This window comes from Muscardinus avellanarius (assembly GCF_963383645.1).
Source record: "Muscardinus avellanarius genome assembly, chromosome: 6".
Lineage (NCBI taxonomy): Eukaryota > Metazoa > Chordata > Mammalia > Rodentia > Gliridae > Muscardinus > Muscardinus avellanarius.
In genome coordinates, this window is record NC_137791.1 from 70,630,420 (window position 1) to 70,695,129 (window position 64,710).

Genomic DNA, 64,710 nt, shown 5'->3' on the forward strand with positions numbered 1-64,710 from the left:
ACACCTCCTCAGCTTGAGCACTTCTCCATCTCTCGCAGCTGAAATGTGATGGGTCTATTTAATTAGGATGATGGCACGTAATCACATTTTTTACTTGTTTTAAATGAATGCTGTCCGGTAGCCTCATTTCTCCTTGCTCTCCCATTATCAAACTTTCTGGCTTATAAATGTTCTTACATTCATTTCATTTAAAATATAAACTAAATAAAAGATTTTACTTACAGGAGTCTTTTGTTCCGTGGTATGGTGCTGGGTGGAACCGAGGGCCTCACGCATGCTAAACAGATGCTCAACCACTGTCCCTAACAAAAGCATAAAGCTTCTTTGCTTTCACTAAAATGGCTTTGTCACTAATAAACGCCACGGGTCAGTCTCATCAGTCTGTTCTCATAGTTTAGTTTCTTAGCAGGAGATTTTAAGCCACAGGAACTTGGCACTTCTGTGTGTGCGCTGGAGATTGAACCCAGAGGCATTCTACCTCTGAGCTACACTGCTAGTCCTATTTTTATTATTTTGAAACAGGGTCTCACTAAGTTGCAGGGGTACTTACTCAGTTGCTGAGACTAGCTTCAAACCTGCAATCCTCCTGTCTCAGCCTCCCAAGTACTGGGAGTACAACCTCCCAAGGTGTGTGCCACTACAACTGTGCCCCACTGCAATTTGGTACTGTTATCCCACAACTTAAGAGGTGGAGAAAAGACTAGAGATAACTATCCTGAAATAGTCATGGCACACTGAGTCAACACTCTTTCTCCTTTTCACATTATCTATAAGTAGTGAGGAGGTAGAAAGGAATTAGGCAGATAGGGAAGAGGCCTCGGTAGAAAAACTTAATTTCCTGAGAGGCAACGAATACTAATTAACTTCCAAGGTTCCTAAAAGAGACCAACTCTCCCAAGGTTCCGAGATAAGAATGACCAAAGCTTACTAATCAACAAACCCAGGAGACATCCCTGGAGCAAGCCTGACACCTCTACTGAAAGGAGATCCCTCAAAGGACACGCAAATACCCTATACAAATTTTATGAACTGCCTCCCAGACTCCAAGCAATAGAGGACATGCAGACATATATAAACCCCTAGAGCAGTAACCAGGACGGTTACCCACTCTGGGAACTCCTCCCTATTAGGGAGCTTTTCTCTCTCTCTTTCTTTCTCTCTCTCTCTCTCTCTCTCTCTCTCTCTCTCTCTCTCTCTCTCTCTCTCTCTCTTTTGCAGGTCATATGTTAGCTTTGAGAGAACGTGGGGTGCAATTGAAGGCACTTGGCCCTGGCTACACTCGGGTAGTGACCTGAAGGCCTCTGCTGGACATCAAGGCCGACCAGGGCCTCTAGGGGTGACCTGCACTTCTTTTCTGGCAGATCGTGTGGACTTTGGGAGAAAGCAGCTTGCAACTGAAGGCATTTGGCTTGGGCTACCCTCAAGTATTGTCCTGAAGGCAGCTGCTGGACATCAGAGTCCTGACAGCCCTTAGGGGTGTTCAGCCACTTTTCCTTATTTCCTGCTGTTTCCAATAAACCTTTTACTCCCTTCCTGACGTCTGCGGGTGTCATTCTTCGCTCGCCACAGACAAGAATCCGGTAAGGAAACGCCGAGTTTCTTCTCAAGAAACTCCATTTCATCTTAAGGAAATGCTGTGTTTCTTCTCAAGAAACCCCGTTTCAGTAGGATTCATGCTAACAAAGTAAAATTTATGCAAAGAACACCCTATGCCTTGCTTCCCAACCTCAAGACTTCAGGGATGTGTGTTGTTGATTTTCTTGTTTTAAATATGAGATATCAAGCTGGGAGTGGTGGCACAAACTTGTAATCCCAGCATTTGGGAGGCTGAGACAGGAGGATCATGGTTTGCGGACAGCCTCAGATATTAGTGAGACCCTTGGCAACTCAGTGAGATCCTGTTTCAAAATAAAGAATAAAAAATGGGGGTGGGGTGTAGCTCGGTGGTAGAATGCCCCTGGGTTCCATACCTAGTACCAATAAACAAACAAACAAACATAAGGTGTCACAGTGAGGAGATAGAAAGGAAATAGGCAGATAGGGAAAAGGCCTTGGTAGAAAAACGTTAATTTCCTGAGTTTCCTGAGGGGCGACAAATCCCTGAAATTCCAAAGGCTCAGAGACAAGGACCAGAGCTTCACAAAAGCCATCTGTTTACTAATCAACAAACCCTGAAAGGAGATTCTTCAAGGACTTGCAAATACCCTATGCAAATTCTGAGAGCTGCTTCCCAGAATTCCCAAAGTCACCCTAACCAAAAGAGGTCGCAAACGGTCAGGACTTTGCCTTAGTCAGACGGCAAATTGGGGCTTTTTCCTCTCAGGACCCTCTCCCCTTTTGGGGAGATGTTCTCTCTCTCTCAGGTCATGTTAGCCTTGAGAGAAGGCAGAGTGCATCTGATGGCACGTGGCCCGGGCTGCTCTCGGGTAGTGACCTGAAGGCCTCAAGGCTGACCAGGGCCCCTAGGGGTGACCTGCACCTCTTTTCTGGCAGATCGCGTGGACTCTGGGAGAAAGTAGTTTGCAACTGACGGCACTTGGCTCGGGCAACACTCGGGTAGTGACCTAAAGGCAACTACTGGACACCAGAAGACCCGACAGCCCGAGTGGTGTTCTGTCTCTTTTCCTATTCTCTTCTGGCAGATCACTTGGACTCTGGAAGAAAGCAGCCTGCAACTAAAGGCAATTCAGCTTGGACTACTCTCAAGTACTGTCCTGAAGGCAGCTGCTGGACCCCAGAGTTCCAGCCCCTTTGTGGGTGTTCAGCCACCTTTCTCCATTCCCTGCTGCTTCCAATAAACGTTTTACTCCCCTTCCTGAGGTCTACGGGTGTCATTCTTTGCTCACCATAGACAAGAACCCTGTACGGAGATGCCGCACTCGGGCTGCCTCAGCTAAAACTACAATAGCAAGCTGGGATGAAGCTAGGCTGGGCTGGGGGTGGAGCTAAGACGTAGATGCCCCGATGATAAATCCTCAGTACCACAAAAATAAAGAAACAAAAATTAAAATCCAGCTATTTTACATTTGATTTGCTACCTCCAGAGAAGAGAAATTAATCTGCTCAGAGTAAAAGCTGTACTTCCATGTCTCCCTCACTACTGATCTTCACAATACATCTTCCACTCCCCGCTAAACAAGTTCATTTGGATATCCACAGACCTTCTCTACCCAGTAAGTCCAACGATTGTCACTTACTCACCTGTTCAAGATGGAAAACCAACGTGTCAGTGAGCTCTCCATTGTCTCATCACATCCTTCTCCCACCCCCCCAATCAGACACCAACCTCTGTCCTTAAATGCCATGTGAACCCCCAGGGGGTGGGTGATCTCTTTGGATTCTCTTGTCTCCTCAGCCTGATACCTAGGTAGCTACTCAAATGATTTACTGAATGAATGAATGCCGTCTCCTCTTGGTCTCCACTGTCATGAGTGTCATCCAACCCTCATTATCTTTGGCAAATGATGCTCATAGCCTCTGAGCCAGTGCCCCTGTCTCTGGCAACTCCAGTCCACCCTCTATACTGCTTGACAAGGCAAGTCATAGTTTTTCTAAAAAACAAACCCCAACATTCTCCTTGGTCTTCCCAACGCAGCCTCAATTTACTTCCTTCCTCCACTCTCCTGCTCCTTTTTTTCTAACAAAATTCCCAATTTTCCCTGCCTCTACTGCACACATCTTTCAAATTTCAAATTCCAATTATTCATTGCTAGTTTATAGGAAAGCAATTGACATTTTGCTGTTGGCCTTGTACCCTAGGACCTGCCATAATTGCTTAGGAAAACTTTTTTGTTTTCTGATTCTGTGCAGATAATCATGTGTGTATGGCGGATGGGGGGAGGGAGTTTTATTCTTTCCCCATCTATATAGTTTTATTTCCCTTTCTGGTCTTATTACATTAGCTAAAAATTTCAGTATGGTGTTAAATGGGAGTAAAAATAGCAGACACCTTACCTTATTCCCGATCATGGGGGAAAGTATATAGTCTCTCACCATTACGAAAGATATTAGCCGGGCATGGTGGCGCACGCTTGTAATCCCAGCATTCAGGAGGCCGAGACAGGAGGATCGCAGTTCATAGACAGCCTCAACTACTTAGTGAGGCCCTTTGCAACTCAGTGGGACCCTGTTTCAAAATAAAGAATAAAAGATAGGGCTGAGGGTGTAGCTTGAAGGTAGAATGCCCCTGGGTTTCATCCCCAGTACCGTACAGAAAAAAAAAATAAAAAATAAAAAGACCTGGGTGTGGTGGCGCACTCTTGTAATCTCCGCAGACAGGAGGACCGCGCAGGTTCAAAGCCAGTCACGCTGGATTAAGAGACCCTGTTTCCAAATAAAAGTATAAAATAGGTCTGGGAGCGTAGCCCAGAGGTAGAAGGGCTTCCAGGAACCCCAGTACCACCAAAAGAGAGAGAGAGAGAGGAGAGAGAGAGAGAGAGAGAGAGAGAGAGAGAGAGAGAGAGAGAGAGAGAGAGAGAGAGAGAGAGAGAGAGAGGATTTTGGCATTACTGGCCTTCTTTTCTTTAAAGATGATACAAATGCTTTTCTGTATCTTTTTATACAGTCACAGGTTTTCTTCTTTAGCCTGTTGTGATGGATTAATCTACCTTAACTTTTTTTTGTATTTTGGCATTGGAGATTGAAGTGTGGGACATTCTATCTCTGAGCTATACCCCCAACCAACCCTATCTTATTTTTATTTTGAAACAGGATCTTGCTAAGTTGCTGAGGCTGGCCTTAAAACTGTGATCCTCTTGTCTTAGCCTCCAAGTAATAGGATTACAGATATGAGCCACCATACCTGGCTTAATCGATTTTGAATGTTGAACAGGCTTGCATATCTGGAATAAATCCCACTTGGTTATAGTATATAATTTTTATACACATTACTGGATTTGATTTACTAGTGTCTTATCAAGAGTATTTTTGTTTTTGTTTTGTTTGTGGTACTAGGGATGGAACCCAGGGGCCTTATACCTTCAGGCCACACCCCTAGATTATTTTGATTTTTTATTTGGAAACAGTCTTGCTAAATTGCTAAGGCTGGCTTAGAATCTGCAATCCTTCTGTCTCAGCCTCCCAAGTACTGGGATTACAAGCGTGAACCACAGCTGTATCAAGGTGGTTTTTTTTATCAATTTACGAGAAATCTGGAACTGTAGCTTTCTTATCTCATAATGTTAGTCTGGTTTCAGTAAGTTGTCATCATAGAATGAGTTGGGAAGCCTTCCATGTCTATTTTGTGGAAATAGTTGTAGAGAATTGGTAAGATTTCTTTCTTTAACGTTTGGTAGGATTCGTCAGTCAACCCATCTGGGCCTAGCACCTTCTATTATAGAAGGTCATTATTGACTCAATTTCTTTAATAGATTTAGGCCTGCTATTTGGCTATTTCTCCTTATGTGAGTTATGGCAGGCTGATCTTTCAAGGAATTGGCCATTTCATATAATTGTCACATTTGTGGGCATAGAGCAGTGCATAATACTCCTTTCTTATCCTCTCACCATTCATGACCTCTCTAGTGATGGCTCTGCTTCCATTTCTGATAGAGTGTCTTCTCTTTTTTCTTTATCTTAGCCTGGCAAGCAGCTTTACAATTTTACTGCTTTTTTTTTTTTTTCCAAAAACCAGCTTTGGCTTTCATTTTTTTTTTTTTCCTATTAATTCCCAACTTTCAGTCTCATTGATTTCTTGTCTAATCTGCTCTAATTTTTATTAATTTTCTTTTGCTCTTCTTTTTCTAATTTCCTAAAGTGGGAGCTTACATTATTGCTTTTAGGTCTTGTTTCTTTTCTACTATATGCATTAAGTGCTGTAAATTTCTCTTTAAGTACTGCTTTTGCCACATCCCACAAATTTTGACAAGTTGTATTTTTATTTAAATATGTTAAGATTTATCTTGAGATTTCTTTCATGAGTCATGCATTATTTATAAGTGTGTTGATTTCCAACACAAATGGCGGATTTTTCAGCTACCTTTGTTGTTAATTTTGTTATTAGTTTTAACTCTATTGTGTGTGTGTGTGTGTGTGTGTGTGTGTGTGTGTGTGTGTGTGTGAGAGAGAGTGTGAGTGACAGACAGGCAGACTGGAGACTGAACCCAGGGGCATTCTACCTCTGAACCACATCCCCAGCCCTATTTTACTTTTATTTTGAAAGAGAGTCTCATTAGGTTGATGAGAGTTTTACTACTTGCTGAAGCTGTCCTCAAACCCACAATCCTCCTGTCTCAGCCTCTCAAGTGCTGGAATTGCAAACGTGTGCCACTACACCTGGCTGTGTTCTATTATTTTATTTTATTTTTATTTTTTTCAGTACTGGGGATTGAACCCAGGGGCATTCTATCTCACCCCAGCCCTATTTTGTATTCTTGATATTGAAACTGGGTCTCACTAAATTGTAGAGGGCCTCACTAAGTAGCTGAGGCTGGCCACGAACCTTTGATCCTGTCTCAGCCTCCCAAGTACTGGGATTACAAGCATGCACCACCACACCGGACTCTATTCTTTTAAATATGTTAAAGTGTGTTTTGTGGTCCAGAATGTGGTCTGTCTTAGTAAATGCTCCATGTGAGCTTCTCAAGAATTCTGCTATTGGAATGAAGCAATCTATAGATGTCAATTGTATCTAGTGGATTAAGGGGCTGAGCTCAACTCTGTCTGTGGAATTTTCTGCCTACTGGATCTGTCTATTGCTAATAGTGGATATTGAAATCTCCAACTATTATCATGAATTTATCTATACCTCTTTGCAGTTTTCCCCTAAGTATTTTGTTGTTCCATTATAGATATTCTGATTTTATTTATTTATTTATTTATTTATTTTATTTATTTTTTTATTTTTGGTGGTACTGGGGTTCCTTGAAGCCCTTCTACCTCCGGGCTACACTCCCAGACCTATTTTTACATTTTCATTTTGGAAACAGGGTCTCTTAAGCCAGCACGGCTGGCTTTGAACCTGCGCGATCCTCCTGTCTCCGCCTCCCAAGCGCGGGGATTACAAGCGTGTGCCACCACGCCCAGGTTTTTATTCTTTATTTTGAAACAGGGTCTCACTGAGTTGCAGAGCACCTCACTAAGTAGCTGAGGCTGTCCGTGAACCGCGATCCTCAGGTCTCAGCCTCCCAAATGCTGGGATTACAAGCGTACGCCACCACGTATGGCTAAGAATTCCTTCTTAAATATAATGTGTCCTGTAGTTCTCATAATCCTGTTATTATACTTGATCTCCGTCGATATAAGGTACTTGGGAAACATCCTATAATATTATATCTGTTTTCTTTGGCCTGAGTTCTTCGCTGCCGCCTTCAAATGTGTTTCTCTACTTTTCCTCCACTTATATTAGACAAAAGGCCTAAAGAAGACTGGAATTGTCTGCACATTCTCTAGGTCAGACAAGGCTCTGGCAAAATGGTTTCCTTTAAAGGGCAAACCTTCTTACGGAAAATGATTAGGGTGTTATTTCAAAATAGGCTACCTTCACCTAAGTGTATTTCAAAACAGTTACTTCCCTTTCCCTGCCTTGCTTGAGACACAAAGGAATCCCAATGTTCACCATGAGAAGCTGGCAGGGTCCCTGGGGAAGCTTTTAACTCAAGCCACACTAGGTCTCCAACGGCTGTCACAGTCATTGCTTTAGTGTTCCAACCAGCTATGGCTCCAGTAACTTCTCCTCCCAGTAAATTGATCTCAACTACAATCCCCTATACTTGCTTATTTCTCCAGTTTTAGGGGAGTCTGCCTTAAGATTTTAATTTTTTGATGTATCTAAGAAAAGCCATTCATTTCAGACTATTTAGTTCTTTTATATTAGTCATGAGGATGGGTATATCATGGTCTTTATATATTGGGGCTAAAACTGGAAGTCGGCCACATTTCAATCCTTTCCTCAGCTGAGAAACCCTGCCAGGAGCTGGCCTCCCTTGACATCCTCTGCTGAGTGAAGAGCTCCTCTCTGTGATCCACTACTTGGTGCAAATCCACATAAGAAACTGAACTGCAGCTCTATGACTTTCAAATGCCTGGAGAATGGGCACTGTAAATTTGTTTTGAAGCATATAATGTAAATCAATGTCTGCTGAATTGAAAAAGGGGAGGAAATACTTTTCACTAATTAAAAACAAAGCACTACTTTTATTTAGCTCATTTCTCCATTTATTAGAATAACCACATTTGGAGAGGCACAAAGCACTTAAGTTTTACATGACTACAAAGTTATCACAAATTCCAAACTTTTTAGCCATAGTAGATATTTTTACCTTTGTTTAAAGAAAAAGCTTTCAAACATCTGAGTTAGCATAATACAACGACCCTGAATAAATGGGACTATGTAGTTTTAAATGCTTGCACTTCCTGCACTAATGTCTTCTTTAAATGGAATCCAGCATAAAGGGATCGAAATGTGTAAGGTCATGATGCAAATGCTTTGAGGAAAAGTGAAATCAATCTGCACGACGTGGAAAACGATTCCTGCAAGTGCGCAGAGGCTCTGCGAGGACTCACTGTGCCATCTGGGCTTCCATGGCCTGTGCTGTCCATTCTGGTGCTGTCTGACTAATTTTCTCCAAAAGATTATTCACTTGGAAACAAAGCGATTGGATCTGTTTGTCCCATGTTGGCAGGGCTTCTCGAGCTAAAGAGAAAAGGAAATAATGTACAAAATTGAAATTATAACTTTATATCAAAATTGAAATTATAACTTTATATCATAGCAAATTTAAGTTAAAAGATAAGTACAATAATGTTAATTTTGGGGTGTGTGGATGGGTGGTACTGGGGATTGAACCCAGGGGCATTCTACCTCCAGGCAATACCACCAGCTCTATTTTTTTTTTGGTAGTACTAGGGATAGAACCCACCCAGGGGCCCTATACCTCCAGGCTACACTCCCAGACCTATTTTATATTTTATTTGGAAACAGGGTCTCTTAAACCAGCTGAGGCTGGCTTCGAACCTGCGTGATCCTCCTGTCTCAGCCTCCCAAGCACGGGGATTACAAGTGTGCACCACCACGCCCTGCTTTATTTTTTATTCTTTATTTTGAAACAAGGTCTCACTAAGTTGCAGAGGGACTCAAACTATCATCCTATCTCAGCCTCCCAAGTACTGGAATTACAAGTGTGTGACACCATGCCTGGCAATAATGTTAATTTGTACTTACTTATGTATTTATTTGTGGTACTAGGGGATTGAATGGGTACTAGGGGATTGAATGGAGCTCAATTGTAATTGAGCTCCACCCACAGCCTGAGATAGGAAACCCAGTCAGGGCCTTGGAAATGTTAGGAGTTTAGACCTAAGATGGGCTTAAGAGTTTCCCAATCCCTCCCCCTAATTGCTCTTAAGCAAGCAAGCAGACACTTCCTAAACATAAGGAAGCTGTTCCTTAACAACCCAGAGTCATGATCCAGGAGCTTTCCCTAAATGTAAACAAGAGAAAGCCAATTAAAAGACTGGAGAAAGCTGGGGGGATGGTATATAACTTAAGCAAGTTGCTCAGTATAATAAATCTCAAGCTTACCCTTCCCCTCTCCAAAGTGAGAGACCGGAGGGTGTAAGAATCATGTGAGCCCTTTGTTGGAGGTTCAGTTTCCTAAGTTTGTCAACTGAGCCATTTACCAGTAAATAAAGAAACCTGTCTCTGATTTTAGCCTCTGGAAATCCTTTCTCGGGAATCAGGGGGAAATTGAGGAGGGGGAAACTGAGTCTCCTGCCACAAGCCCTTTATTAAATTTTGAAACAAGGTCTGGCTAAGTTATTGTGAACAGATCTCAAATCTGTGATTCTCCTGTCTCAGCCTCCCAAGTACTGGGATTACTGGTGTGTGACACTGTACTTGGCTGGAATAAGCTTTTTATTTTTTTGGTACTAGGGACTGAACTCAAGAGCATTCCACCTCCTGACTATATTCCCAGCGCTTTTTTATTTTTTATGTTGAAAACAGGGTCTTGCCAAGTTGCTGAGACTAGTCTCGAACCTGTGATCCTCCTGACTCAGCCTTCCCAGTACTGAGATTACAGGCTGTACCACCACACCCAGATAAGAATAAACCTTTAAAAATTATTATTACTGATTTGGGTACAGTGGCACACTCTTAAAATCCCAGTATTTGGGAAGCTGAGACACTGGAAGTGGTGGTACATACTTGTAACTCCAATACTTAGGAGGCAGTGACAGGAAAGTTGCAGGTTCAAAGACAACCCCAGCAAAGTAGTAGACTCTCAGCAATTTAGTGAGATCCTGCCTCAAAATAAAAAATTAAAAGGCTGGGGGTGTAACTGGAGGTAGAATGCCCCTGGGTTCAATCCCTAGTATCACATACACACAAAAAGAAATCAAACTAGAAGGCTGAGACAGGAGGCTCTCAGGTTCGAGGCCAGCCTCAAGAATTCAGCAAGACCCTCAGCAACTTAGTGAGACCCTGTTTCAAAATAAAAAATAGAAAGGGATAGAGATATAACTCAGAGGTAGAATGCCCCTGGGCTCAACCCCTAGTACCACAAAGGGGTGGGACAGACTGGGAGTATAGTTCAGTAATAGAGGACCCTTGGGTTCAACTTCCAATACACACACACACACACACACACACACACACACACACACACACACACAGAAAATTTATTCCAAAAATCTTAGCTAAAAATAACAATGCTAGCTGGGTGTGATGGTGCATGTTTGTAATCCCAACATTTGGGAGGCTGAGACAGAAAGATGGTGGTTCGCAGACAGCCTCAGCTATTTAGTGAGGCCCTTTGCAACTCAGTGAGACCCTGTTTCAAAATAAAGAATAAAAAATAGGGTTGGGGGTGGAACTCGGAGGTAGAATGCCCTTGGGTTCAATCCCCACTACCACAAAAAATAAATAACTATGCTAACTATGTAATAGTGAACAAACCAAATCACTGATACAAAGTATAAAACACAATATAAAAACATGAACTGGCATATATATGTTATTATTATAATTCTTGAAAACAAACTAAAATCAGTTACCTGAACAACCTCAACCAAAACTATCACAATAATTAGGATAACCTCAGTGAAGCAATTTTCCTCAACAATGTTCACCAAGTCATAGGACACTGCCATCTACTGGGGCAGGCAAGTCTATTCATATATCCAACAATACCTAAATACCTCTATTGACTCTGAAGAATAAATGTAGTACTGAAACAAACAATAAAAACCCAATAAAACCACCCAAAACTTGAATCCACCAGGTTTTTCTCTAACTAGAAATTAAAAATTGGGGGAAAATCTCATTTAAAACAGCACCAAAGTTTACCTAAAAAAGTATATATGTAGTAAAAATAATCATAATAAAGGACACAAAATAAATTAGGTAGATACAAATCACATTACCAAGTAGAAATATGTAATGTGATAAAATTCAATAAAATTCCAAGAACAAGCCGGGCATGGTGGCGCACACTTGTAATCCCCGTGTTTGGGAGGCGGAGACAGGAGGATCATGCAGGTTCGAGACCCTGTTTCCAAATTTAAAAAAGTATAAAATAGGTCTGGGAGTGTAGCCTGGAGAAGGGTTTCCAGGAACCCCAGTACCATGAAAAAAAAATTTTCCAAGAACAACCTCATGTTTTATATTTTATAAGTAGAATAAAATTATTAAAGTTAATGTGAAAGAATTAGTATTTAAGAATAGATCATTTTAAAAATGAAAAACAAGCCAGGCATGGTGGCGCACGCTTGTAATCCCCGCGCTTGGGAGGCTGAGACAGGAGGATCACACAGGTTCGAAGCCAGCCTCAGCTACTTAGTGAGGCTCTCAGCAACTCAGTAAAACCCTGTTTCCAAATAAAATATAAAATAGGTCTGGGAGTATAGCCTGGAGGTAGAAAGCCCCTGGGTTTACCCCCAGCACCACAAATAAAAAAATAAATAAATATGAAAATGAAAAACAAGAGGAATTATAGTATATTCATACAATAGAATATTATTCCACCACATTAAAGTACTGATTACATGTTACAAAATGGATGACCCTCAAAATTACTTTGCTAATATTAAGTGAGATCAGCCAATCACAGATAGTGTATGTGTTCTCTCATATGTGGCAGATAAGGAACAATCGAGATACAAGAGAAACTTTACATAATTTCAAGAGAAGAAACCCCAGTGGAGCAAGGGAGGGGTCTAGAGAGTTTAATGAAGGAAACACTTCCATTGATGTTATGGACATATGTGAATTATCAATGTCAAGCTCAATACCATGTATGGGGAAGGGAAGGGAGTGGAGAAGGAACAAGGAGGAGTTCACCAAGTGCTGTATCCATGTATGACCCTATCACTCTGAACTATATTATGATGTGAGACTACAATGCACCAATAAAAGTATAGAATAGGGCTGGGGATGTAGCTTAAAGGTAAATGCCTCTGCATTCAATCCCCAGTACAAAAAGGAGGAGGAGGAGGAGGAGGAGGAGGAGGAGGAGGAGGAGGAGGAGGAGGAGGAGGAGGAGGAAGAGGAGGAAATAAAAATATGAGAAGTTTTAGGAAAACACTAGCTTTATTCTAAGGTGGAATAGACTTTTAATTTTTTTCTCAATACAGGAAACCAAAAAATATAAAAAATTGGCATATTTGGCTGCACAATTTTTTTGCCTGTGCATGTCTGTGGTACTGGGGATTGAACCCAGGGGTATCCTACCTCCAAACCACACACCGAGCCTTACTGTATTTTTTTATTTTGAAACAGGGTCTCACTAGGTTGATGAGTTTTACTACTTGCTAAGGCTGTCTCAGCCTCCACATACTGGGATTATCGACATGCACCCCATGCCCAGCTATAAAATTTAAAAATATGTTTACAGTATGCATTGTCTCCTAGAAAAACAACAGGACAGAATGAAGAAAACATCTGTAACACATGTAACAAAGTGTGCACAGTGGCACACCTCTATATTCCCAGTACTTGGGAGACAAGAGACAGGACTGCAGGTTTAAGGGTAGCCTCAGCAATTTACCAAAGCCCTCAGGAACTCAGTAAGACCTTGTTGAAGCCAGCCGCGAGAGCTGGCTTAGGAGACCCTGTTTCCAAATAAAAATGTAAAAACAGGTCTGGGAGTGTAGCCTGGAGGTAGAAGGGCTTCCAGGAACCCCAGTACCACCAAATTATTTAATTAATTAATTAAATAAATAAAATAGAGCTGTGGGTATAGCTCTGAGGTAGAATAGCCCTGGGTTCAATCCCCAGTACAATAATAAGAAAAAAATTTTTTTTTCTTTGCTGAATACTATATACTTTAATATAATATATAATCTCACAAACCGGGTATGGTGGTATACACTTATAATCCCAGTACTTGGGAGCTGAAATAGAAAGATCACAGGTTAACAGCCAGTGTCAGCTACTTAGTGAGGCCCTCTGCAACTCAGTGAGACCCTGTTTTAAAATAAAGAATTAATAAATGGGGCTGGGGAGTATAGCTTGGTGATAGAATGCCCCTGGGTTCCATCCCCAACACTGCAAAAAAAAATTTTTTTAATGTAAATATTTATATACATATCCCCCCAGCCCCCCGTATTTCGCTGTCCATGAACCGCGATCCTCCTGTCTCAGCCTCCCAAAATGCTAGGATTATAAGCATGCACCACCATGCCCGGCTCAAAACTGTATGCTTTTACAATCTGTATGAACATCTAAAAAGACACACAAAGCTAACTGACTACTATTAATTACATTAAAAAGCTTAGGTTAAAGGAGCTTAGATTAAAGGAATGAGGGTGGGTGGGGAAAGATTATTAACTCTCCTTTTATCACTGCAGTGCTTTACTTTATATGATCATATTTACTGTTATGTTTAAGATCTAAAAAAAATCAGAAAGATATTTCATATCCTATAAACGACATAAATAAACTTAAATTTTTACTTGGTGACCTCTCTGCCCATACTACTCATCAGCCACAGTGTTTACTTCTCATTTACAATGTTGCTGAGCACTAGTTATTAGATGTAAGATGTTGGAAGATTTATGCTAGGAAAAAATGCAAGGTAAAATGAGAACACATAATTTAAAGTCATACTTAATCTGGAGAGATAGGAAAATCAATGTTGATTAAAACTGTTCAAATTGAGACATGGGGCCAAAAAGAACATGTTTGGAGAGGGTTGGATGTATTAGAATGTTTGATGGAGGAAGGAATTTAGAAAGCTAAAAAAATAAAAAGAAGATCCATGAGGTTAGAGTGGCAAGAGAAAGCTAAAAGGGCCAGGTAAGGCCTTTTGGAAACTTTGTAGAACTTTATTTTATATGCAACAAGGAAGCCATTCATTAGAGTGCAAGCAAGAGAATAACATTATTCAATTTTTTGGTTTTTTTAAATTTCTTTTTGTTTGCATTTTTAAAAGTTATATTAGGAAAACTAGATTAGAAAGGAACAATTGTAGATGTGAGACAGAACAAGTTGAGAGGCTGTTGCTGGAGATCCTGAGAGATTATGAGAGTTTCAGAATAGGCTGGTAGAGGCTAGGAAATGAAGACAAGGACACGGATTCCAGAGACCACTAGGAGGTATAAGTGGCAGGCTTCTGGGCAGTGAAGGAGATGAAAAGGTCGAGAATAAGGGCTGCTGGAGAAAGCAGACAATGCAGTTCTTGAATGTTGGGTGGGCTGGTTGGTTGTGGGGAGCACACAGGAAGGGAAGATAATGAATTCAGTTCTGTTCATTCTGTTGATGTTCATTGTAAGCTATCCATGAAGCAGTTAGGTGGCGGGGGAAAAGTAGGAATCCTAGAGATGGGCAGTAGAAGGTAAATCTAAATCTAGCAATATCTACTAGATGAGATTATCTACGGAAACTCAGTAGTGCTCAATAGAAGAGACCTAGGATTAATCCTTAGGTAACTCTAATATTTAAATTTATAGGCAGCACAAAATCTACAAAGATGACTACAAAATACCTCAAAAATAGGAGGGGAAGTAGAAGAATGGGATGAAAAGATGAGAAAAGTCAAGAAGGGAGTTGAGGGGTTTCAAAAGGGAGTGATTAACACTATTCGTTTTTTTCTTTAGCGGTACTGGGGATGGAACCCGGGGATGTTCTACCTCTGAGCTACACTCCCAGCCCTATTTTTTATTCTTTATTTTGAAACAGGGTCTCACTGAGTTGCAGAGGGCCTCACTAAGTAGCTGAGGCTGTCTGCAGACTGCGATCCTCTGGTTTCAGCCTCCCAAATGCTGGGATTACAAGTGTGCATCATCACACCCAGCTCTATTCATTTTTTTTTAAGTGAAGAAGATACCTAAAAGATAAAAGGATCTTTGTTTAAATGAGAAAGACCTGAGTATACTTAAATACTGATGAAAAGTGGTACATGCCTGAAATCCCAGGACTTGGGAGGCTGAGACAGGAGGATCATGCCTTCAAGGACAGCCTCGGCAAACAGTGACACTCTCATCAACCTAGAGAGACCCTATTTCAAAATAAAAATAAAAATAGTGCTAGGATGTGACTCAATCAATCCAGTGAGATCCTATCTCCAAATAAGTAAAATTGGACTGGGGTGTAGCTCAAAGGTAGACTGCCTGTGGGTTCAATTCCCAGTACCACCAAAAGAGAGAGAGAGAGAGAGAGAGAGAGAGAGAGAGAGAGAGAGAGAGAGAGAGAGAGAGAGAGAGAGAGAGAGAGAGAAAGAGAGAGAGAGGGAAAGAAAGAAAGTTAGTTGAGAGTATAGCTCAAAGGTAGAATGCCCCTGGGTTCAATCATAAATAAATAAATATTGATGAAAATAATCCAATAGAATAAGAAAAGATAAAAAGAGCTACTAACCTCAGGTTCCTAAGTTGTTTTTGTTTGTTTTTAATGTGATGAGGGAGAAGGGTTAGAGAAAGGATCCTAAACACAAATGAAAGAAATGGACAGGAAGATAGAAACCACATCCAGTTTAATAAGAAGGGGGAAAAAAATTTATCTTATTTTATTTTTTGGCAGAGCTGGGGATTAGACCAGGGGCATTCTACCTCCAAAATAAACCCCCAGACATTTTTTTTTTTTTTTTTTTAATTTGGAAAGTCTTACTAAATTGCTGCCAGCCTAGCTAAGTTGCCAAGACTGGCTTAGAATCTGAAATCCTCCCTTCTCAGCCTCCAAAGTACTAGGATTACAGGTGTGTACCACCATGCCCATCAAGAATTCATTTTAGACCTATACCTAAAACTTAGAAGTTTGTAAATCTGATCAAGAAGGTAGACATGAAGGCACATTCCTGTAATTGCAGTACTTGGGAGGCTGAGATAAAAGGATCGTAGGTTCAAGGACAGCCTCCAAAGACAGCCTCCGTAATTTAGCAAGACCCTGTTTCAAAATAAAAAACAAACAGGGCTAGGATGTAAGTTGGAGATAGAATGCCCCTGAGTTCAATCCTCAGTACCAAATACATACACACACACACACACACACGATTACAAAATAAAAATAATTCACACTGAGTTTTTTTTTTTTTTTTTTTTTTGTGGTACTGGGGTTCCTGGAAGCCCTTCTACCTCCGGGCTACACTCCCAGACCTATTTTTACATTTTTTTATTTGGAAACAGGGTCTCCTAAGCCAGCGCGGGCGGCTGGCTTCGAACCTGCGTGATCCTCCTGTCTCTGCCTCCCAAACGCGGGGATTACAAGCGTGTGCCACCACGCCCGGCTCACACTGAGTTTTTATTTTTCTTCTTTGATATAGGAAACGAGGTTTTTTTGTTCAGAAAGAATAGGGGAAAAGTCAGAGATTTAAGAAAAATCAAATCTGGCCGGGCATGGTGGCACATTCTTGCAATCCCAGTACTTAGGAGGCTGAGACAGGAGGATTGCAGTTCACAGCCTTGTGAGGCCCTTCACAACTTTGTGAGATCTTGTTTCAAAATAAAAAGTGAAAAAAAAAAAAAGGAATGGGGGTATAGCTCAGGGATAGAATGTCCCTGGGTTTCATCCCCAGTACTGCAAAAAAAAAAAGAAAAGAAAAATCAAATCTGAAACAGTCATTGCAGAGTGGTAAACTAGAGAAATGTACCATGACTCTCAGATAGTGTTGAGGACCTGGGATCTTGAACTTATAGTGGTATCTGTCTGGTGCCTGACTCTCTTGCAGCAACATTAGCTAGCTACTTATGTGCAGGCATAGAAAAGACAAAGAATAGGTTCATTAAGGTGAAGCTTTGTTGGACAGCTGGAATAAAACACCAACAGGCAGGCAAGTAAGTGTTCTGGGGTACCTATAAAAAGTAATTGGACTAATGAATCATGAAATTCAAGACAATTAAAAAAGATAAGTAGAGAGAAGAAAAGGGTTGTACTGACTTAAAGGAAATAGGGTCAGTGGACCAGCAGCTCCCCATGTGGTCAAGGAAGAGCTGGGAAGTAGAAATAATTGAGACAGACAACTAGAGAAGCAGGAAAAAGGTTATAGTCAGTGCGATACTCCAAATTAAAGTTTTACGAGTGGTACAGTTCTGGGTACAACAAGGTCCAAGATATAATGAAGGTGGGAATAAGAAGCTGAAACAGTATCAGACCATGAGAAAGCCAAGGGCTCCACTTACCTGCCTGCCTCGATTAGATTAATGACCTGCTGAATAGGAAATGCAACTGTCATTTCCACATGCCCGATACACGCCATGAGGTCAATAAATGTTTGATGAGTACATGAGTGAACTGATACACTCAAGATTCAAATTTTCCTTAGCTTAGAAAATGCTGCACTTGGCAGATTCATTAATATAACTTGAAGTACTAAATTATTTATTTTGAAAATAAGCTTATTCTGGTATTAAAATTCTAGGGTAAAGAAAATTTTTCTATATATATGACATATACATATATATATTTATATTTTATATATATGCATATATATATATATATATATATATATATATATATATTTTTTTTTTTTTTTTTTTTTTTTTTTTTTGCAGTTCTGGGGATGGAACCCAGGGGCATTCTACCTCTGGGCTACACACCCACCCCTATTTTTTATTTTTTATTTTTAAATAAGGTCTCACTAAGTTGCAAAGAGCCTCACTAAGTAGCTGAGGCTGTCTGTGAACCATGGGAACCATGGTCCTCCTGTCTCAGCCTTTCTGTTCAATATATTTTAATTGTAGATCTATAGTAGTTCACTGCTATTTCATTATGACAGAAATACATAAAACTTCTTACTTTCAAAATGAACTATTCCATCAATCTGGTCAATAAATCCATTCATACGTCCTTCTGTTATCATCTGAGATGCTATCTTTTCTGCCTACAAAAAAAAAAAAAGTTCTCAGAAACTTTAATTGTCATATTTAACAGTTATTCACATACAAGAGAATTGAAAACTTTGGTTCATCACTAAGCATTATATATGTGTTCCTCTGTCATTAATTAGAACACATCTTATAAATCTGCCTATTTTCCTAATTCTTTCTGGGCATAACCCCATTATTGGGATTTGTTTTTCTTGGGAGACTTTAGACAAGAATCCAGCTTTTTACTAATTTTCTCCTCTGCTCAAAGTCAAACTAACAATTTTTCTTCTCACTGGGATCTACATCTTAAAAGCAAAACAAAACAAACAAAAAAGGCCAAACTAGTTTATATTTTATTTCAATTTCTGCAGTGTTTATTGTCTCAAAAGTCTTTAAGAAAAAAAGTTCTTAAGAAAAAAATTCAAGGGAGAAATAGATGTTCAAATTCAAAAAGGAACTGAAGGAATTTAAAAGACAATTAAGGGAGAGCAAAAAGTCCTCTACCTAGCTCCTGAAGACGCAGTTCATGTTTTCTACATGTTAAGGGGTCTGAATTGTGACTTAGTCACTTATTCTATCTTCTCAATCCTTAATCATTCCTAACATTCATTGTTAAAAGTATATTCATTTCTCTTAGTGTCACCAGGGAGTATACCTCAAAATCTAAAAAGAAAATATTTTTTAAATGGTAACTTAAGATTTGGTTCCCAAAGAGAAAACTGGTAGAAAAATCTTACACTAAAATTTCACTGCCAGATAAAAGCAGAACTATAATTGCATGACTTAGGTGTGCAGGTAAGGTAAAAGTAAGGATGCTTACTTATAAATTTACTTAAAATTAAGAGAATGCTGTATAAATGATTACTGAACCAAGTTTTAAATACTATTGGTAATTTGTTGGAATTTATACAAGACCAACCAAATCCTCAAAATGAAATTAAATTCCTGATATTTCAATCCTAAGAATGAAATTAAATTTATATATGGCCATCCAAATCCTAAGAATGAAATTAAATTCCAAGTAGTAAATTCCTACTATATATTTAAGATATATATCTTAAACCAAGCACAGAAGTTACAGCAAAATAGCTTGGGGTATTACCATAGTCATTCTCTCAAAGAGATGAAATATTTAACCTTTGAGTCAATCTAGGGCAGAAAAAAGAAGTAAGGCATGTATCAAAATCACTATGAAGTAGATTTAAATAAACACTAAACAAAGATAGTCTCATAAAATAAATATCATAACCTAGAACTCCTCCACAATTTTCATTCTAGGTAACTTAATCACAAAACACAAAATTTTTAAATATATTTTTGGTGGGATTAAACCTAGGGTATTCTAGCTCTGAACTACATCCCCAATCTATTTTATTTTTTTAATTTTGAAATAGGGGTTTAGGTTATTGTATTGGCCTTGAACCTGTGATTATCCTGTCTCAGTCCCCCAAGTACTGGGGTTACAAGGGTATACCACCATGTCCAGCATAAAACAAATTTTAAAAACTTAAAACTCTAAGACATTTCATTTACAATAGATTTTAACATTTACATAATTTCCATTTACTTGAAGCTTTTTATGTGTAACATTTTTATAATTGTCAACATATGTCATTTATGTATTTTCTTTTCTTAATCTTCAGTAGTTTTGGTCTTAACTTCCTTTTTATGTACTAGAATCAGGAAAATACCTTAGCTGCAGGGATCTCTAAAAGAGCTCCAAGTTCTTCAAAGGTAATATTATTATATAGTTTGCTTGCAGACAATAAATTGTGTTCAATAACAGCTCTGTCCAAGATGCTGGAACCTTAAATAAATATAAATAATAACAAGCTTGAAACAAATTTTATACTTTAAAAAAATGCATCTTTTTTTCTGAAAATGTCTACGAATGTAATAACATATTATCATTACCTTTATTCCTCTGATCAATTTTTTTTTCTCTTTTTGTTGGCACTGGAGTTTGAGCTCAGAAACATTCTACCTCTGAGCTACACCTCCAGCCCTATTTTATTTATTTATTAAACAAGATCTAAGTTGTGGAGGGCTTTACTAAGTTGTCCAGGCTAGTCAAAACCTGTGATCCTCCTGTCTCAGTCTCTCAAATACTGGTATTATAGACATGAACCATCATGCCTGGCCTTTTCTCCATTCTTTTGGGCACTCCACAAGCACTTTACTCTGAGGCAAATGTAAGAGATAGGATAACTTTCCTGACAGACCAGGCATAGAATCCTCCTTTAAGTGAGATAATTCAGTACCTGATGAGGTTCTGAACCTAACAACCTGAAGATGTTAGACTTCCGGGCTCACCTCATTCTTATATAGTATTTCTGTTTAGTGTTTACTATAATCCAGATAGTATGAAATATATTTAAAGACTTTAGAGAAGTATTTAAGAACTTTCTTATAATTCCTTACTTTTCCTTTTCCAAAATTCTACCTATGATCGTGTGTGTGTGTGTGTGTGTGTGTGTGTGTGTGTGTGTGTGTTGCTTTTATCTTGTGAGCTACATTCTAAGCTCTATTTTTTATTTTGTAACGGGGTCTCACTAAATTACCATGTAATGGCCTCGAATCTGCAATACTCCTGTCTCAGCTCCCAAATACTAGGATTACAAGTGTGCACTGCCATGACTGACTTCAACTGAGTTGCTTCTTAAAATACACTCATATAAAAGAAATTCAATAGGAAGTCAATACAGTCCCTTTTCTGCTCTGGCTTAATTCAAAGTAAGACTGAGCAAAGTGCACATCCTTCGGCCAGCCCTACATAATGACTACAGCTAAGTTCTGTTTGATACAGGATGGCAGTGAATGTAAGGCAGCTGAGTCTAACCAATACTCATGCTTATTTTGATCTTTTCCTTGTTTCTACTTGTTTACACTTGTATTTTTTAGTTTCATGCATGTTACTATTACAAGCTACTTTCAAACCTCTGTAGACAAATGTACATAAAATGACTGATGTTAAGAACAAATAACAATTCAAAACTTTCCTGAGCCAGGCCTGGTGGTGAACACTTGTAATCCCAATACTTGGGAGGCTGAGACAGGAGGTTCGCAGGTTCATAGCCAGCCTCAAAAATTTGTGAGGTCCTCCACAATTTAATGAGCCCCTGTTTGAAAATAAAGAATAAAAAAAGTGCTGGGGTATAGCTTGGAGGTAGAATATCCCTGGGTTCAATCCCCAGTACCACCAAAAACAAATTAAAAAAAACCCAAAAAGTATAGTCTATAATTTTTCTGCTTACAGGTTTCCAAAAACTGTATTACTTCACAAAATACTTTCCACTGGGGCTATGCATTTGCTTATGTGTTTATTTTTGTGGTATTGGAAACTGAACCCAGGGGCATTCCCCCTCTGAGCTACATACCCAGCCCTTTTTATTTTTTATTTTGAAACAGGGTCTCACTAAGTTACTGCCCACTGGACTTGAACCTGCAATCCTCCAAGTACTGGTGCCATAGGTAGGTGACACTGCATCAGGCTCAATAGGGTCTACTTAAAAGCACACTACAAGTAGGCATGGTGGTGCATGCTTGTATCCCAGCATTTGGGAGGCTGAGACAGAAGGACTGCACAGGTTCGAAGCCAGCCTCAGCTACTGAGTGAGGCTCTCAGCAACTTAGTGAGACCCTGTTTCCAAATAAAGTATAAAATAGGTCTGGGAGTATGGCCTGGAGGTAGAAAAGCCCCTGGGTTCCACCACCAGTACCATACACACACAAAAAAAAGCATACTACAAGATTGTAAAAGGCTGAGACAAAAGGATATCAAGTTCAAGCAAGGCCAGAAACATGCGGTAACTTAGCAAAACGCTGTTTCAAAATAAAAAATAAAATAGGGCTGGGGGTATAGTTCAGATATAAAATGCCCTTAGGTTTAATCCCCAGTGCCACACCAAAAAAAAATAGTAATAATAAAAATATTTCAAGCCCATGTTTGTGTATAACATTCATCTTCCGTAAATATATGCCTCTTTTTAAGTCAGAAAGTGATAAATAAAAATATTACAAAAAGATAACAAGGGATGAACGTGGTGGCACTATAATCCTAGTACTTGGGAGGCTGAGACAGGAGGATCAAAAGTTTTGGGGCAGGCTTAGCAGCACAGTGAGATTATCAGCAAGCCAGCACAACTGTTTCAAAACAAGAAATAAAGATGAAGCCAGGCTGGGTGTGGTGGCACACGCTTGTAATCCCTGCGCTTGGGAGGCTGAGACAGGAGGATAGCACAGGTTCGAAGCCACCCCCAGCTACCTAGTGAGGCTCTTAGCAACTTAGTGAGACCCTGTTCCCAAATAAATCTGGGACTATAACCCAGAGGTAGAAAGCCTCTGGGTTCCACCCCCAGTAACACACACACACACACACAAAGATGGAGTCAGGAGCAGTGGCACACACCTGTAATCTCTGTATTTAGAAGGCTGAGACAAGAGAATTGCAGGTTCAAGACTAGCCTCAGCAACTTAGGGAGACCCTCTTTCAAAAAAAAGAAAGGCTGGAAATATAGCTCAGAGGTTAAAAAACAAACAACAACAACAACAACAACAACAAAAAAAAACTTGGGTTCAATCCCCAGTACAAAAAACACAAACAAACAAACAAAAAAAAAGGGTTTGGGAGTGAAGGTAGAATGCCCCTGAGTTCCATTCCCAGGACCTCAAAAAAAAAAAAGGACAGCAAGGGAACCCAGGGGCATTCTACCTCCGAACTACACCCCCAGGCCTATTTTTTATTCTTTATTTCGAAACAGGGTCTCTGAGTTGCAAAAGCCTTCAGTAAGTAGCTGAAGCTATCCATGAACTGAGATCTTCTTGTCTCAGCCTCCCAAATGCTGGAATTACAAGCGTGCACCACCACACCTGGCTAGCAAGATGCTTATAACTGAACACACTGCCCATCAATCTACACCTACACTTTTATCACCACATATGTGTAAGACATGATCATTACCATCAGCTGTAGTTGCTTTTTGGTGAGGCATCAGCATGGCAGCAAATTCTTGAAGTTGATTTCCTCTGATGATCCTATCTAGGTACATTTTCTCTAGGATTCCATATGCAGCAAGTTGCTGGCACCTTTCGTCTTTAAAAAGAGTAGCCAGCATTCGAGAACGCTGCTGTCCTAAGAGAAACATATGAGCATCAAATACTTTCACAATATTTCTTCAATGGAAATAATTAAAGCTTATGATACCATTTTTGTCTACTAAATACAGCTAATCCTCATTAACCATGGTATGTTCTAAAAGCTCTCTGGGGTTTTCAATAAATGTTCAGAGCACAAAGGGGTTCAGACACCAAAAAATTTGAGAACTTAAAGTATCAGAAGAAAACATGAGGTAATTTCAGAATAGAAAAGACCTTTTTAAGCAAGTCAATAAAACCTAAGAGCTATAAAAGGAAGATTAATAAATTTAATTACATAAAATTAGGGACTTGGAAAAGCTCAGCTGGTAGAGTACATGCTTAACATGTAGGCCCTGGGTTCAATCCCTAACAAACACACACAAATTAAAAGTTTCTAGGAGACTTTTTTTTCTAATGGAAAATAAGTCATAAACAAACTCCAAAAATGGACAAGTTAGAAAACTTTTGTTAATTTCTTTTTATATGTGAAGAGCTTTCACAAGTCACCAAGAAAAGGATAAACATTTCAAAAAATAGCAAATGAACATTAAGTATATAATTCACTCTAAAAGAAAGTACAGGTTTTCAACAATGATGGTTTTTTTACTTACTTACTTACTTACTTATTTATTTGTGTGTGCATGCGTGCGTGCGTGCGTGCGTGCGTGTGTGTGTGTGTGTGTGTGTGTGTGTTACTGGGGGTGGAACCCAGGGGCTTTTCTACCTCCGGGCTATATTCCCAGTAGTAGTTCTCTAAAAAATAAAGCAATATCATGTTTATATACTGCCTTTCTCAGTTACAATAAAGATTACTGCTTCATAAAAAATAAAATGTGGAGCCAGGCTTGATGGCACACGCTTGTAATCGCAGCATTTGGGAATCTGAGACAGGAGGATCCAGGCTTGCAGCCAGCCTCAGCTACAACTTAGTGAGGCCCTTTGCAACTCAGTGAGACCCTGTTTCAAAGTAAAGAATAAAAAATTGGGGTGGAGGTGTAGCTCAGAAGTAGAATGCCCCTGGATTCTATCCCCTGTATCACAAAAAAAAAAAAAAAAAATGTGCAGCTTGAACATGTGATTAGGCTCTCGTTTGAATATAGTTCAAGAATGAAGATTTCACAAGGATTTTATCTATTCGTGTGTGTGTGTGTGTGTGTGTGTGTGTGTGTGTGTGTGTGTGTGTGATCCTGGGGATTGAACCAAGGGGTATACTAACTCCAAGCTACACCCCTGACCTTATTTGACCTTATTTTAATTTCAGAACAGGTTAATAAGAGTCTCACTACTTCCTGAGGCTGTCCTCAAACTTGTGATCTTCCTATCTCAGCCTCCCAAGTACTGGGATTACAAGTGTGTGCCACCATGTTCAGCATTTTACAAGGATTTTAAAAGCTATAGTTTGAAGCCAGGTGTGGTGTCACACACTTGTAATCCCAGCATTTGGGAGGCTGAAACAGGAGGATCATGGTTCGCAGACAGCCTCAGCTACTACTCAGTGAGGCCTTTTGCAACTCAGTGAGATCCTGTTTCAAAATAAAGTAAAAGCCGGGCGTGGTGGTGCATGCTTGTAATCCCCGCACCTAGTAGGCTGAGACAGGAGGATCGTTCGAAGCCAGCCACGCTGGCTTAAGAGACCCTGTTTCCAAATAAAAATATAAAATGGGTGTGGAAGTGTAGCCCGGAAGTAGAAGGGTTTCCAGGATAAAGAATAAAAATAGGGCTAGGAGTGTAGCTCAGAGGTAGAAGGCCCCTGGGTTCCATCCCCAGAACCGCAAAAATAAATAAATAAATAAAAATAAGAATAAATTATATGCCATAGTATAGAATGAGCATTTTGTTTTTGTTTTTGGCATTACTGGAAATAAAACCCAAGGCCTTGCACATGCTAGGAAAGTGCTCTACTACTGATCTACATCCTCAGCTCTAAAATTAGCATTCCTTCTTAATGTCCTTTCTTTTTCTTCTTCTTCTTTTTTTTTTTTTTGGTGGGTTTGGGGATAGAACCCAGGGGCATTCGACCTCTGAGCTATACCCTCTGCCCTATTTTTTTATTTTTTATTTTGAAACAGGGTCTCCTAGGTTGTGGAGGGTCTCACTAAGTAGCTGAGGCTGTCCATGATCCTCCAGTTTCATCCTCCCGAATGCAAGGATTACAAGCTTGCGCCACCACACCCGGCTATGTCTAATCTTCTTTATAAGTGATTTATATGCTATAATTTAGTAAAAAAGTATCTTATTGATGAAAAGAATGAGCCATGTCTAAAACTAAGGTTTGAAGTTAAAAAAAAATTCTAGAAACCAGTATCATCGTTGAGTTTTTGTTTCTTTCTGTGTAATTTTAATTTAATTTGATATCTATTTTTCAGCAAAATTTTAGAACTAAATTTTAATCCTTACCCTTTCTTAACTATTCCTAACATGTAGGTAATAAATGAAACACGTATATTAAGCTATATGTATGTATGTGTGTAGGGAGTACTGGAGATTGAAGCCAGGAGCATTTTATCTCTGAGCTATACTCCCAGCCCTTTTTATTTTTTATTTTGAAACAAGGTCTTGCAAGGTTGCTGAGAGTATTGTTATTGTTGACGTTAAGTCTCAAATCTGTGATCCTCCTGTCTCAGCTTCCCAAGTACTGGGATTAAAAGTGTATACCTCCCTGCATTACCTTTTTTTTTTAAAGTTAAGAAACCATTTTATTGCTATTTTCAACAGTTTACATTTACCATAAGTTAAGAAGACATCTATTAGAAGAATAGTTGTTTGCTAAATTTTCCAATAGTAATCATCTAACATTATTAAGCAAATATAACTAACTTCATTTAAGCATAAATGATGTGCTTACCTGCTGATGCTAAGATGGTGCAGTGTAAAGCATGTTTTAAGGCCTCTAGTCTTTCACTTTCGTGAACTATTGTCTTATAGGAGAGCTCATTGTACCTTTGTGCAGCTTCAATGAATTTCCTTCTATAATCAAGAACACGTGCATAGCATACCTATAACAGAAAAAATGTTCCAATTAAGGGAAAAATTAAAAGGCAAAAGCAGCCGGGCGTGGTAGTGCACGCTTGTAATCCCAGCATTTGGGAGGCTGAGACAGGAGAATTACACAGGTTCTAAGTCAGCCTCAGCTAATTAGTGAGGCCCTTTGCAACTCAGTAAGACCCTGTTTCAAAATAAAAAATATAAAATAGGGCTGGGGGTGGAGCTCAGAGGTAAAATGCCCCTGGTTCCATCCTCAGTAACACACACACACACACACACACACACACACACACACACACACGCAAAAGCAAAAACAGAGCAAATTTCCAAAACATTTAACAAGTGTTCTTATTATCCAATACAAAATCAATTTAAGCCGGGCATGGTGGTGCATGCTTATAATTCCAGCATTTGGAAGGCAAAGACCAGAGAGGATTGCAGTTCGCGGACAGCCTCAGCTACTTAGTGAGGCCCTCCGCAACTTAGTGAGACCCTGTTTCAATATAAAGAATAAAAATAGGGCAGGGGATATAGCTCAGAGATTGAATGCCCCTGGGTTCCATCCCCAGACCCACACACACAAAAAAAAATCAATTTCAAATCAGCTCATCTGTTACCTTATAATGTATCTGTAATTGTTCATTGGTTGATTCATTCTGAAGCAGTGATGCTCGGTTTATATAAGCCTCTGCCTGGACAGGATCATCATCCTCCAGATATAGCCTAGCAATCTTCAGGTAAGTCTCCAGTTTATAATCTACATTGTACTGTCTAGGATATATAAGAAAAACAGAATTACTCATTATTTTATAAATAATATTCCTAGGAATAATTTAAAATGTTACTATTTTCTTCACATAGCCTGTTAGTATATGAAAATCAAACTTTTTAACCAAATTCTTTATTCCATTATGCTACAGAAAAACTCAAAGATGAGTTTTCTTATTTTTATCAGCATTTATCACATTATACCTTACTGGGTATAGTACTACTGGAACTATACTTGGGGACTACCATTCCAGGGAACAGTTTCACAACATGCTCTCCAACCATCCTGTGAATTATTTAAATTGCATATGCTCTTAACTCACTATACTTTCCTTCCAGAAAATAAATCCTAAGAAGAAAATCAGCCCCACATCCTCATGTACAAGGATAATATCTATAATAAGAAAAAAAGAAGATCACCTACTATGGTACTTATGGTAATTAAGTTGTGGTACAAGCCAGGCGTGATGTCACACACTTGTAATCCCAGTACTTGGGAGGCTGAGACAGGAGGATCGCAGATTCATGGCCAGCTTTAGCAACTTAGGCCCTCAACAACTTAGTGAGACCCTGTTTCAAAATAAAGAATAAGCCAGGCGTGGTGGTGCACTCTTGTAATCCCAGCATTTGGGAGGCTGAGACAGGAGGATCATGCAGGTTCGAAGCCAGCCTCAGCTACTTAGTGAGGCCTGTGTGACTCAGTGAGACCCTATTTCAAAATAAAGAATAAAAAATAGGGCTGGAGGTGTCACTCAGAGGTAGAATGTCCCTGGGTTCCATCCCCAGTACCACAATAAACAAAATTTAATTTTTTTTAAATAAAGAATTAAAAAATAGGGCTGAGGGTATAGCTCAGAGGTAGAATGCCCTGGATTTAATCCCCAAATACCACAAAAAGAAAAAAAAAGTTGTGGTACATAAAAAGGTAAATATTACAGTTAAAATCATTACTGTAGTCACCATGAAAAAATGTGATAAAACCATATGTGAAACATTATTAAAATGTATTTCTAAGCTGGGCATGTGGCACATGCTTATAATCCCAGTACTTGGAAGACTGAGACAGGAAGATCACAGGTTCATGGCCAGCCTCAGCAACCTAATGAGACCATTTCAAAATAAAAAATAAAATAGGGGGGGTGTAGCTCAGAGGTAACACCTCTGGGTTCAATTCCCAACACACACACAAAAAAAAAAAGCATTTGTATACACATATATCAAAATAGTAATAACAATTATGTTGAGTGGTGAGAGTGTAAGTTTTCATTTTCTTTTTTATACCAGTGGTCAGATACATAACTAAAGACCCCACATACCTCAAAAATCACAAAATTCAAGATAATAGAAAAATAATCCTTTCTATTTACCAGCAAAAGTATGATGCCATGTACCAAGAACAGTTTGTGATTCATTTGGCTCCAACTTTGAAATTAATACTTCACACTTTTTTATTTTTATGAGGAAGGACAGACTGTAGTAGAAAAAATGTATATAAATTCAAATTTTTTGTGCAAGTCATTAATATTTTATACTGTTTCCTCATTCATAACTTCTATTTATATGAATTGCTACATATAACACCATACATACTTGTTTAAAATTTCTAAGTGTTTGCCAGATATATCAATGTTATGTATTACTTTCAAAATCAGAATGAATCATTTTTTTTGTTGTTAGCTACTGGGGATTGAACACTCAAGGATATTCTATCTCCAAATTACAACCCCAGCCCTTCTATTTATTTTTTATTTTTAAGCAGGGTCTTACTAAGTTGTAGAGGGTCTTGCTGAGTTGCGGAGATTGGCCTCAAACCTGCAATCCTCCTATCTTAGCATCCCAAGTACTGGGATTGCAGGCATGTGCCACCACACCTGGCAAAATAAATCTTTTTTTTTAAAGAAAAAAGTTCCCATTTATCCAAAGTCTAAATTTCTGTCTCTTCTCTATCTCACAACTTTTATCCTCAACCCACACTTCCAACTGATAAGTCTTATTTCAACTTCACTAAAAGAAATAAAGCAAACAAAGAATGCTTATACAAACCCCACCATATCACTAACAACTGCACCTACACCCAGCTGTTACTATAGATCACTGGGAGCAATTTTTTCCAGAGAATATGCAGCAAATATCTACTGACATTTTTTTAATGTTATAACTAGAGATGGTGGTGCTATCTGCATCTAGGAAGCAGGGGCCCAGATTCTGCTAAACGCTTTGCAATATACAGCTCCTAGAACAAAGGATTATCAAGTCCAAAGTGCCCAAAGTGCAGAGTCTGAGAAACCCTGCCACTGATGAACTATCTATGCAGATACATAAACCTAGCTTTTACTAGATTTCTTCCTCTTTTGTGTACTTCGGCAAGAATCTTTTCCCCAACACCTTAACATTAAATGTTTGCTTTCTACTGGATCATTAAAAAAATAATAATAGCCTCTTAGCCTAACCTTCACTGTAATCTCTTGCCTTGTTTCGTGTGTGTGTGTGTGTGTGTGTGTGTGTGTGTGTGTGTGTGTGTGTACCTGGGATTAAGCTCAAAGGCATCAACCCCTGAGCCATATGCTCAGCCCTTTTTATTTTGTATTTTGAAAGAGGTCTTGGTAAGTTGCTGAAGGCGTGGCTAAATTGCTGAGGCTAGCCTCAAAGCTGTGATTCTCCGTTGAGCTCAAGAACTAGGATTATAGGTATGTACCACCATGCCTGGCTTGCTTCCTTTTTTTGAAAAATCCCCCAAAGCAGCCCAGTTCTTTTCTTCCTTTATCTCCTTAACCTATTCCAATCAGGCTTTTACTCTCAAGTTTCATCAAAATAGCTCTTGTTAAGGTCACCAATGGCCTTCATATGACTAATGCCAATGGTTAACCTTCACTCATCAACAACATATCTGGTAATTTGTTCCTTTTGTGGTGGTGGGGGGGGGTCTGGGGATGGAACCCAGGGACATTCTACTTCTGAGCTACACCCCCCTGCCCTATTTTTAATTCTTTATTTTGAAACAGGTTGCAGAGGGCCTAAGTAGCTGAGGCTGTCCGTGAACCACGATCCTCCAGTCTCAGCCTCCCAAATGCTGGGATTACAAGTGTATACCGCCATGCCCAGCGAATTTGTTCCTTCTTGATACATTTTTCTCATCTGGATTCTAGGACAGCAAAATTTTTATTCTTCTCGTGTTCCTACCTCAATGGACAATGCTATATCTTCCTCCTGTACCTAATTTCTTGGATTAGGCATTGGAGTGTTCCAGACTTTGTACTCAAGTCTTTTTCTCTCTCTACATTCCTTCCAAAGGAGAGCTCATCCAACCAGATGGTTTTTAAATCCATCTATATTATTAGTGAGTCCTAAATGTATTATCTCTATCCCAGACCTAGCTTCTAAACTGCAGACTAACATATTCAGCTCCCCAGATATTTCCACTTGGTCATCACATGTCCAAAATGTAACACTTGATCTTCCCCTAAAACCTATTCTTCCCCACTCGGTATAGGGCAACATTCATCTTCCCAATTTATCAGGTCATAAATTAGGGCTTGACTCTTTTTTGCACACTTGACATTTAAGCCATCAGGAAATCCCTACATTACCTTAAAAATAACAAAATCTGAGCCAGGCGTGTTGGCATACGCTTGTTTTTTTGTTTTTGTTTGTTTATTTTGCGGGTCTGGGGATGGAACCCAGGGGCATTTGACCTCTAAGCTACACCACCTGCCCTATTTTTTATTCTTTATTTTGAAACCAGGTCTCACTGAGTTGCAGAGGGCCTCACTAAGTAGCTAAGGCTGTCCCTGAACCACGATCCTCCAGGTCTCAGCCTCCCAAATGCTGGGATTACAAGTGTACGCCACCACGCCTGGCTGGCGTACGTTTGTAATCCCAGCATTTGGGAAACTGAGACAGGAGGATTGTGGTTCGAGGACAGCCTCAGCTACTACTTAGTGAGGCCCTTTGCAACTCAGTGAGACCCTGTTTGAAAATAAAGAATAAAAAATTGGGTTGGGGGTGTAGTCCGGAGTTAGAATGCCCCTGGGTTCCATCCAAAAAAAAAATCAAACTTTTTTTTTTTGGCAGTACTAGAAATGGAACCCAGGGGCATTCTAGCTTCAAGCTACACCCCCAGCCCTATTTTTATTCTTTATTTTGAAACAGGGTCTCACTGAGTTGCAAAGGGCCTCACTAAGTAGTAGCTGAGGCTGCCCATGAACATTATCCTCCTATCTCAGCCTCCCAAACGCTGGGATTACAAGCATGTGCCACCACACCCAGCTGAAACCCAGTATTTCTTAGAATATCCATCTCATATAGATATTCTAGTTAATCATATGGATAGTTAATCCCCTTAACTAAAACTTTTACTTTCTTACTATCACTGTTTGCCTGTGATTTATTCTCAATCCAGTAGTCAAAGTGGTGCTATAAAATATAAACCAGAAGCCAGGCGTGGTGGTGTATGCTTGTAATCCCAGCATTTGGGAAGCTGAGACAGGTTCGCAGACAACCTCAGCTACGAAGTGAGGCCTTCTGTAACTTAGTGAGTCCCTGTTTCAAAAAACAAAAATAAAAAAATAGGGCTAGGGATATGCTTGGAAGTAGAATGCCTCTGGGTTCCATTCCTAGTACCAAAAAAAAAAAAAGGGTAAGTCAGATTGTTATGTAACTCTTTTTAAATCCTCCAATGGTTTCCCCTCACTTCACTTGGAGCCAAAGTCCTTGCAAAGGCCTACAAGATCCTACACATCTGGTCCCCAGTACTCTCTAATATCATTCCTTCTCTCTCCTTTGTTTACTCCACTCTACCCACACTGGCTTCCTCGCTCTTCTGAAGAAAGCATTCCAAGCTGGGTGTGGTGGGGCACACTTGTAATCCCAGTATTTGGAAGGCTAAGACAGGAAGACCACAGGTTCAAAGCCAGCCTTGGCAATTTAGCAAGGCTCTCAGCAACCTAGAGACCCTATTTCCAAATAAGATATAAAATTGGGCTGGGGGTGTAGCTTGAAGATAGAAAGCCTCTGAGTTCAATCCCCAGTACCAAAAACAGAAAGCAATCCAAGTATGCTCCCATCTTAATCTTTATACAACCAGGCTTTCTAGGTGTATTTGGTGATACTCCTAGATAGGTCAGAGCCACTTCCTTACTTCCTTCAAGTCTTTGAGAAAGTGACATCAGGCACAACATAACACCTCGGTCACCCTATTTAATCAAGCATACAACCTGTCCCCACTGGGCCCCCTTTTCTTTTTTCTATAGCTATAGCCTTCTAACATACTATAATATTTATTAAATCATGTTTCCTGCACTAGAATGTAAAAATTATATGTGAACTATCATATACATATTCATCCAATATTCACTATTTACTATACTTTTGTCCTGTTTCCAAAGGAATTCCCACCAACACTTGGGCTGCATTTCTCCAGTCTTCTTCTTTCTCATATATAGATGCAAGATGCTGTCTTATAGAAGCAACCTAGAATAGTAGATATATATGTTATTTTAACTGACATTAATAACTAATTAAAATAAATAGGTAAGTCATCATGATAATACTCTCTTTCAACATATTAAGCTGACAGGCAAAAGTTAACTAAACCACCCAAATTTTTCTATGGATTTTGCATACACAAAATATCAAAGGGCTAGCTGGGTATGGTGGCACACGCTTGTAATCCCAGTACTTGGGAGGCTGAGAGAGGAGGATCACAGGATCAAAGCCAGCCTCAGCAACTTTCTGAGTCCCTGTTTCCAAATAAAATCAGGCTGTGGATATAAGTAGGAGGTAGAATGCCTCTGGATTAAATTCCCCAATAACAACAACAACAACCAAAAAAAAATTATCAAATAGCTGAAACACACATTTCTGCAATGTTACTTATAAAAATATTTTAGCTTAAATGTTAAATTTTGTCAGGTGTGGTGGCACATACTTGTAATACCAATTCTTGGGAGGCTGAGAAGGATGATCACATGTTCAAGAACAGCCTTAACAAGTAGCAAGACTCTCACTAACCTACCAAAATGTTGTTTCAAAATAAAATTTTTAAAAATAGGGATGGGGCCAGGCATGGTGGTGCACACTTGTAATCCCCGTGCTTGGAAGGCAGAGACAGGAGGATCCCTCAAGTTTGAAACCAGCCTCGCTGGCTTAAGACACCCTGTTTCCAAATAAAAATATAAAAATAAGTCTGGGAGTGTAGCCCAGAGGAGGAAGGGTTTCCAGGAACCCCAGTACCACCAAAAAAATAAAAGTAGGGATGAGGTATAGCTTGGAGGTAGAATGCCCCTGGTCTCAATCCCCAATACCACAAAAATAAATAAACAAATAAATATTAAAATTTGCTTTTAGGTTACTGCATATAGGTTTCCTATGTTTTCAGCATAATTAATATTTTATTGATTTTTTAAAAATTGAGTAACATTTGGTTCATAAAATCAAATTTTAATATATGATGAATATCAGCTCAAGTTGCAACATCTTAATATTTATTTGATTTTGCATTGTAAAATACAGTTTGTAAAATACAGTTTTGTCATAAATGAAATTGAATTAAATTAAATTCCTTAAGAATTTGTAACCAATTTTAAAAGTAATTTCTCCTATCTAAAATTCAAAACACACTGCTTTAGATTTGTACCTGTTCCTCAAATGAAATGACTCTAGGCTGGATCTTTTCCAAGGTGAAATGATAGATTTCTTTGGCTGTGCCATCAGGCAGGTTAGGAAGATGCGTGCAGAAATCAGTCAGCAACTGTCTTGAGATCACAAGACTGACATTCTCATTTACCACTTGTTTTAAGAAAATAAGAAACAAAAAAATGAGTAACGTGTTAGTTTTCATTAAGCAATCAATCTTTACTTAAAATTAATACTAAAACAGGCCAGGTGTGGTGGCATACATCTGTAATCCCAGTACTTGGGAGGCTGAGACAAAAGGATCACAGGTTTAAGGACAGCCTTAGAAAGTAATGAGACTTGCTGGGCGTGGTGGTGCACACTTGTAATCGCTGTACTTGGGAGGCTGAGACAGGAGGATCCCATGGGTTCAAAGCCAGCCTCAGCTACTTATTGAGGTTTTCAGCAACTTAGTGAGACCCTGTTTCCAAATAAAATATAAAAAAGGTCTGGGAGTATAGCCCGGAGGTAGAAAGCCTCTGGGTTCCACCCCCAGTACCACCAAAAAAAAAAAAGAAAGAAAGTAATGAGACTTTCAGCAACCTAGTGAGACCCTGTTTCAAAATAAAAAATAAGAAGGGTTGGGGGTATAGCTCAGAGGTATAATGCCCCTGGGTTCAATTCTCAGTATCACTAATACTAGTACTAATGCTAATACTAATAATGGTACTAATATAAATCTGTTAGGGAAGCCTTCAATGCATGATTCAGGGATCAACATTTTTCCTTACGCTGAATTACTTAATTACAAAATTACTATTCCCAAACAGTAAAAATATTACTTTTCTATAAAACAGAAATGTGTGGAAAAAAGTTTTGCTTAATAGTTGAGAACTCTTCCTTTCTCTATTTTTCTACAAAGTGAAAGCACAGAAACATCTTTTTATTTACGTGTTTATATTCCTATGAACCCTAAAAAGGAGAAAACAATAAAACAATTTTCACAAAGTTTAAGTAAAACAAGCAGCAGATTTATAATATTTGTACTATCCAAATAAAAACAAGAACTTTAGTCAGTATTAGATGTATTGACATTATTTATAAACACTTATAAGTTATTATTGTATGTGAAAAACAATGAAAGCTCTAAAGCACATTGCTTCTACCAATCCTAACTATATGACCTTAGATATCCAACTTCTCCTAAGCCAGGTGTGGTGACACACGCTTGTAATCCCAGCATTCAGGAGACTGAGACACGAGGATCCAGGTTCACAGACAGCCTCCACTACTTAGTGAGGCCCTTTGCAACCCAGTGAGACCCTGTTTCAAAACAAAGAATAAAAAATAGGGCCGGGGGTGTAGCTCAGAGATAGAATGCCCATGGGTTCCATCCCCAGTACTGCCAAAAAAAAAAAGGAGAAGAAAAAAGAAAAAAGAAATCCAAATTCTCTGTGCCTCTGCTTACTCATTTGTAGGATAAGGATATTATCACCTATCTCCTATGGTTGCTTTGAAGCTTAAAGGCACTAATAGATACAAAGCACTTTAAACAATACTGGTGCACACAAGTGTTAGATACTATTAAAACTATTATATTTTTGTAGGGGTTTTTTCTGGGGGAGGGGAGATCAAGCCTAGGGCTGGCAAGGACTCAATTCCTGAGTTACATTCTCAGCCCTACTGTATTGTTTAGAATGCACCATGCTTGTCAACCACTGCTTAAATTATTCAAGTCTTAAAGCAGCAGCTACTATGAAGATAAATGATGAATCAAGAAGTATTTAGTTGATATAAATGGTTTTAACAGTATACTGCTTTTCTTGGGGGAATCACTGGATTCAAGTTTATAAAACGCATTATTCTTTTGCTACTATAGTGTAATGTTCTCAATAAAGCCATTCTGAGCATTTTTCTTTCTTTTTCTTTTTTTTTTGGCGGTACTGGAGGTGGAACACAGGGGCTTTTCTACCTCCGGGCTATACTCCCAGACCTATTTTCTATTTTATTTGGAAACAGGGTCTCACTAAGTTGCTGAGAGCCTCACTCAGTAGCTGAGGCTGGCTTCAAACCTGTGCAATCCTCCTGTCTCAGCCTCCCAAGCTCTGGGATTACAAGCGTGTTGCCACCATGCCCGGCTCTTAGCATTTTTTCTGAAACCACTACCAGTTTTACTCACAATGTAGGCTCTGATTTTTCGACACAGTAACTTAAATTTCTTATATTAGTTTGTAACTTTTAATTGGAATTCAGTATTAGATAAGCAATTACAATTGCTTAAGGCACTTGTAATAGAAAGAAATTACTATGCAAGCTGGGCATGGTAGAACACCCCTCTAATCCCAGTACTTGGGAGGCTAAGATAGGAGGACTGCAGGTTCAGGTCCAGCCTCAGCAAGTAGGGAGATTCTAAGCACCTCAGTGAGACCCTGTTTCAAAGCAAAATCAAAAACAAAACAAAACAAGACCAACAAAAAAAAAAACTGGGAGTGTAGTTTGGAGGTAGAATGGCTCTAGGTTCAATCCCTAGTACCACAAGAAATTACCATGCAAACTAATATTACTCAAGGAAATAGAAGCAAAGACTATAAATCAGAAAACCGAGTTTCTAATCTTGGCTCTACCACTGACCACCTAAATATCCTCAGGAAAAAAAAAAGAAATCACAGCTGGGCATGGTGGCGCACGCTTGTAATCCCAACACTTGGGAGGCTGAGACAGGAGGATCGCACAGGTTCGAAGCCAGCCTCAGTTACTTAGTGAGGCTCTCAGCAACTTAGTGAGACCCTGTTTCCAAATAAAGTATAAAACTAGGTCTGGAGGGACAGCCCGGAGGTAGAAAAGCCCCTGGGTTCCACCCCTAGTACCACCAAAAAAAAAAAAAAAAAAAAAAAAAAAATCACAATCCTGAGCCTTATTTTACAATATAATCAGGAATACCTATACCTATATCATCTAGTCATAGAGTTATTAAAAGAAACCTATGTGATAAACAGTGTATTTGAAAATGAAATGAACTGTAAATCAAGTATCATTAATATTGTTAATTCAGTATTAATTCTGGTCTAAATATTGAATAATTTTCAAACATAACTGGTATGTTTGCAGTCAAGGAGTAAAGCATCTTAAGAACTGAAATTTCTAGTTCCCAATTCAAAAAAATTTTTTAACATTAATAATACCTGCCGGGTGTGGTGGTGCATGCTTGTAATCCCAGTGCTTGGGAGGCTGAGACAGGAGGATCGCACAGGTTCAAAGCCAGCCTCAGCTACTTTGTGAGGCTCTCAGCAACTTAGTGAGACCCTGTTTCCAAATAAAGTATAAAATAGGTCTGGGAGTATAGCCCAGAGGTAGAAAAGCCCCTAGATTCCACCCCCAGTACCCCAAAAAGTAATAATAATAATAATACCTAATATACAAATTATTATATGCCAGATGCTATTCTAAGCACTATATTATGTTTATTAATTTACTTAATCTCCCAACAATTCTATAGGAATTTACTTCCTCATTTTATAGATGAGGAAAAGGAGGCAAAAAAAATAGAGTAAATAACTTATCCAAGATCATAAAATAATACAGCAAGATGTTAATCCAAACTATTCTCTTTACACTATACTACATGGTCTCTCATCACTGACTATATCAAAAGCTATACAAAAACCTTAGTTGGGATTGTAATTCAGAAGACAATTCACTAAAAAAATAATCAAGGTATAAACAGCTTAAATTCTAGAATAAATCAATTTCAATGCATATTTAACATAAGTAATTTGATATAGAACAAGGCTCAAGAAAGCTTTAGAGTTCTAGTTCAATGATAGAAGGCAAAAGGGAATTTCCACTCCACTTACTTGCTTCCACAAAAGCTTTCAAAGCTTCTAGTTGTTCTGCCCCAGATAACTGGATAGCTTTTTCCAGGATCTGACGATACCTAAAATGATACCAAATAAAAATCATATCCAGAAGGCACTGTATTTTCTTCTTCTTCTTCTTTTTATTTTATTTTATTTTGTGGGTATGGTACTGGGGATGGAACCCAGGGGCATTCTACCTCTGAGCGTACACCCCTAGACCTAAGTTTTCATTCTTCATTTTTGAAACAGGGTCTCACTGAGTTTTAAGGGGCCTCACTAAGTAGCTGAGGCTGTCCTTGAACCAGGATCCTACGGGTCTCTGCCTTCGCCTCTGCCTCCCGAACGCTGGGATTACAAGCTTACGCCACCATGCCCAGCTAAGGCACTGTATTTTCTAATGCAAACACTGAGGTTTATATATTCACTTCAAATGCTAATGTTAATGGGTATTTATCATTTCTATTTACCCTAATTAATTTCCTAATGTTCTGGTTGTGGTTTTCTTTATAGTACAGAACAGATTTCTTTTGTTTTAAGTCAGCAGCCCATCACAAAGAATACTAAGTCAAGCTTGAGGGTGCACATCTGCAATCCTAGTACTTGGGAGGCTGAGATAGGAAGATCACAGGTTCAAGATCAGTCTCAGAAACCTAACAAGATCCTGTTTCCAAATTAAAAAAAAAAAGGGCTAGAGGTGTAGCTCATAGGTAAAATGCCCCTGGATTTAATCCCCAGTACCATAAAAACAAAACAGTGAATCTATAGCTCTTTTACTAGATCTAAGGTGCCACTTTTTCTTGAAAATTTTAGTTTTGAATTTAAACTAAAAGACCAATTTCACGGTTCTTCAAAAATAAGCTAGCCAGGTGTGTTACTACATTCTTCCAACTCCAGCTACTCAGGAAGCTGAAGCAGAAGGGTCACAAGTTCAAAGTTGGCCTGGACAACTTAGTGAGACCTTGTCTCAAAAAGAAAAATAAATGAAAAGTGCCAGAGATGTAGCTCAGTGATGGAGTGCCCCAAGTTCAATCCCCAGTACCACCAGAATAAAAAAAACAAAAGCATTAAATGCATTTTCAAACTTCATAGTACTACAATTATTCAATAAGTCAACTAGAATGCAGCCAAGAAACAAATAGGGTCTTAACTCATTCAGATTTATGGCATATTTTGTAGGACACACTCTTAAGCTACCATTCAGCACTTCCTAATTCTCAAATTATCCAATCATCCAAACTTTTTCACAATCATGATTACATAATTTCACAAAACCACAGAGAAAGCAGGTATACTGACAGAAAAGATAAATGATTCTAAGAGAGTGGAGAAATATCAAGCTTTTAGAAACAAAATTATTCTTATTGCTTGTGTGGGAGGGATTATTGGGGGTTGAACTCAGGGGCATTCTATCTCATAGCTACACCTCCAGCCCTATTTTATTTTTATTTTGAAACAGGGTCTAAGTTTCTGAGAACATTGTTAAGTTGCTGGGGCTGGTTGCAAACCTCCAATTCTCCCATCTCAGTTCCCCAAGACCTGGGATAACAATCATGAGCTAAAATTAATTAATTAATTTATTTATTTATTTATTTATTTATTTATTTATTTTGGTGGTACTGGGGTTCCTGGAAGCCCTTCTACCTCCGGGCTACACTCCCAGAACTATATATATATATATATATATATATATATATATATATATATATATATATATATGTGTGTGTGTGTGTGTGTGTGTGTGTGTGTGTGTGTGTGTGTATTTATGTGTATATATATGTACACACACACACACACACACACACACATATATATATATATTTTTTTTTTTTTTAATTTGGAAACAGGGTCTCTTAAGCCAGCGCAGCTGGCTTCGAACCTGCGCGATCCTCCTGCTGTCTCCGCCTCCTAAGCATGGGGATTACAAGCGTGCGCCACCATGCCCGGCTAAAATTTATATTATGATGTGAGACTACAACGTACTAATAAATGTATATATAAACAAACAAAGAAACCCAATGAAAAGCCAGGCATGGTGATGCACACCTGTAATCAGGTTGAGACAGAAGGATTACAGGTTCAGGCACACCCTTGGCAATTCAGTGAGAGCCTCAGCAATTTAGTGAGATCCTGTTTCAAATAAAAATAAAAAGGACCAAGAATGTAGCTCACAGATAGAATTCTTCCAAGCGTAATACCTTGCATAACCTTCCCACCCACCCTAAAAAAGAAGCCTAGTGAGACTCAAACAGGATAACTCGGTAGACTATTTACAAAAGGTGGCCACAATTTTTTAACTCCCTGTATCCGTACCCTTTTGAAATGAATTTGTAGCTCTTCACATTAAGAGGTAAAAGTTCAGCTGGCTGTGGTGGCACACTTGTAATCCCAGCATTCAGGAGGCGGAAATCGAAGGTTCGTGGTTTGCTGACAGCCTCAGCTACTTAGCAAGGCCTTCACAACTCAGTGAGACCATTTCTAAAAATAAAAAGACAGCCAGGCATGGTAGCGCATGCTTGTAATCCCAGCGCTTGGGAGGCTGAGACAGGAGGATCGCACAGGTTCAAAGCCAGCCTTAGTTTAGTGAGGCTCTCAGCAACTTAATGAGACCCTGTTTCCAAATAAAGTATAAAAAATAGGTCTGGGAGTATAACCTGGAGGTAGAAAACCCCCTGGGTTCCACCCCCAGTACCACCAAAAAAATAAATAAATAAAAAGATTAAAAATAGGACTAGAGGTGTAGCTCAGAGGTACAATGACTCTGGGTTCCATCCCCAGTACTGAAGAAGAAAAAAAAAAAAGAGGTAAGCGTTCATTCCTCCCACCCCTGGCTCAGATCAGTAGAGTACAGTAGAAGTGAAATGCCAGTTTTCAGCCTAGACATCAAGAAGCCCTGAATGTGTCTTTGTCTTTGGAACCCTGCTGTTGTCTTAGAAACAAGCTCAGACTAACCAAAGGCTGATAAGATAAGCAGCCGGGTCATCAGTGTAGCCAACCCCTAAAGCAGTGCCTACCTGGCCTACAAATGCCTACAGATGCACGTGGAAACACAGGTGGAAACAAGATCATTTGGGACAGAGAACCATCCACCTGGGCCCAATCCAAACTGCCAACCCACAGAATTGTGAGCTATATAAATGATTATTGTTTTAAGCCACTAAGTTTTGGGGTGTTTTCCCATCAAAAGCTAAATGATATACATATAAACAAATCAACATATACATCATAATAAGCTGCCAAGATTTAAAACAGGTAGATGCTAACATAATTTTTAGGACAAAGAAATAAGTTCTAGTAATCTCTTGATTTTTAAGCATTTTAATTATCCTAATTTAGTTACAGTGGGAAAGAGCGGGGGAAGACAGGCATTCTAGGCACACACACAAAAAAAATCACTATCTGAAATGCAGTCCAGTTTGGTGAAAATAGCATAAGGCCAAAAAGGTAGATATATTTAGCGGTAGCAGCTCTGAAACAAAGCAGACATGGACTGGATTCTGGCTTCGCCATTAGTGTAACCTCAGAGTATAATACATCTTTGCACTTCAGTTTTTCATATGTAATATAAATAACATCACCTACTTGCTAATTATTTTAAATATAAGTACTATTGTGCTTGGCACACAGTAAATTCTAGATGTTATCCACATTTAAAATTTAACAGAGGCCGGGAGTGGTGGCACACACTTCTAATACCAGTATTTGGGAAGCTGAGACAGAAATCACAGGTTCGCAGCCAGCCTCAGCAACTTAGTGAGGCCCTCTGCAACTTTGTGAGACTCTGTTTCAAAACGAAAAAGGAATAAAATAGGGGGTGTAGCTCAGAGATAGAAGGCCCCTAGATTCCATTCCCAATATCACACACACACACACAATTAACAGAGACCAGGCATGGTGGCACACACCTGTAATCCCAGTACTAGGGAGGCTAAGATAATAGGATCAAGTTCGAGGGCAGCCTCAGGAAGTAGTAAGACTCATCAACCTAGTGAGACCCTGTTTCCAAATAAGAAATAAAAAATCAGGCTGAGGGTATAGCACAAAGGCAGATTGCCTCTGGATTCAATCTCCAGTACTACAAAAAAAATAAAATTTAACAGAGAACCAATGTCTCTGAGTTAGAAGGGACCTTTGAGGTCATCCAGTTTATCCTCCAACTTATAGGTGTGTATATTCCCCATTTTTTGACAATTCAATTTCACTGGATTATTAGAAAGTTCTAATCCAAAATCTACCTCTGTGGAGCAGAGTACAATCTATTTCCTTCGCTGAAAATAGCTTTCTAGTGGGCAAAGACACCTAAGAGGTCTTCCATTAGTAACAGCTTCTTCTAAAATTTAGACTCCAAAGCCAGGCGTGGTGGCGCATGCTTGTAATCCCAGAATTTGGGAGGCTGAGACAGGAGGATCACAGTTCATGGACAGCCTCAGCTACTTAGTGAGGCCCTCTGCAACTCAGTGAGACCCTGTTTCAAAATAAAGAATAAAAAATAGGGCAGGAGGTATAGCTCGAAGGTCGAATGCCCCTTGGTTCCATCCCCAGACCCGCAAAAAAAAAAAAAAAAAAAAAAAAATTTAGACTCCAAAGACCTGGTAGCCTAATCTAGGTACCTTCTATACTCCCAGAAGAGGGGAAAAGGGTCACATGTCCAGGACTAACTCAACAAAGACCTATAATCCATGACCCCATACCTACCCTCAAAGAAGTAACATTCTAAAACAAACAAAAAATCACATTCTAATTAGGGAAACAGACAAATGAACAAAACGATTTAGTGCTCTGTAGGGATGACTACAGAGTGACACTGGCATAGGAAAAGCAACTAATTCCGGGTCCTGTGTGTAGATGAGTGTGTGTAGTTCAGAAAAGATTTCCTAGGCAGGTCTTGGTGGTGCACACCTGTAACTCCAATATCTGGGAGGCTGAGACAGGATCATAGGTTAAGGCCAGCCTCAGCAACTTAGTGAGATCCGATTTCAAAATAAAAAGAGCTAGGGGTGAGCCAGGCATAGTGAGGCATGCTTGCAATCATAGCATTTGGGAGACTGGGTGAGACAGGAGGATGGTGGCTTGCAGAAAGCCTCAGCTACTTAGTAAGGCCCTTTAAAACTCAGTGAGACCCTGTTTCAAAATAGAGAATAAAAAATAGGGCTAAGGGTGTAGCTTAGAGGTAGAGGTAGAATGCCCCTGGGTTCCATCACAGTATGGGGGGGGCGGGATTTGTAGGATTCCTTGAAGAATTAACATCTGACTGAGCTTTTAAAAAACCAAACAGGGGGGCGTAGTGGCGCAAGCTTGTAATCCCTGCTCTTGGGAGGCTGAGACAGGAGGATCACGCAGAGTGAGACTCTGTTTCCAAATAAAATATAAAAAAGGTCTGGGTATATAGGCCGGAGGTAGAAAGCCTCTGGGTTCCACCCCCAATACCACCAAAAAAAAAATAATAATAATAATAATAATAATAATAATAATAATAAAACCAAATAGGGAGCTGAACTTGTTGGTACATGCTTGTAATTCTAGTACTTGGGAGGCTGAAACAGGAGGATCACAGGTTCAAAGCCAGCCTTGGCAACTTAGGCTCTCAGCAACATAGTGAGACCCTGTTTCCAAATAAATAAAATTGGGCTGGGGTATACTTGAAGGAAGAATACCTCTGGGTTCAATCCCCAGCACCAAAAAACAAAAACAAAAACGGAAACAAAAAACAAGTATTAGCCAAGTGAGTTAAACAAGCTGTCACAACTATCTACTCAGATGATCCCTCTCTCAAGGCTCCCTCTCCTCTAAAGCACTATATGACATAACACAACTTGCAAAATAACATAATATTTGTAAAAAAAAAAATGCATTTTTTATGGCCAAATTGGGGGGGGCGGTCCTGGGGACTGAATCCAAGGGCATTGTACCTCAAGCTGAACCCCCAGCCCTATTTGTGTTTAGCGGGGGAGGGTATTAGGGACTGAACCCAGGGGCATTCTACTTCCAGGCTAAAGCCCTAGCCCGATTTTATTTATTTTAAACAGGGTCTCACTAGATTGCAGAGGGCCTCACTAAGTTCCTGAGGCTGGCCATGAACCTGCAATCCTCTTGTCTCAGCCTCTCAAGTACTAGGATGCACCACCATGTCCTGCTTCTATTTTATAGTTTATTTATTATTTTGAAACCAAATCTCACTAAGTTGCTGAGGTCCTTGCTAAGTTGCTGAGGCTGGCTTTGAACCTGTGATCTTCCTGTTTCCGCCTCCCAAGTACTTGGATTACAAGTGTGCACTACCATACCCAGCCTGGACAATTTGTTATAACAATTTAAGACATGTTAATTCAGAAACAGAAAAACTTTTTTTTTTTTTTTTTTTTTGCGGGTCTGGGGATGGAACCCAAGGGCGTTCAACCTCTGAGCTATACCCCCTGCCCCTTTTTATTCTTTATTTTGAAACAGGGTCTCACTAAGTTGCAAAGGGCCTAAGTAGCTGAGGCTGTCCGCAAACCACGATCCTCCTTGTCTCAGCCTCCCAAATGCTGGGATTACACTTGGCTACGGGAAAACATTTCTACTTAAAATTTTAACAATAAAAGTGGTATGTATAATCTCATGAATTACAAATGGGGGTTTCTTTTAAAATACACAAATATAAGTTCTGCCCTTTCCTAGCTGTTTATTGATTCCGACAGCATTTATTGGACAACTACTGTTATAGATACCCTGCTAAATGCTGGGAACACACAATATTAGTATTTTTTTTTTATTAATCCCCAATTCAGAGATGAAGAAGTAAATTCTAAGCTGAAGTTTCAGAATTCTGCAAAGGTTTGAAAAGCTGGATAACTAATGTTTGAGAAGCTGGATAACTAATGTAAAATTTAATAAGCTACTATACTTATGTTGAAATACATAAGCTACTTTTACTTCCAAACAAATCTATAAAAATTAGATGCAAAAAGGATGGCGCCATAAGACATTCAACTAAAAATTTTTTTTTTTTTCGGGTCTGAGGATGGAACCCAGAGGCATTCAACCTCCAGGCTACACCTCCTGCCCTATTTTTTATTCTTTATTTTGAAACAAGGTCTCACTAAGTTGCAGAGGGCCTCACTAAGTAGCTGAGGCTGTCTGAGAACCGCAATCCTCCAGTCTCAGCCTCTTGAATGCTGGGATTACAAGCGTGCACCACCACACCCGGCTAATTAATTTCTAAAGCATGAAATAAGTCAACATGTATTTAATGACTGCTTAATAACAACAATCTAATGGCTTTGTGGGGGGGGGATAGAATTTAGGGGCATTCTACCTCTGAGCTACATCCCCAGCCCCATTCTATTTGTATTTGGAAACAGGGTCTAGCTAGGTTGATGAGAGTCTCACTAATTGCTGAGGCTGTCCTTTAACCTTCAATTCTCCTGTCTCAGCCTCCCAAGTACTAGGATTACAAGCGTGCACCACCACACCCTGCTCTTTTGGCATTTTCTATGAGCCAGGTACCGTACTAAGTCACTTAAGTGGTCACACACACACACATTTTATCCTTAAACCAGACTATTATTATCATTATTTTCCTGAGTGGAAAAAAATGTTGCATAAAGTAGTTAAACCCAAGATATAAAGCTAAATTTCCCATTAATAAAATCAGATTACATTAGCCAGGCGTGGTGGCACACACTTTTAATCCCAGCATTTAGGAGGCTGAGACAGGAAGATCCTTGAACCTGGATTGGGGTTCACAGCCAGCCTCAGCTACTTAGACCCTTTGAATAACTCAGTGAGACCCTGTTTCAAAATAAAGAGTAAAAAACTAGGGCTGAGGGTGTAGCTTAGAAGTAAAATGCCTCTGGGTTCCATCCCCAGTACCACCAAAAAAAAAAAAAAAAAAATAGATTACATTTACTACCAGAAAAAAGGCATCACAGCCAACATAGAGCATATTCCTGATTTCAATGTCCAGGTTAGAGCAAGTGCATCCCATTGATACAGGTCAAAATGATCTCAGCTGTCAGTACATAAGCACTAGGAACACTTGATAAGCATACTTAATTGTGTGTGTGTGTGTTCACTTAAAGAGACTTAGTACAGTACCTGGCTCATAGAAAATGCCAAAAGAGCTGGGCGTGGTGGCACACGCTTGTAATCCCCTGCGCTTGGGAGGCAGAGACAGGAGGATCCAGCTGGTTCGAAGCCAGCCCTGCTGGCTTAAGAGACCCTATTTCCAAAAATTAAAAAGTATAAAATAGGTCTGGGAGTGTAGCCCGGAGGTAGAAGGGCTTCCAGGAACCCCAGTACGAAAGAAAGAAAGAAAGAAAGAAAGAAAGAAAGAAAGAAAGAAAGAAAGCCAAAAGAGCCAGGTGTGGTGGTGCACTCTTGTAATCCCAAGCATTTGGGATTATGTGTGTGTTATGGGAGATTGCACCCAGGGACATTCTACCTCCAAGCTACACACCCAGCCCTATTTTTTAGTTTTATTTTGAAACAGGGTCTTATTAGTTTGATTATAGTCTCACTACTTGCTGAGGCTGTCCTCAAACCTGCGATCCTCCTGTCTCAGCCTCCCAACTACTGGGATTATAAACCAGCGCTTCCACACCTGGGGAGGAGAGCCGCATACTTAATCAAAAAGCTGTGGAATCAGCCGGGCATGGTGGCGCACGCACGCTTGTAATCCCCGCGTTTGGGAGGCTGAGACAGGAGGATCACACAGGCTCGAAGCCAGCCTCAGCTACTTAGTGAGGCTCTCAGCAACTTAGTGAGACCCTGTTTCCAAATAAAATATAAATAGGTCTGGGAGTATAGCCCGGAAGTAGAAAGCCTCTGGGTTCCACCCCAGTACCACCAAAAAAAAAAAAAAAAAAAAAAAAAAAAGCTGTGTGGAATCTACGAAGAGAAAATATTTATCCACCCACCTGCCTAAGATTAACAGTGCTGAAAAACTGCTTGCAAGGCAGACACATGTCACAAATTTTAACTTGGAGTGTACCTAAGCATTCTACATAGAATTCCTAAACAATCTTGATTCCTGTAAACATCATGACCCCCGATAGACATCCTAACCCTCGACACGAGGCCTTTCTGCCTGTGTTCTTTTCAGGGTTGGTGAAGGCGTGGGACCATCCAAAACACAAGGACCCACACATGATGATCCGAGGGGCTGTGGATGGCATGACAACGGCCATACCTTCTCGACCCCCGTCAACCCTGGCAACTCTGTATCAAGGTCCCAGAATATCAAACCCCTTCAGCCAAAAGTCCGGCGGGGGTCCAAAGAGAGGTCGGACTGTGTGAGGGGCTGGCCAGCGATGAGACGAGGCGCAGGGAAGGATGTGAGGGCCGAGGGAAGAAGTCGTCTCTCTGACCACGCTTCCCAAATCCAAAGGAACCAATGAAAATGTTATCAAGGGCTGAACAAGCTGACAGTCGCCCCAGATCTAAGGAGCTGGGGGCCGGGCACACGGTCCCCGGGCTTTCTTCCGCTCCCAACATTACCTCGGCTGCGGACTCGAGGCCCGCCCCCCTGATCCTCAGGCCCGCTCCAGCCTCACACCCGAGATCGTGGTCACCTCGCCGAGGGCAGGTCTGTGACTTCCCTCCCAACATCTCTACTCCCGCGCTCCTCGGAAATACTCACTTGCCCGCCAGATCTTTATGGGAGCCGCTCGAATTCATGAGCTGGGCCAAATCCTGTCGCACGGCTGCCGCCATCTTTCCTCCAGCTCAGCCACGGCGGCAGGGCCTCCCGCAGCCGAAAAGAAAACGAGTGCGGTCCTCCAGAGTGCGGCCAGAGCGAACCCGAGGTACCACAGAGCAGCGTCTTCGTGGGCCAGAGCGCCCGGTGTGGAGCCGGAGCTAGCGCCGCCCTCGGGGTTGAGTGACGCCGAAGCTCTTCCCTCCGCTCGGAGCCCGCCCCGCCCCCTCCCGCAGACGCAGACGCTCACGCTGCGACTTGGGATTGGCTAGTGAACTTCAAGGCCGTGAGTCGCCTGTGCGCCTCCACTAGGCGCCGGGTACCCTAAGCTACTGGGTCTTCACTGACGTTCCGTTTCTAATGTCCAAGCTTCTCTGTTAAGGCTTCGCTCAAAGTACCTGTAGTGAAGAAGTACTTGTTTTTATTTCCAATTCACCACAGTAAGATGCTTTAAAAAATTTTTTTAAACATATCCTTATTCCCCCTTCCACTCTGTACCTTTTTAAAGTGTTGATCGTACATCCCACTTTGTCCAGGACAGTGCTACATTCCATCTGTTGGCCTAAAGGAATTATTAATAATACCCTTTTACTCTAGAAACGGTTCCACTTGAATAACAAATTATACGATCACCGTCCCTTTATATATGATTACATTCACTACTCAAGTCCTTTATAGAATTTCTGCAAATACAGGCAAATGCATGTAAATTTTTATCTTTCCTTTCACAGAAAATAACACACCGTATTAGTGTTCTGCGGGTTGTGTTTTCACTTTTCCCAGAGATGTTACAATATAAATCCAGATCAGCCTCAGCAATGTAGCAAGGCTCTCGGCAGCCTCCCTAAACCCTGTTTCAAAACAAAAAATAAAAAAATTAAAAGGGCCAGGGATGTGCCCTTTTTCAGAGGTAGAAATCCTCTGGGTTCAATCCTCAGCACCATAAAAAAAAAAAAAAAAAAAAACGAGTAAAATGTTGATTGCTCACATCAACTCATCAATTCAGATCGCATTCCACTATCAAAAAGGTGGGAGTGGAGTCGGGCGTGTTGGCGAACCTTGTAATCCCAGCATTTGGGAAACTGAGATCACGGTTCACGAACAGCCTCAGCTACTTAGTGAGGCCCTCTGCAACTCAATGAGACCCTGTTTCAAAAAAAGAATAAAAAATAGAGCCGGGGGTGTAGCTCAGAGGTAGAATGCCCCTGGGTTCCATCCCCAGCACTTAAAAAAAAAAAAAAATGCGGGAGTGGTGGCATACACTTGTGATTCCAGTATTTGGGAGGCTCAGGAGGATCGCAGGTACAAGGCCAGCGTAGAACAATACTGGGTTCAATCCCAAGTACTACAAGAAACGAGGAGGAGGAGGAGGAGGAGGAGGAGGAGGAGGAGGAGGAGGAGGCCGCCCAGCAACAATTAGACTGGAAATTTAGTTGTCAGTTGGTCAGCTTTGTACCCACAATAAGTGTCTAGTGAAATATTCAGTAGTCTTTACTACAGTCTGTCCTTCTTAATCCCTAAATATCTGGGTGTCCTCATAGTAGAACATGCTACCCCCCTCAGTAAAAGTTCGATTTTCCATTCAGCTACATCAAAAGACAAACTCACAACAATTTAAAAGTCTTAATTTAAAAGCGTGGTGGCGCACGCTTGTAATCCTATTACTTGGGAAACTAAGACAGGAGGATCACAGGTTCAAAGCCAGCCTCAGCAGCTTAGTGAGGCTCTCAGCAACTTAGAGACCTTGTTTCCAAATAAAATATAAAAATAGGTCTGGAAGTGTAGCACTGAGGTAGAAGGCTCCTGGGTTCCATCCCCGGTACAACAAAAAAAAAAATTTAAAAAAAGTCTTAATTAGCTTTGTTTTTTATTTGGGAATCAGGCAATACTTATTCAATAAAATAGAATAAGTATTCCAATGCACCAAAGAGAGGAACTTAGTTTTATAGGCTAAAAGGTTGGGGAACAGCAGAAACAGGAACAAAAAGTAGATTTGTTCCCCCCACACACACTGGGGATGGAACCCAGAGGCATTCTACCTCTAAACTACACCCCCAGTCCTATTTTTTTATTCCTTATTTTGAAACAGTGTTTCTGAGTTACAGAGGACCTCACTAAGTAGCTGAGGCTGTCCATGAACCACAATCCTTCTGTCTCAGCCTCCCAAATGCTGGGATTACAAGTGTGCGTCACCACACCCCACTGGATTAGTTCTTTAAAATTAACTTTTCTTGTAAGGTACAAACAGGGAGATAGAGCATCAAGAAATAACTGATAGGTTAACCTCAGGTTACTTTAGGTCATCTTTTTGTGTGAAAGGATTAAAGGCAGTGGGAACATCATCCTGCCAATTAAAACTAGCCTGTTTGAAAAATATCTTTAATACTGATTTCTCAGAAGGTCAGATAAACAGCTTAGTTTCAGCTTGGGGCATGGAACTTTGGTGTGACTCCATTTTTATTTTTATTTTTTAATTTACTTATTTATTGAATTTTTGGTGACACTGGGGGTTGAACCTAGAATTTATAAACCCCACCCCCTCTTTTTTTTTTAAACAGGGTCTTGCTAGATTGCTGAGTCTCACTAATTTGCTGAGGCTGGATATGAACCTGCAATCCTCCTATCTCAACCTCCCAAGTACTAGGATTACAAGTGTGTGCCACTATGCCTGATTCCATTTTGATTTTCAACCTGGTCTTTTGGGGGGTAGTGTAGGATCTTAGCTCAAAGCTATTATCTCCTATAATTTTTTGACAGTTCCTATATCACCTCAAAATCCAGAATATCATGCCGGGCGTGGTGGCACACACTTGTAATCCCAGCATTTGGGAGGCAGAGACAGGAGGATTGTGGTTCGCGGAGAGCCTCAGCTACTTAGTGAGGCCCTCTGCAACTCAGTGAGACCCTGTTTCAAAATAAAGAATAAAAAATTGGGCAGGAGCCGGGCGTGGTGGCGCACGCTTGTAATCCCCAAGCTTGGGAGGCGGAGACAGGAGGATCGCGCAGGTTCGAAGCCAGCCGTGCTGGCGTAAGAGACCCTGTTTCAAAAATATAAAATAGGTCTGGGAGTGTAGCCCGGAGGAAGGAGGGCTTCCAGGAACCCCAGTACCACCAAAAAAAAAAAAAAAAAAAAAAAATTGGGCAGTGGTATGTAGCTCGGAGGTCAAATGCCTCTGGGTTCCATCCCCAGACCCGCAAAAAAAAAAAAAAAAAAAAAAAAAAAAAAAAATCCAGAATATCAGCTGGGCATGGTGGCACATGCTTGTAACTCCAGTACTCAGGAGGCTGAGACAGGAGGATCACAGGTTCAAAGACAGGCTCAGCAGATAGGGAGGCTTTCATCAACCTAGTCAGACTCTGCTTCAAAATAAAAATAAAATTGGGCTGGGGGGGAGGGTGTAGCTCAGAGGTAGAATGCCCCTGCATCCAATCCCCAGTAACACACACACACACACACACACACACACACACACACACACACAGGATATCTGGTGATATATAATCTTCTCCGTCAGTTGGGATGTGGCTTTTTATGGCCAGAAAACATATAAATACTACAAAACACAAATAATACAAAAATAAGAGTAGAGTAGAAAGAGGACACCCATAGTTGCAACTCAGAAAAATGAAGAATTGGAAACACATAGCAATCACTGGTCCACAGCAATGGCAGAATCTTGGGCAGGAATAACGAACACCCGCTGCCCTGTTGGTAGGATTAGTTCCTTGGTTAGATCTTGGTTTTGATCTGTGGGAGGAATTCCATTGTCCTTTATACTCTGTGGGCCCAATCTTTGCTCTCTGAATACTATAGTTCCCAATTATCAGTAGGGAATAATTCCAAGATCCCCAGGAGAGCCAGGCATGTTGGTGCAGGCTTGTAATTCCAGTACTAGGGAGGCTGAGACTAAAGGATTACAGGTTCGAGACCAGCCTCAGAAACTTAATGAGGCCTTCTGCAATTTAGTAAGACCCTGTTTCTAAATAAATAAATAAATAATAAATAAATAAATAAATAATAAATAAATAAATAAATAAATAAATAAATAAAAAGTTAGGTGTAGTAGCACACAACTGTAATCCCAGTACTTGGGAGGCTGAGATAGGCAGATCACAGGTTCAAGAACAGTCAGCAAGTAGTGAGACACTCAGCAATCTAATGAAACCCAGCTTCAAAATAAAAACAAAATAAGGCTGGGGATATAGTTTGGAGGAAGAATACCCCTGACTTTAATCCCCAATACCACAAAAAAGTTTACAAATAAAATAGGGTTGTGAGTGTATTTAGTGAGGTCCTCCACAACTTAGTGAAACCCTGTTTCAAAATAAAAAATAGGGCTGAGGATGTAGCTCAAAGGTAGAATGTCCCTGGGTTCAATCCTCAATACCACACTCAATAAAATAAAATAAGCCAGGCGCGGTGGCGCACGCTTGTAATCCCCGCGCTTGGGAGGCAGAGACAGGAGGATCAGCACAGGTTTGAAGCCAGCCGCGCGCTCTGGCTTAGTAGACCCTGTTTCCAAATAAAAATGTAAAAATAGGTCTGGGACTGTAGCCCAGAGATACAAGGGCTCCCAGGAACCCCAGTACCACAAAAACTAAATAATAAATAAATAAATAGGGCTGAGGCTGTAGCTCAGAGGTAGAATAACCCTGGGTTCTATCCTCAGTACCACAAAAATAAAACAAAATCTGCTGGTTGTGGTGGCACACACCTGTAATCACAGTACTTGGGAGGCTGAGACTTGCAAGTTCAAGGCCAGTCTCAGAAACTTAGTGAGACACTGTTTAAAAAAAAAAATAGGGCTGGGGATGCAGTTTAGATGTAGAATGCCCCTAGATTCAATCCCTGGTAACACACACACACACACACACACACACACACACACACACACACACGATTCTCAGTAGATGCCTGAAATCACCACTAGTACTAAATCCTATATGATACATATGATAGTCTATCGATACATATGATAAAGTTTAATTTATAAATTAGGCACAGTAAAAAGTTTATAACATAACTAATAATCAAATATAACAATTATAAGAATATGCTATAGTGAAAGTTATGTACATGTCACCTCTCTCTCAAAATGTTTTATTGCACTATAGATCTTAGCAACCTCAGCATAAATTTTTATTTCCTTACTGAGTTGAGAACTTTCACCTTTTACTCAAAGGAAGCACTTTACAGCTTCTCTTTGCCATATCAGAGTTGCCAGCATCACTACCCTTTGCACTCTGGGGATATTATTATTATTATTATTATTATTAATATTTTGGTGGTACTGGGGATGGAACCCTTCTATCTCCAGGCTGCACTCCCAGACCTATTTTTTATATTTTATTTGGAAACAGGGTCTTTTAAACCAGCGAGGCTGGCTTCGAACCTGCATGATCCTTCTGTCTCTGCCTCCCAAGGGCGGGGATTACAAGCGTGCGCCACCACGCCTGGCTGGGGATATTAAGTAAAATAAAGATTACTTGAATACTTTTAGGTAAATGAAGATTACTTGATCTACTGCAACAATAAATCTTATAACCAAGACAACTACTGCATAATGGAAGGGATGGAAGGGTAGCATATACATTGTGGATATACTCAGCAAAAAGATTATTCATTCCTTGGGTGGAACTGGCAGGAATAACACGATATTTTGTCACACTATTCAGAATGGTGCTCAGTTTAAGATTTATGAGTTGTTTATGTATATAATTTTCTACTTAATATTTTCAAATCATCAGTGACCAGAATTAACTGAAAACATTGAAAATGGAACCACAGATAAAGGGTTCTGGTCCAAGTTAACTGGATGTTAAGCATATTCCCTCTCTGGGAATGAACTGGAGGTTGAACAGTTGATTATTTTGTAGGCCAGGCTTCTCTGTTTCTAATTGTTTTAAAAATAATTCTACTGAATATTCAATAAGCATGGACTATAGGCTTCCAGACAATTTCTGGTACTAGTAACCACACTCAAAGTTCTTTCTAGGGGTAATTGTTAAACCAGCCCTGTTTCCTAGCTTCCAACCTCAACGCATTCTCTTTTTCTTTTCTTTTTGTTTTTGTTTAATTGTTATTATCAAATGATCCTTTTCAACCGGGCAGGGTGGTGCACACTTGTAAATCAGTACTTGGGAGGCTGAGACGGGAGAATCGCAGGTTCATGGCCAGCCTCAGCAACTTAGGCCCTCCGCAACTTGGTGAGACCCTGTTTCAAAATAAGAAATAAGGCTGAGGGTGTAGCTCAGAGCTAGAGTGCCCCTGGATTCAATCTCCAGTTCCAAAAAAAAAAAGGATCCTTTTCAGAAAAATTTTCCTTTGAGCTTCTTAGTGGGCATTCTGCTGCACAAGTATTAACACCATCTATGATGTCATGAAGGTAGTAGCCATCAGCATTTCAGCCAACAAACTGGACAGTCCCCACAATTTCTTGAACAATTCCAGAAAGTTGTCTGGCTAAAAATTTGCACCACATCTGTCAGGCAATATTTTGTGGGTTTTTTTTTTTTTTTTTTTTTGGTTTCTTTGTTTGTTGTGGTACTGGGAATTGAGTCCAGGGGCACACTACCACTGAGCTATATTCCTGTCCCTTATTATTTTTTATTTTGAGACAGGGTGGCCATAAGTTGTCTTCCCTGGCTTGAACTTGGGATCTCCAAACCTCAGCTTCCCAAGTACTAGAAATTACAGGTGTACAACACCATGCCTGGACTGTCAGACATTGTTGACAATCTCATCAAATATAATATTCTAGCAGATATGGTGTTACACACCTATAATCTCAGTACTTGGGAGGCTAAAGTAGAAAGATCTCAGGTTCTTGGGCAGCCTCAGCAACTTATTAAGACCCTCTGCAGCTTATTGAGACTCTGTTTTAAAAGTTAAAAAATTGCCAGGGATGGTGGCACACATTTGTAATCCCAGTACTTGGGAAGCTGAGACAAAAGGATCTGGGTTCAGAGATAGCCTCAGCTACTTAGTGAGGCCCTCTGCAACTTAGTGAGACCCTGTTTCAAAATTAAGAATAAAAAATTGGATGACGTAGAATGCTCCTGGTTGAATCCCCAGCACAAAAAAATTAAAAATTAAAAAATATAATAGAAAGCCAGGCATGGTGGCATACGCTTTGTAATCCCAGCATTAGGGAGGCTAAGACTGGAGGATCGTGGTTCGCAGACAGCCTCAGCTACTTAGTGAGGTCCTTTGCAACTCAGTGAGACCCTGTTTCAAAATAAAGAATCAAAAATAGGACTGGAAAGCCGGGCGTGGTGGTGCACGCTTGTAATCCCAGCATTCGGAGGGCTGAGACTGGAGGATGGTGGTTCGCAGACAGCCTCAGCTACTTAGTAAGGCCCTCTGCAACTTAGAGAGACCTTGATTCAAAATAAAGAATAAAAAATAGGGCAGGGGGTGTAGCTTGGAGGTAGAATGCCCCTGGGTTCCATCCCCAGACCTGCAAAAAAAAAAAAAAAAAACAGGGCTGGAGGTCTAGCTCAGAAGTACAATGCCTCTGGTTTCCATCCCCAGTACTGCAAAAATAAATACATTAATTAATTAATTAATTAATTAATTTTAAAAATAGGGCTAGGAGCATAACTCAAAGGTAGCATACCCCTGGGTTCAATCCCTAGTACCACACACACATAATAAAAAAAAAATTGTGACATTTTAACTGTTTAGTGCTTGTCTACTTCTGTCTTTTGGAAGTTCCTTAATGGGTAGAGCAGAGGCAGAAGGTACCACCTTGATCTGGGCCTGTTTGTTCTGAGTGGTCAGTTTCTCTATACTATTCAGACCTTTCGAGTCACCAGTTTGCCTTGGTGACAGAAGGTTGTCATCACCGTTTTGGAGACAGAACCAGAGGGCTGACCTTGAATACCAGGACAGATTCAGCACCAACTTCAACTGTGGTCCACCTGAGGCACACAACTCTTATCTTCTTGGGGTAAGAATTGGGTAACAGGATGGAAGCAGCTGCCATTGGATGCTTTTTTTTTTTTGTAGTGGGGATTGAACCCAGGGCTATGCTATCTCTAAGTTACACCCCCAGCTCTTGAAGCCAGGTGTGGTGGCACACACTTGTAATCCCAGTCCTTGGGAGTCTGAGACAAGAGGATTGCAAGTATTTTGTCAGCCTCAGCTACTTAGTGAGGCCCTCCACAACTCAGTGAGACCCTGTTTCAAAATAAAAAATAAAATGGGGCTGGGGGATGCAGAGAATGCCCCTGGGTTCCATCCCCAGTACCCCCCCCCAAAAAAAGAAGCACAGATGCATATGTATAATCTGCTTTTTTCTACATACTTATCCTCTATTTTTTTTTTTTTTTTGGTGGTGGTACTGGGGGTGGAACCCAGGGGCTTTCTACCTCTGGGCTATACTCCCAGATCTATTTTATGTTTTATTTGGAAACAGGGTCTCACTAAGTTGCTGAGTGCCTCCCTATGTAGCTGAGGCTGGCTTCGAACCTGTGCGATCCTCCTGTCTCAGCCTCCCAAGCACGGGGATTACAAACGTGCACCACCACTCCTGGTCACACTTATCCTTAGTCTACACTTATTCCACATGCCTCTAGTTCTGTAAGACAATTCATTCTAGAATTATCATGTGTGTCTTGTAGCCTAGACCCAGAATAAGTCACTTCTCAAGAAGCCCCTCCTTGTTAGCCAGTCATGGTGGCACATGCCTGTAATTTCAGTACTTGGGAGGCTGAGAGAGGAGATCACAGGTTCAAGGACAGACTCAGCAAGTAGTGAGACTCTCATTAACCTAGCGAGACCCTGTTTCAAAATGAAAATAAAAACAGGGCTGGGGTGTAGCTCAGAGGTAGGATGCCCCTGGGTTCAATCTCCAGTACCACAAAAAAATAAAAATAATAAAAGAGATGAGATGAGATGCAAGCAATGGCTAACCTGTGGCAGAGCATGGGAGAGGACATGGGGAAGCCACCATACAAACAGAAAAGAAAAAGTCAGCCAAGTAATCAGATATATTGGTAAAGACTAAGTGTGTGCTGATATGCTTGTAGAAGCCCATGGAGCCAAGATCATTAGGGGAATTCACATCCACTCACTGCTCCCTCTCCATGGACCTCCCTTGGGCACCCAAGACAAATATTGGGGGCCGGATAAAAGGCAAGAGAAACTGTCCTAGGCAGGGGGTTATAGGCCTGGAAGAAAAGAGAGCCATCATTCCAGACCCTATTCTCCTAAGGAGAAAAACACTTAACAGTACTGGGAGGAACCAGGAAATCCTATTGTTCCACAAGAGACAGGTGGAGACCCACTGTGGCTAGAGGAATAAGAAAAGCAAGAAAACCTTCTATCTTTGGGGAGGACTTGAAACTGTCTTGGGACAAGACCATTAAAGATTAAATGCTGAGCGAGGGTCAGAATTACCCAAGATCCAGGCACACAGAGCCTACCCAAGACTGAGGTTGGAATAGAACCACAGAAAGGCTGTTCCCCTCAGCACTCCCCACACCTAACCAGGCTAGTGAGCGCAAAGTACTGCTGGGAGCTTGGAGAGATCCGCTCTGGGTTTCAGAAGCACACACACAAAAATTAAAGCTGAAACTGGAAGAACAATGTGGAGAAAACAAAGCAGCCCTTGCCCTAAGTACAAAACCTCTAAAGGAATTTGAAAATGATGATATATTGAAAGTAACCATACAACAACAAAACCCAAGCCAAGCTCAACTCCTGATGAGACTAACACTCGCCTTTCACACCAACCTCCTGAGAGAGTGCAAACATTTTCAAGCGTAAAGAATACTTACCTCAGAGGGCTCTCCTATATATACATGAGGCGTAGCATTCAATCAGTAATCATAAGAAACACACTATATACCATACACATACTGTCAAGAGACAAAGCAATATAATAGTATGAGAGCTATCCGAAAGGAAATTTAAGAAAACTATGATTGATATGTTAAAGCACCAAGAGAAAATGTAGGCAATATAAATGAGAAAAGAGGTGGAAATTTTTTAAATGCAAAACCAAAATGCCAGAAATAAAAAGACATGTCCACAGAGATGAATGTCTTCAATCACCCCATGAATAGATTTAACTCAGCCATGGAAAGAATCAGGGGACTTAAAAATAAATCAATAAACCAAATAGAGCCTGTAATCTCAGTATCTGAGAGGCTAAAACAGGAGGACAACAGGTTTTTAGTCATCCTTAGCAATTTAGGCCCTCTACAAGTTAGGAAGACACGCTATTTCCAAATAAAAAAATAAAACAAGGATGGGGGTGTAGCTCAGAGGTGGAATACTCTGGGTTCAATCCCCAGTACATCTCCCCTACACACACACACACACACACACACACGCACGCACGCATGCACGCACGCAAGGTGAGGTGGTCCATATCTACAATCCAGGTACTTGGGAGACTGAGAAGGGAGATAGCAGGTTCAAGGCCAGCCTTAACCACTTATTTAGATCCTGTTTCAAAATAAATAAATAAAGAGGACAGAGGGATGTGAGAAGGCCCCTGAGTTCACTCCTCAACACAAAGAAAATAAAGATAGGACAGTAGAAATAACTCGAAATAAGAATCAAAACAGGAAGCCAGATGATGTGGTGACTCACACTTGTAATCCCAGTACTTGAGAGGCTGAAATAGGAGGATCACAGGTTTGAGGACAGCCTCAGCAAATAGTGAGACTTTCATCAACCTGGCAAGGCCCTATTTAAAAAAACAAATAGGGCTGGAGATGTAACTTGGAGGTAGAAAACAAAAATCAAAGCAGAGCCAGGCATGGTGGTGCACACCTGCAATCCCAGTACTTGGGAGGATGAGACACGGGAATGGCAGGTTTAAGACCGGCCTTAGCAATTTACCAAGACTCTCAGCAGCCTAGTGAGCCCCTGTTTCAAAACAAAATTAAAAAAGGGCTGAGGAGGTAGCTTGGAAGTAGAAGGCCAGAATGCCTCTGGTTCAATTCCCAGTACAGAAAGAAAGAAAGAAAACCAAAGAAAGGGGAAAAAGAAGTGGGGTAATGTAGAAGAAGGAGGACATCAAAGAACCATGGGAGAAAAATATATAACATACATGTAATTGAAATGTATATTAGTCTGCATTAGGGTACTACAGAAAAATATCTGGAGAAGCTAACTTTATTTATTTATTTATGTATTTATGCATTTATGTATGTATGTATTTATGTATTTATTTATTTACATATGTAGGACTGGGAATTGAACCCAGGAGTATTTTACCTCTAAGCTATACCCCCAACCCTATTTTATTTTTTTATTTTGAAACACAGTTGATGAGTCTCACTGCAGGCTGAGGCTGGCCTTGAACCTACGATCATCGTGTCTCAGCCTCCCAAGTACTGGGATTACAACTGTGTGCCACCACACCTGACTCACCACACCTGGCTTGTGTGTGTGTGTGTGTGTGTGTGTGTGTGTGTGTGTGTGTGTACGGTACTGGGGATGAAACCCAGGGGCATTCTACCTCTGAGCTACACCCCAGCCCTGTTTTTTATTCTTTATTTTGAATCAGGGTCTCACTGAGTTGCAAAGGGCCTCACTAAGCAGTTGAGACTGTACATGAACCGCACTCCTCCTGTCTCAGCCTCCCAAATGCTAGGATTACAAGTATGCACCACTACACCTGGCGATTTATTTATTTATTTATTTATTTATTTATTTATTCATTTATTGGTACTGAGGATGGAACCCAGGGGCATTCTACCTCCAAGCTACACCCCCAGCCCTATTTTTTTATTCCTTATTTTGAAACAGGATCTTACTGAATTGCAAAGAGCCTCACTAAGTAGCTGTAAACCCGGATCCTCCTGTCTCAGCCTCCCAAATGCTGGGATTACAAGCATGGGCCCCCACACCCGGCTTTATTTGTTCATTTTAAAAGAAATGTCATCCTGCTATGTTGTCCAGGCAGGCCCCAAACTCCTGGGCTCAGGGGATTCTTATGTCTCATGATTCTCCTGCATCAGTCTCCTGAGTAGCTGGGATTACAAGCGCACACCAGCTAGGCTGGCCCCTGTTATCACAGTTCTCTCTTGAGAACTTAAGGAGTAATATGGGAGCTACAAAGGGGTTGCACACAAACTACCGCATACCCTCAGTGACCTTAGGATCACCCACTGTATCCCATGCCCCAAAGTTTCCACCATCTCCAATATTTCCCCCTGGGGACCAAGACTTTAATCATAGCAGACTCTTAGGGAACACCCAAACCATGGCAGAATGCAAAAAGGAGAAGGAAGAAAACAGAGAAAAGATCTAAAGAGATAATAGTAAAGAATTTTCCAAGAATTATGAAAGATATCAAGCCATGTATGCAGGGATTCTCAAGGAATCCTCAAAAGGATGAAAAAATACACACATAGACACGTGATATTCAAATTTGAAAACTAAAGGTAAAGAAAAATGTTAAGGCATCTAGAGTATGTATGTATGTATGTATGTATGTATGTATGTATGTATGTGGTGGGGACTGAACCCAGGGGCATTCTACTTCTGTGCTACACCCCCAGGCCTCTTTTTATCTTTTGTAACAAGGTCTCCCTAAGTTGCTGAGGCTGACCTTGAATTTGCCATCTTCCTGACTCAGTCTCCTAAGTACTGGGTTTATAGGTGTGTGCCATGATACCAGGTCTGGTCTGGCTGGAATTTTTAGAAAGACACATTACAAAGAGTTAGGAATGTAGCTCAGTGGTAGAGTTTTTTCTAGCATTCACTGGGCCCTGGGTTTGATTCTCAGCATTGCAAAAAAAAAAAAAAAAAAAAAAAAAAAAAAAGTCACATTATAAATACACTAGCAAACTTCTGGTCACTAATTTTGTAATCCATCCTGGGCATGGCGGCATACAACTGTTTTGGGGTTTTTGTTGTTGTTGTTTTTGTTTTGTTTTTTTATGGTACTGGGGTGGAACCCAGGGGCTTTTTCTATCTCCGGGCTATACTCCCAGCCCTATTTTATATTTTTGTGGGGAGCCATTAAGATTTTCCCCTAAAATAATATTTCTGACTCAGCTGACTGTCCTTCACCCAGAGTCAACAAGGTTTGGGGTCATGGAAAGTTCAAAGTAAAAGGTCTGAGAGAAGTTCAGGTGGTGATGGCACAAGGGATTGATTGACCTGGAACTGTACAAATAGGACAAGAGAGATAAACCCAGGATCGGCCAGTAGAGATATCGACCCGGGATTGGACTGGTGATCCTTCCATGCTTTGAATTAAATTCTTAGAATTGGCCAGGCGTGGTGGCACACACTTGTAATCCCTGAGCTTGGGAGGCGGAGACAGGAGGATCGCGCAGGTTCAAAGCCAGCCGCGCTGGCTTAAGAGACCCTGTTTCAAAAAAAAAAAAAAATATAGGTCTGGGAGTGTAGCCTGGAGGTAGAAGGGCTTCCAGGAACCCCAGTACCACCAAAAAAAAAAAAAAAAAAATTCTTAGAATTGAATTTTTTCATCCTCACTCCTCTCTATGGAACCCTTACTTTTGCCGGCTGGCTCCAGCATATTTTATTTGGAAACAGGGTTTCACTAAATTGCTAGAACCTCACTAAGTAGCTGAGGCGGGCTTTGAATCTGTGTGATCCTCTTGTTTCAGCCTCCCAAACGCTGGGATTACAAGCATGTGCCACCACTTCCGGCTTGGTGGCGTACATCTGTAATCCAGCTATCTCAGAAGTTAAGGCAGGAAGATCACAAGTACAGAGCTAGACTGGGCAATTTAGCAAGATCCTATCTCAGCCAAGTGTGGTGTCATACACTTTTTTTTTTTTTTTTTGGTGGTACTGGGGGTGGAACCCAGAGGCTTTCTACCTCCAGGCTATACTCCCAGACCTTTCTTATATTTTATTTGGGAACAGGGTCTCACTAAGTTGCTGGAAGCCTCACTGAGTAGCTGAGGCTGGATTCGAACCTGTGCGATCCTCCTGTCTCAGCCTCCCAAGCACGGGATTACAAGCGTGCGCCACCACGCCCAGCAGTGTCATACACTTCTAATCCCAGTACTTGGGAGGCTGAAACCAGAGGAATGCAGGTTTGCAGCCAGCCCCACCAATTTAGTGAGGCCCTCCACAAAGCAGTGAGACCTTATTTCAAACTAAAAAAAAAAAAAAAAAAAAAAATAGGGCTGGGGACCAGGCATGGTGGTGCACACTTGTAATTTCAGCATTCTAGAGGCTGAGCCCGGAGGACCGTGGTTCATGGACAGCCTCAGATACGTAGCGAGGCCCTTTGCAACTCAGTGGGACCAGGTTTCAAAAGTAAAAAAAGGCCAGGCATGGTGGCACATGCTTGTAATCCCCTCACTTGGGAGGCAGAGACAGGAGGGTCGCACAGGTTCGAAGCCAGCCTCACTGGCTTAAGAGACCCTGTTTCCAAATAAAAATATAAAATAGATCTGGGAATGTAGCCCGGAGGTAGAAGGGTTCCATCCCCAGTACCACCAAATAATAAATAAATAAATAAATAAATAAATAAATAATAGGGCTGGGGGTATAACTTGGAGGTACAATGCCTCTGGGTTCCATCCTCAGTACTACCAAAAAAAAAAAAAAAAAAAAAAAAGGGCTGGCAGTATAGCTTGAAGGTAGTTCTGGCTTTGATCTCTAGTATTGCGCGCGCACACACACACACACACACACACACACACAAACACACGACCCTATTTTTTTTTTTAAAAAAAAGGTTTTTTTAAAGGAGGAGGGGGAAAGCAGGGATTATAGCTCAGTGGTAGAGGACTCCTGGGTTCAACTCCCAGTACTGCATTAAAAAAAAAAATCTAGCTGGGCGTGGTGGCACACACTTGTAATCCCAGCATTTGGAAGGCTGAACAGGGGAATGGCGGTTCTCGGAGAGCCTCAGCTACTTAGTAAGGCCCTCTGCAACTCAGTGAGACCCTGTTTCAAAATAAAGAAGAAAAAAAGGGGCTGGTGGGGGTGTCACTCAAAGGTAAAATGCCCCTGGGTTCCATCCCCAGTACCACACACACACACACACACACACACACAAAAAAAAAAAAAAAAAAAAAACAGGTTTGGTGACATATGTGATAAGTAAAATAAAAAATTAAATGCGAGTAAAATAAAAATAATGTGCGTACGACGGGGTGTGAAAAACACGAGAGAGGTCCGGTACACGTGGCATGTAAAGTTTTAATGGCACGGCTCTCCCGGGGATCAGGGCGAGGCACCGTGGGGCCCGCGCGCCTGTCCGAAGCTAGAGGACGCGGGCTCTCCTTTTAAAGGCATGCATCTCGCGAGATGGGGGTTTACTCGCGGGAATGTCCAATTCTCGCGGGGGTTTCAGCCCCTCCCTTGCCCTGCAGAGGTCATGTGACACAAAGTCACATGAGTGCAGGACCCAACTTAACATTCCGGCCTTTTGATGGTAGGGATAATGGATGACGATTGGACCCTCTAGCTTCTTCCTGCTGTCAAGGGGCGTCGTCAGGGGCCCCAGGCCGGGAGGAGTCGGGAGTTCAGTCCCCCAGAAGGGGGTGCAGGTGGGTGCATAGCTGCAGTGCGAATTGGAGGTTACCCTGGACAGCTTAGTGCTGTGCGCTTGAGGAGGCTTGAATAGGCAAGGGCTATTAAAGAAAAAAACAAATCATGAGATTGAGCAGGTGACCAAAAAGGAGACTGGCTTACTCAGTACCTGGAGAGCTACCCTGAGCTGGCAAAGAGGATGGAGGTTGAGGGATCCAGGAGCCATCAGTCTTCAGCCAGGCTGAGTAGGGCCAGCGGCGGGGCCTGGTCTGGAAAGGTGCTCCCCCTGTGTTGAGGCACCTGGGGCTCACCCTTTTCCAAGGGCACTGTTCCAGTGGCCCTCCTGGCCACACGCCGAGCAGTCTGATTGGTAGGCGTGGCTTTGCCCTACTTGAGGCAGGCTCCTGGAGGTAGTTGTTGTTGCAGTCCTCCACACCTAGGTGGCGCTCCAGGGGGCTGAGCCGCCACCGCCAGCCAAAGGGCAGCTACCAGGGATCTGCTTTTTGGCAAAGTCGGAGTGTATGCTCCATTTCCGCCTGTTTCTCTCTGGAATTAAAACTTAGATGCTATGTTAAGGTTCTGTCAGCTGCGACGGACCTATACTCACAAAGAGCGCGTCCCGGGGCTGGTGTCCGGCAAGAATGGCAACGCAGACTCCCCACGGGCAGAGGGTGTCGCCCCAGCCCCGGCGTTTCCCACAGCACCTAGGGCGCGCCCACGCGGGCCGCCCAGCAAAATTGCAGTCTGGCGCGGGCCAAGATGGCGACTGTGACATCACCAGGCAGTGACTACGCGCCATCACAAAATGGCAGCTGGCGGGAAAATAAATGGAAGCTGATGGGGGAGAGCATTTGGAAGGATACCAGACCGCTTATAAAAGTTCCTAACTATTCCTGGGCCACCGCAACCCATTTCCCAACTCGTATCAAGGCAGACAGGCTCTCAGGGCATCTGCTAGTATAAAGGTTCGACTCCCCATAATTGGTTCGCGGGCGGAAACGAAGAACAGGAAATGGGCGTCCCCGATTTCCCTGCTCAATCGTTCGGAAACAGAGGTTAAGAGATAGGGAAGAACGTCTTCATTCCTTCTCAAAACCGGAGGATGACCTGGTCATCCACAGCGTGGTCCCAGTGGACCGGGGGACAATGGGTCACCAAGCGCTTGGATTTTAAGGTCCCAGTGGACCGGAAGACCCAAGTCCGGAACCCGCTAACCAAGGGAAGGAGGCAGTTTACCGGAGTATAGTGATGTCGGCCAGCGCTGGCTGTGACAGAAGCGCTGAGAAGCTGCTGGGGGCGCGGTGGAGCCAGGGCGCGCGGATGCCAGTGGCTGGTGTGGACGGCACTGGCGGCTGGCGCAGGTGGGATCAGTGGGGGTGCGCAGGCGGCATGGCTTGCCGGGCCCGCGGCGTGGAGACAAAATGGCTTCCAGGCACGCGCCAGATGCTGAGGCTGGGCCCCGAGGAGCACCGCCAGTGAGCCTGGCTCGGGGCGGGTGGGGCAAACCGGCCAGAGGTCCCGGCGGTGACCGGAGAACCAAGCTGGAACTGTGCTTTAGGAGGTCCAAGCGGCAGGCAGAGGTCCTGACCCGTGCAGGCGGTTGGCAGGCAGAGCAAGTGCCAAGCTGCCTGGCTCGGGCCGGAAAGATGGCCGCCGACTCCTAGGATTGGTTAGGAGTGGAAAGTGGGAGGGATTAAAGATTGTGAGGCCTCCAGTGAGGCCATGAGGTGGGAGGGGTTAAGGATGGCAAGGCCTCCAGTGAGACCATGAGGTGGGAGGGGTTAAGGATGGCGAGGCCTCCAGTGAGGCCATGAGGTGGGAGGGGTTAAGGATGGCGAGGCCTCCAGTGAGGCCATGAGGTGGGAGGGGTTAAAGATGGTGAGGCCTCCAGTGAGGCCATGAGGTGGGAGGGGTTAAGGATGGTGAGGCCTCCAGTGAGGCCATGAGGTGGGAGGGGTTAAGGA

General features: G+C 41.2%; 1 protein-coding gene across 3 annotated transcripts; it reads right to left on the minus strand.

Annotated features, from left to right (window-relative positions):
- Nucleotides 1–8,498: 8,498 nt before the first annotated feature.
- COPS4 (COP9 signalosome subunit 4) lies at nt 8,499–47,279 on the minus strand (the record flags this gene model as incomplete). Of its 3 annotated transcripts, XM_080697553.1 has the most annotated exons (10): nt 8,499–8,632; nt 18,164–18,248; nt 19,926–20,041; nt 23,195–23,365; nt 26,216–26,366; nt 26,973–27,126; nt 32,489–32,592; nt 33,758–33,909; nt 37,590–37,669; nt 47,206–47,279. In XM_080697553.1, the coding sequence occupies 10 exons, from the start codon at nt 47,277–47,279 to the stop codon at nt 8,499–8,501; spliced, it is 1,221 nt and encodes a 406-aa protein (XP_080553679.1). The 3 variants fall into 3 exon arrangements, with proteins under 3 accessions (XP_080553679.1, XP_080553681.1, XP_080553680.1); XM_080697554.1 differs by lacking the exon at nt 18,164–18,248 and having other exon boundaries at nt 8,576–8,632; XM_080697555.1 differs by lacking the exons at nt 18,164–18,248; nt 19,926–20,041.
- Nucleotides 47,280–64,710: the final 17,431 nt, after the last annotated feature.